This window comes from Microcebus murinus, chromosome 1 (genome assembly GCF_040939455.1).
Source record: "Microcebus murinus isolate Inina chromosome 1, M.murinus_Inina_mat1.0, whole genome shotgun sequence".
Lineage (NCBI taxonomy): Eukaryota > Metazoa > Chordata > Mammalia > Primates > Cheirogaleidae > Microcebus > Microcebus murinus.
Genome location: NC_134104.1, coordinates 32,140,938 through 32,213,026, shown reverse-complemented (window position 1 = coordinate 32,213,026; position 72,089 = coordinate 32,140,938).

Genomic DNA, 72,089 nt, shown 5'->3' with positions numbered 1-72,089 from the left:
AGACTTTCTGAGAATATATACTGTATGATTGGATTCTATGATCCATTATCTTAAACTATCATCTGAACTCTGACGGTTATTTTTGTTACACTGAGGGAAATTGTAATAATAACAGATTCTCCAGCACTGTTTTAATGATTAATTTCACAGAAAACTTCATAAGAACATTTAATTTACTTATGAAATTGTCTCTTATGACATCATGAATAATCTTATGACATCATGAATAAAGACATAACAATGAGGTGTGGAAAATGTGACAGTGACAACTTTGAAAAGGTGAAGTTCTCTTATGAACATTTCAAAAGTATAATAATACATATCTGTTTCTGAAGGCAAGTTAGCAAAGATTTTATATATATATATATATATATATATATATATATTCTTTTTTAAGCTGAAAGGGTGCAAATGTATTACATATAAATACACAGGTTAGTTGTGACTGAGGAAGTACTAAATTATACCATGGGTGATAATTTTGCTATAGCCCCAGAATCCTAAAACATTGTCAAATGTTGTAAAATGTTGGGGGAAAGATTGTTTTCATTGCCTTATTTTACTATTGTCTCCTTCACCCCATCATGAACTAACTTTTGAATAAACTATAGCTATCAAACACACATACACACTCACAATGACACACATTATCAATTTCATTGTAATGAAGATTTGTCATAATCTTAAGAGTCTCAAATATGGAGAAATTAAAGTACTTTAGCCAAAAGCTTTTAAAATTTTGCCATTCATATTTCATTTACAAAAATTTTAAGATTGCTATATTATACTAAGATTAATATTTGAATAAAAGATTTAAAAAATAAAAAATAAGTAAATAAACAATGAATGGACATGTTAACTTGAAGCAATTGAAAGCCCTTAAGAAACTATTTTGCAATACAAAAACTATTTTATTGAGATATTTTCAAAACCACCCTCATTAAAACTTCAACGTTATGCAGAAATATCTGGACTAAAAACACCAGGTTTAGACACTTGCAGATATATAGAATTATAAATTACAAATGATAGGTCTTGGAATATATATAACTAGCAATCTAGATAATTTCTATCCAAGTAAACAACATGTAAAATTAATATTGGATTTGTACTTGAAGAGCTACAGATCAGTGACATGAGAATTAACTTCTAAGTTGCTCTAAATTTTATAACAAATAATACGATAGATATACTTGATAAACACAAGTTAAAATTAAGAAAAGAATCACTAACAATTAAAAAAACCCTTAAAACAAGAAGATATTCCTTCTTATCTATCAGGTTCATTATCTTTGAAAATAGTAATATGCCAAACCTTATGTCTAATGATTTTACTCCCGAAATATTTTAAACAGAAACCAGTCTAAATGAACATCTCTTGGAAGTGATTACAAATAATTTTATTACAATACATACAAGAATAGAATATTATATATTCATTAAGATGATTATATGCATACTCATTAACTGATGTGGAAATGTAAAATTAAGAGCACATTACCAAAAGCAATATATATTATAATCTGACATTTTAAATATACAATTGAATGGAAATATTTTTGTTGGAAAAATGTCTAGGAGAAAAGAAACTCTAAGCTTCAATGATACTTTTCCCTGACAGAGCTTTATTCTTTTTATTTTGTTTAAATGCAAATAAGCAAGTTCTCTATGTTGTATGTGTATGTGTATATATATATATATATATATATACACATAAATATATATCTTGCATAAATGAGACAAAACATTGTAATTCTTGCAACTGTTCTAAGTGCCATACATACATTATTTAATTATATATTTATAATAATGGTATATATTTATTAATCTTATTAATCAGAGGTTCAGACAGATCAAGTGACTTGTCCAAATTTATACAGCTGGTGAGTATGTATTCTATATTATAAAATAAATGTTCATAGAAAGATGAATGGATAAGAAAAATGTGGTATATGCATACAAGTGGATATTATTCTACCTTTAAAAAGGTGGAAATCCTTCAATATGCGCCAACACGTATGAACCTGGAGGGCATTATGCTAAATGAAATAAATCAGTCACAGAAGAACAAGTATTGCATGATTCTGCTCATATGAGGTATCTAAAATAGTCAAACTCAGAGAAACTAAGAGCAGAGCAATGATTATCAGGGCAGAGGGTTGGGGAAATAGGGAGTTGCTAATCAGTGGGTATGATGTTTCAGTAATGCAAGATGAATCAGTTCTAGATATTCTGTACAGAATATTCTAGATATTCTGTACTATTATGCTTATAATAATATGCTTAAAATACTATATTGTATACTTAAAAATCTTTAAGAGGTTAAATCTCAGGTTTTCTAGCCACAATAAAATTTACAAAGAAGAAAAGAAATGAGCTATTAAGCCAGTATTAAGAAAAAGGAAGAACCTTAGATATGTGTTACTAAATGAAAGAAGTGAATCTGAAAAGGCTACATACTGTATCTTTCCAAGATATGACATTCTGAAAAAGGCAAAACTATACAGGCAGTAAGCAATTAGTGGTTTGCATGGCTTCAAAGTGGAGGAAAGTAGAGCAGTGAAGACAAGGATAAGTGAATCACCAGGGGATATTTAGGGCAGTGGAATTATAGCATAACAGTAGGATACAGTTTTGGTGGATGCATGACATTAAGGTATTGGTCAACATCTATGGAACTGTACAATACAAAGTGTGAACCCTAATATAAACTATCTATCAACTATAAACACTATATAAACTATAGTTGTTAGATAATAATAACGTACCAATATTGGGCCATCACTTGTAGGGAATGTACCACAGGAATGCAAGATGTTAATCATAGGAAGAATTGTGTGTGAATGGAGGAGAGAAAGTGTAGGAATTGGGAGATGGCATATGTGAGAAATCTGAACTTTATTATGCTCTATTTTTTTGGAAACCAAAAACTGTTCTAAAAATAAAGTCTGTTAATACAAAATAAAAGGCCATTTATAATATATTTAAAAGTAAGTATCAATTGTATTATATACATTTCTTAAGAAACTTTCAAAAACTCTGTGGCTAGAAACAAGGATGCTCAAGAATTTTTTTCAGTTTTTCTCATTTTGCATTAAGTGGGATTATTAAAATAGGAAGAGAACAGCATAGCCTAACCATCCTTCATCAAAAGCTATTATCCTTTGTGCTGTTTGTCATAATAATGCCAAGAGGAAATGAATAACATTCAAAATATCATCAGTAAGCATCATGAGCAAAAGAGGATTTTGTATATGAGATCTAAAATCAGTCCCCTAAATGCCTTGGTGACCTGTTTCGTAATGCAATATATATAATTATTTTGAATAGAGTTGAGCACAATTCTGCCTTTGTTAAAATTACAGATATCTTGCTGAAATAATTTTTATTTTCTGGAGTTTACTATCTTTAGCTCTGTAGCCAGTATTATCTCTGGGGTCCCGTTCACCTTTACATTTTATTGTTATACATTCATACAGTTTTACTTGTTAATGAGGAACTTGTAGTTTTGTGTGCTGAAACAATTCATGTAAATGAATTTTTAAGAATCAGAGGCCCTGTTTTCATGCAAATAAACCAAGTGATGAACAATAAAGAAGGGAAATGAAGACAATTAGGAGCAATATTAGTTTACCATCTGTATAACTCCTTCTCTGCATTCTTGAGTCTTTCTCTAAATCTGAAAATAAAGTTTGAAGAAATGAGCAAACCAAGTCATCATCCTAACTGACAAGTTATTTTCATTACCCAAATATGAAATTCAGTGTTTATGAGTATTTGAAAAGACTGAGATGATATGACAAATGGAAAATTTCAACAGACCAAGTCTTTTATATGAAGTAAGATTTTAGATATTTAATTTAGGTGATATTTATTATAATGCTTAATTACTAGCAATAGTTGAGTTTGTTCTTTGTTCAGAAGATTATTGGAGAAGTACATACCCTGAGGGATATTCAAAAATTATTGCCTTTTTATTTCATAGATGTTATTTATGAATTATGATTATGTAGGTTTTTTCAGGGAAAAACATACAAAAATCTGACTTTTAAAAATTCCTATTTTATTTTAAACTCGGTCTATCTCTAGCAATGATACATAAAATCATATAACTAATTATAGAGAACCAAGCCAAATACATCATTGTATTTAATAAAAATAATTAAACCTGTAACATCCTTTAAAATTTGTATCTATCTTACATTTCTTAATAATTATTTTTCAGTTTTATGTTTGTTATCAAAAAGTTAATACTAAAATCATTAATACAAAGTTCTCCTTTAAAATCAAATTTAAATTAAATCTGATTATTCTTGATGATACATGTATTTTAGTACTAGATTATTTAAAATATTTCATTTGAGATAAAACTATAATAGTTAAATCATAATTTTTGAGAATGAGGGAGAATATAGTTATTTTTGGTGCTCCATTTTAAGATTTTTTCCAATAACTTACTTAACAGTATTGTCAAAATGAGGTACAAATAAAGTGAACCAATTTCACAGGATACTGACTAATGAAACAAAATGGCTGCTATTAACCTTAAATGGACAATATTGCCCCATTAATTGGAGTTGATTAAGAAAGTATTCTGGGCCGGGCGCGGTGGCTCACGCCTGTAATCCTAGCTCTTGGGAGGCCGAGGCGGGCGGATTGCTCAAGGTCAGGAGTTCAAAACCAGCCTGAGCAAGAGCGAGACCCCGTCTCTACTATAAATACAAAGAAATTAATTGGCCAACTGATATATATATATAAAAAAAAAAATTAGCCGGGCATGGTGGCGCATGCCTGTAGTCCCAGCTACTGGGGAGGCTGAGGCAGAAGGATCGCTCGAGCCCAGGAGTTTGAGGTTGCTGTGAGCTAGGCTGACGCCACGGCACTCACTCTAGCCTGGGCAACAAAGCCAGACTCTGTCTCAAAAAAAAAAAAAAAAAAAAGAAAGTATTCTACTAGGGTTGATCAGGTCTGCTCAGGAAAACAAATGATAGATCATATCATTACCTGGAGAGCATTGAATTGGAGCAAAGGGAGTTTGATGTTAAGAAATATTTCTGTCATGCTGTAGTAAGAAGATGGAATACTCTTCTCTCTAGAGAATTTTTTATTTGAATACCTGGGACAAATCATACAGAATCAGGTTATTTCTCTTTTTAATGATGCTAGGAAAGCCTAGGCAAATTCTCACTAGATAGCTCTGTTTGCAATATTCCTTTAACATAATAAAAATTCTTTTAATAAAAGAAAAAGGTTTCCTGTTGCAAGTTACAATGATTAAATTACATCTAATTTTATTTGGTTCATGGAGTGTATCTTTTTGAAATTATTTTGGGATAGGTCTTAGGAAACATGATTATTTGGGGAAAATACGTTAGTTCTATAAGTTTTATTTAATATATCCTCATGTACATTTCCTAATAAATTTTCTATAGATGAGCAATTATAATTTTTTCTCACATTTACATTTATTTCTAATCTTATTCCTAAAGTCTGCAGCATTCCTCTATGTGGCTATGTTGCTATTGTTTTAATAAACTCAGATCTTACCCACTCCTGGTGATCCCTCTTGTCTTAGGCATGTACTTGTAATTAATATCACTCATTTGTCCTCAGTTCATGTCATTAGTTATGTTTTGAGGTATACTTTAATTGAATCACTGGGGGATTTTAAATTATCTAATAGCAGGGTTCATCCTGACAATGAATTCAGAAGGGGGAGAATGTCATGGATAAGAATAATAAAGAAAGATTTTACAGATTTAAGTCTATACTTAAACTGAATTGTGGGAGATTCATCTAGGCAGAAATGAGGAAAGAAGTTAACATGCATGTTGGAACTTATGTAATAAAGGCACAGAAATAGTGATAAGGTTTTAGGAATAACAGTTTTTTTTTAATAGTGTATAAGCAAATATGATTTTAAATTACAGTGATGGCATTGCAAAGAAAATAAAGAGCTTCAAAATAATAAGGTAAAATCTGTAACAGAAATTTATAAATGTAAAGGGACTTGAACCACTCCATATCCATGCATCCATGTTACAGTTTAACTCTAAGATTCTATATCCCAGGATTTAGCCAACTGCTTGAATTTCAGAAGTATTGTCAAAAAATACAATCTGAGTTCCCCTCAGTCCACTGTAATTCTACTCAGCCACAAAAACAATGGTGATCTAGCACCTCTTGTATTATCCTGGATAGAGCTGGAGCCCATTCTACTAAGTGAAATATCACAAGAATGGAAAAACAAGCAGTATATGTACTCACCATCAAATTGCTATTAACTGATCAACAGTTAAGTACACATATAGCAATAACATTCATTGGGTATCGGGCAGATGGGAGGGAGCAGGAGGGAATGGGTGTGGTGTGCAATGTCTGGGGGAGGGACACACTTGAAGTTCTGACTCAGGTGGGGCAAAGGCAATGTATGTAAGCTAAACATTTGTACCCTTGTAATATGGTGAAATAAAAAAATAAAATGCAGATTAAATGAGCCAAATTCAAATGAGATTGATTAATAAAATAGAATTCCTGCTTATTAGTCTAATGGTAGATCATTAGATTTACGCTATATACCTCTACACTGCTGGGTTTTAGTATGTTTACTGAGAAAAACAAGAGAGAGTTTGATAGTAACTTGAATATTCATTGTTTTTTACTATGTGCTTCTTAACCTTAAATTTGAATATAGAATTTAGTTTTTGGATTAGTTTTAATGTACAAACTTAATAGATCATTAGATATTTATATGCATTTAAAAAATCTTGTAACAGTCAGGGAAATTGGGAATAGGAGGATCAGATAATAGTTCTCATTAAGGTATATTTCACCAAGGAATATTATTTAATTCCTGCTTTTTTAACTTTCAACATGGCTGAACAGCAAATATTGTAAAAGTAAGGATATCATTTTTGAAAGATGACCCCATAATAAGGAACAGAGCCTTATGAAATAATAAGGAACCAAGAAATACTGGCAACCCTCTAATTTATGTGCTGCTAAAGAACACACCTAGTAATGAGTTATTTTGGTTGAAAGTAACCTGTACTCAGAAGCAGAAAATGTGGGACTACATTGCTGAGGATTTTAGTGGCTAAGAAAGGCTATATAGGTAGCAGGCACTTTAAACATGTTTTTTACCTAAATGTATCACTTCCGGTTCAATTTTTCATAAAAATTTGTGTCACTTTGTTATATTTTTCTACTTATTGAATTATTAAGAAAATTGTTTGAGAGGCTAGGTCATATAAAGTTTACCTATGAATAAACTTTTGGGCTAACTCTCTCTGGAAATGGGATAGAGGTATGTGTGTGTGAATATGTGTGTGTGTAAGTGTGTATACATGCATGCATTTATGTATGTAATTTTTGAATATTATTAAGTGATGTTTATCATTCCAATCTATGTTAGACTATTAAAGCATATCGCTTTTGCAATATAAAGTTAACTTTCTCCTAGGTATTAGTTAGGGCATATAATTTACAACTTAAGTTGTATCTCGTACTTACAAAAAGTTCAGTTATTAAAAAAAAAACTGCCTGATATTAGTGATACCAAGGCTCTTGTTTCATTAGATCTTGGACAAATATAAATTAAGTAAAAGATCTTTTGTCATCAGAGGTTCAGAAGATTTTATCCACCATTGCTTTCCAAAAACATTTCAGGCAACACACATCAAGATGCCTTAAAGTTGCCTGAAAAACATATATTTTTAACTAAGACATATGGTGTCAAAGACACTACTGCCAGCATCCAAAGCACTGTTTACCCATCTCCACTTTTAATCTCTTTCACAATACCATAGCCATCCTCATTACTATGATTAGAATAGAATAGCAGAATAGAAGTGGTATGTGTGCAAGCAAGTGCTGTGTAAATGTGTTGATGAAAATCATCTTATCAGGAAAGAACATCACCACTGGTTTCTGATTGTTTGGCCTTCTCTGCCTTTCTGAGGTAAAAATAAATGACCTATTCCTTTTGCAGACCTCATTTTAGCTACTAGAATTTTTGGTAAAATTTGGCAAGAAATATACAGGCAATCAGCAGGTATACTTTAAGACAAGTCATTAAATTGGTAGAAAACTGAATAGAAGTCAGTAGAAATTATCTATATTTTTGCTAGGCTTATTTTACCCAGATGATATTTTGATGGGAATAGTGCTGAATCTATAAATCATTTAGTGCAGTTTTAACAATGATGATTCTTCCAATCCATGAGCATGAAATCTTTTTCCATTTGTTTGCATCATCTATGATTTCACTCATCAGTGTTTTGTAGTTCATCTTGTAGAAGTTGTTCACTTCCCTGTTTAACTGCGTTTCTAGGTATTTTATTTTCTTTCCAGCTATTGTAAATAGTACTTTTTTTTTTTTTTTACTTATTTTACTCTCAACTTTACTGCTATTACTATATAGAAATGCTACTGATTTGTGTACATTGGTTTTGTAACTTGAGACTTTGCTGATTTTTTTTTTTTTTTTTTTTTTTTTTGAGACAGAGTCTCACTTTGTTGCCCAGGCTAGAGTGAGTGCCGTGGCGTCAGCCTGGCTCACAGCAACCTCAATCTCCGGGGCTCAGCGATCCTACTGCCTCAGCCTCCCGAGTAGCTGGGACTACAGGCATGCGCCACCATGCCCGGCTAATTTTTTGTATATATATTTTTAGTTGGTCAATTAATTTATTTCTATTTTTGGTAGAGACAGGGTCTCGCTCAGGCTGGTTTCGAACTCCTGACCTCGAGCAATCCGCCCGCCTCGGCCTCCCAAAGTGCTAGGATTACAGGCGTGAGCCACCGCGCCCGGCCTGATTTTTTTTTTAAATCAATTCTAGGAGTCTTTGAGTGAAGTCTTTAGGGTTTTCTAGATAAAATACCATATTGTCAGCAAATGGATAGTTTGATCTCAAATTTTCCAATTTGGATATGCTTTATTCCTTTCTTTCTCTTTCCTGATTGCTCTGACTAGAACTTCCAGAACTATGTTGAATAGAAGTGGTGATGGTGGGCACACTTGTCTTGTTCCAGTTGTTAAGGGGAATGCTTTCAACTTTTCCCTATTCAGTATGATGTTGGCTGTGGGTTTGTCATATGTGGTCTTCATTATTTTGAGGTATGTTCCTTCTATGCCTAGTATGTTGAGAGTTATCATCATGAAAAAGGTGCTGTGTTTTATCAAATTCTTTTTTCTGCATCTATTGAGATGATCATATGATCTTTGTTTTTACTTCTGTTTATATGGTGTGTCATATATATTGTTTTGGATATATTGAACCATCCTTATATCCCTAAGATTAAACTCACCTGATTATAGTGGATTATTTTTTTGATGTGCTGTTGAATTTGGTTTACTAGTATTTTCTTGAGGATTTTTGTACCTATGTTCATAAGGAATATTGGTCTGTAGTTTTTCTTTATTGTTTTATTTTTTCTTTGCTTTGGTATCAAGGTGATACTGGCTTCATGGAATGAATTAAGGAGGGTTTCCTCCTTCTCTATATTGTTTCAATAGAATGGGTAATAGTTCTTCTTTGTAGGCCTTATTGAAGTCAGCTGTGAATCCACCTGTTCCTGGGTTTTTGTTGTTAAAACCTAACACACAAACAGATACATTAGTCTAGGTTTCTTGGTTATAAGAAATGGAAAATGGTATTTAGAGAATAAATTTGAATTTTTGTTTTAGAGGTACTCATTAATGTTGGGTTGTCCAGTTTTTTCCCAAGCTTTTACAACAGTGGAAAACATTTGGTTTATTATTATTATCATCAATATCATCATCTTCTACCTCCACATCTTGTCCCAGTGGAAGGTCTTCAGGGGCAATAACACTCATGGAGTTGTTGTGTTCTAATGATAACAATGCCTTCTGGAATCCCTCCTGAAGGACCTGTTGTATATGTGGCCTATCATTTACCAAAACATCATTATATGGCTCATGACTGTATTTCAAAACATCACGTTCTACATGGTAAATATACACAATTTTTTGTTAATTCAAACAAATCAATTTATTAACAAAAGAATTGACAGTCTAACAATTTCAATGTTCCAACTAATGAATACTTTACATTTTTTATTTAGGTTTTTACTAATCTTTCTAAGCAATATGTTATAATTCTCAGTAAAAATATCTTACACAATCTTTGTGCAATTTATTGCTTGCTATTAAGTGTTTTTGATGCCATTCTAAGTGGTATTTTCAAATTTAATTTTCCATTTCTTACTAGCATATAATTTTTAAAAATTGTATATTATATTCAGAAAAGAACATGTCCACCTCTTTTTAAAATTTGTGCTTTTTCTTTATTTCTCTACTTTCCTGAATTTTCTAGAACCTAAATTATAATGAAGAAGAGAAGTTTTAAAAAGAAACATACTTTCTTGTTCCCTAAAATCGGAAGCAAGTGTCATGTTAGCAATACATTTTAGGTTTAAACCTTTATCCAATTAAAGTTTTTGTCTATTTCCAACTGGCTAAAAGTTAAAATAATGATATTTTAGCTCTATCAGTCATCCTGTATTTCTAGGTAGAGCACTTTCTGAAAAAAAAAAAAAATCTCCATTGTCAGTTTTATGGTGACCTTAAAGGAAATTTATACAAGAAATCAGAATAAGTGTCTGATTTTTCAAATTCTAGTTAAAATAATAACAATTTATTTTATCCTATAAAGATCTCTAATTAGTAATTTTATTTTTAATATATTTATTAGCTTTTAGATTTTAATATATTTAATATGACTAACCCATCGTGATTCTTCTTCTTCTTGACGCTTGAGTTTTTAAATCTTTAACAAGTAGAACTGCTGCTTCTTGTCTTATGAGTCTACTTGATAAAATATTACTCTTTTTTTATTAGCTTCATAGCTATCTGTTCAGACAATGTTTTGCAGACTGTTCATGTATGTTTCCTTTTCCATACCTAAAATTATCTATTTTTCTAAGGCTTTTGGTTATAAGAAATGGAAAATGGTATTTAGAGAATAAATTTGAATTTTTGTATTAAAGGTACTCATTAATGTTGGGTTATTCAGTTTTTTCCTAGGCTTTTACAACAGTGGAAAACATTTGGTTTATTATTATTATTGATAATTAGTTTGTGATAAGCTCTTAGTGACTTTTCTTCCTCATAATGAATACAAATCTATTCTCTTACTATTCTGGAGGTCAGAAGTTCTAAGGCAAATGTGTTGGCAGGGCTGTATTCTTCTTGGAGGCTGTGGGAGAGAATCTGGTTTCTTTCTCTCTCTACTTCTAGAGCCTGCTTGAATCTGTGGGGTTGTAGCTTTTCTTTATTTTCAAAGCCAGTTAGCATAGGCTTTTTAAAATTTTACACTCATTTATTACTTCCTTGTTGATATTTCTTTATTTATGTAGATCTGATTTGATGATCCATATTATTTTTTTCTGTCTAAAAAATGTCTTTTAACATTTCTTATAAGAAGAGTCTACTGATGTTAAATGCCATACATTTTTGTTTGAGAATGTCTTTATTTCTCCTTCACATCTGAAGGATAATTTTTTCAAGGTACATAATTATAGGTTGCTCTTTTTATCCCTCTCTTGGTATTTTAAACATTTTACTCCTCTATCTTCTTGCCTGCATGGTTTGTGAGAAGTCAGATGTATTACTCTGACTTTTGTGCTCCTCTATAAGTAAGGTGTCCTCCCTCCACGCCCGCTAAGAGATATTTCATGAAATGTATTGTTTATTATACTAAATTTGAATAGACTATGTTTTCTTATATAGAGATTGTTGGTGTTAAAAATATGTTTACTGAAACCCAACTACAACTAGTTTCTAGAGAACTATTCTTTATTTCCATTATATCTAAACATTTTTTAGGAAGCTGTATTGTGTATTTTTGTACACTAAAATATAAACAGAAAGAATTAAAATGAGAGGTGTGCTGAAGAGAGAGACAATGTTACAGAAAATAAAATGTTCAAGGTAAAAGACATTTAAAGGTTAGTAGTAACATATTAGGAAGATTAAAATATAACCTTAAAAATGTGATTCAAATCTAGAGAATTATAGAAAAGGAAGTGGAGGAAAGTCTGGAAGCTAGAATAACAAAGGAAAAACCTACAATACCTGACAGTCTAGTGTTACTGGAGGAGTGAGGACAGAAACCATCACCACTGTAAGAAGCCTCTGGGAAAGCAGTGTCCTCAGGGAAAGTCAATTTTAAATTGGAGCAAAAAGAGAAAAAGGACATTTAGCAAGAGTTTGAAGAAAGAAGGGATTTTTTTCTTATAACAATCCTGAGTTTCAGAGCTAAGTATAGAATTTAAGAAGCTTAGAAGAGGGTGAAAGATTAAGTTAGAATGGGAAGTGCCCACAGCAATATGGAGATTAGAGTGTGGAAGCTGAGGAGTGATTCTGGCCTGGGCTTCTTCCTAGGAACAAGAGAAATGGGGTTAAGAGGTTAGTCATAATAGCTTCAAGATAGATAGTGGTGGTAAAGTGTTTGAGGGGGAGGAGAAGGGTGTGTATATTGATAGGAGCAATAACAGTCTAGGACATTTTGAAAAGAGAAAATTGAAAAGAAAATCTTACAGAAAAACTTGCCCAGGGCCTTCTAGATAGTAAATGGTGAAGTGGGGCAAAATTCTAGTTCTTCCTTCCCTGGATGTTATTTCTATCACTCACACTGAACTTAATTGCAATGAGTTGCAGGTTTAGCAGGTTCCCTTTCAAGTTATGAAAAGATAAGCCTTTATAAAGCAAAAATATATTATGTGCTCTTCACATGACTGATTAGCTCAAAAGCATTTGCCCTACTTCCATGCTTAATAAACAGTTAACAGTTCATCATTCCACATTTAATGTATAAATTATAATCTAATTATAAAATTAAATCTCATCGAAATTTAATTGTTAACCAAACTGGTATTCTCTTCAATGTTAATTAAATATCTGTAAGTACTCATTCAATGATAAAATTAAATGCATATACAAATGCACTGAACTGTAAATTTTAGTGATTTGAGAATATTGTATGGAGAATGATGCAATTTATGACTAACTTGTCCTCTATATGAAATTTAACAACCTATGTAAGAATTAAACATCTTTAAAATTAGAATTTCTTATTTCCTACTTTAACATCCCATTGCCTATTTTTACAGCAATTTTATTAATTGTTTTTTAGATAACTAAAGCTACTTATATAAATCATTATAAATCACTGCTTATAACATGTATACATTGGATAAGTATCTAAGTTATGTCTGTAGACAAACTTCTAAGCTGGTCCCTATTACTTGTGCCTATTCCTTAAAAACACTATATAGTCTTCCCACCTCCACAAACGTGGGCCTACACCATGGATAATAAAGGATGACTATCCCTGAAATTAGATTATGTTACAGAGCATAGCTGATACAAAGTCAGAGAGAGAAAGAGATTATCATTGGTGGACATGGCCTAATTATGTGTACTCTTAAAAGATATTGGAAGTATGGGGGGGGGGGATTTGACATGAGGTAGATTCTCTGTTGCTGACTTTGAATATGAAAAGGGTCGTGTGGCAATAAAGGTAGTGTTATCTAGGGTTTAAGAATGGCTCTTAGTTGATAGCCAGCAAGGAAACAAGGACCTTGGCCCCAAAACCACAAGGAAATAAATTCTTTCACAACCATATGAGCTTAGAAGAAGATCTTGAGATCTGGTTAAGCACACTTTATCACCAACACCTTCATTTATCCCCCTCATGAGGCCCCAAGGAAAGAATCCAGCTATGCCATATCTAGATATCTGACCTACAAAATTTTGAGCTAATACATGGGTTTTGGTTTAAGTTGCCAAGTTTGTGGTAATTGGTTGCATAGCAATAAAAACCAATACACCTTTTTAAAAATAAAAGTTAAACATGGTATTTAACTTAATGGGAGAACATCTCTTTGAGTCACTTAACATTTAGAGATCTAAGCAATGTGTAAAAAAAGAGTTGACACTTTATAATACATGTTAGTTATTACATCAGTGCACACTATTTTCACAAACCTTGATATTATGTTTAAGATTTGCCTTACCAAATGATGGTTTTCATAAGTCATCACGCTTTTAAGAATCATATGGTAGGAAAGTAGAGGAGTAGGTAAATGATAATATGGTAAAACATAGTCTATTTTTAAATAACTGTTTTCCTAATTTTACAAATATTGTTTGAGCATTTAGGTATATGTCAGTGGTCATAATGTTAAGAGTATAGTAGCAAATATAATATGAAATGTCCTTACTTTCACAGAACTTATATTCTAGATGTGAGTAGACAGCCAGTAAACAAGGAAACAAATAAATGGAAGATAACTTCAGGAAGTGACAAGTTCAGTAAAGACAATAGGCTGAGTAAAGTGATAGTAATGGATGGGGCTATCAAGATTATGTGTTCAGAGAAAGCCTTTCTAAGGAGTTGTCATTTAATAGGAAATCTGAAATGGCACAAATATCAGTCATGCAAGAAACTCATGGAAAAATGTTGTCTTCAGAAAATAATAGCATGGACAAAGATCCTAAGGCAGAGATAAGCTTAAGTTGTTCTTGACAAGAAAATAGGCCACTGTGGCTCCAGTTCAGATATCAACATGGAGAAGTAAAAGCTGAGTTTGGGACACATAAAAACCAGATCATATGTTTTGAACCCTAAAGTAAATAACTAGAGATTAATTTGAAGCTGAATGGAAAAATATATCAGAATTTAGTCAAGGAAGTGGCAAGATACGGCTTACATTTTGGAGAAATCATTTATCAGATTGTTCATAAATCTGAGATTTTCTTCATAGCATTTCAATATATTGTTTCAAGTTTTGCTACAATTTTTGAAAATATTTTTTTCTATGCTTAGCTCTTTGTTTTGTCCCCAGCCCCTGGCACTCCTATTGTACCTGTGTTGGCTTTTCTTTACCTGCTGTCCCTCAAATATAAGGTTTGAGTATGTATAAATAGAAATTCAGATCTATTTGTAAAGCCTTAAAAATATATAAAATAGTATACATATACTGTAAGGTTTTATGTTATAATTGCATTAAATTATTTTGCTTTTGATTAGAACATAAATATCTGTGTTACACTGATTACCAGAAAATATCACTGAAACAAAATTAGATAATTAACTTTAAATTTTATAGTATATAATAAAATACTGATAGTTAATAAAAATTTTGTATACTATAGGTAATGCTTGGAAAATTTTTGATCCGATTAATAGAAATGATAAACAAGAAAGAAATGCATTTGCAAGAAAGTCAAAACATTGAATTCAATACTTTTTTAAATTTTAAAAATATTAATGTATATTTCTCTTTCAATGAGTTACTATTATTTTCTAAAAATTATGCAATGTCAAATATATTGCTGTAGTCCGAAAATGCAACACCATGACAATGCAAAAAATGTAAATGTACTAGTTTGTTGGGGGAGTAATTACTGAGTCAGAAAGAGGGTCAAAACTATAAGCTTATATGCAGTTAAATCCTATACTGGCTCTCTAATGTCTCTCAAGCCATTGGACTGTTTCCTGGAACTGACAATTTGAATGCCTTGAAATCATACATTCTTTGCTTAGGATTAAATAGTTTATTTTATTCTTAGTGTTTTTTCTTACTTTTGAATGTTTTTTAATAGAATGCTAGTCTGATATAGCTCCATCTAAATAGCAATAATTTAAAAATTATGAAGAGAACATTTAATAACCATCGTATACAACTCTGCTATTTCACTAAAGAGGCAGTATATACTATGTAGTAGTTAAAAGCCTACAGAGACCAAACAAGACTACTCAGATTTAGATTCCAGATTTTTGCCTCCACATGTCTTGACTAAAGCAAGTTACATAGCCTCATTATGACTCAGTTTTCACATTTATGAAATAGAGATAATAATAGTATCTGCTTTCTAGATTTAGAGATAATAATTATAGATGGATAGGTAGGTAAGTAGGTAGATGGATAGATAGATAAATATACAGTACTTGATATGCATTTTACAAAAGGTAAACATTTAATAAAAGTTTATGATTATTAATACTATTGTGACTTTATGGTTTAAATTTTACCAGTGGCAATTACTGAAATCATTTTTATCAGTACATTATGACTGCTGAAGTTAAAGTGCATAAAGAAAACATAAGCAAATCCTTTCTCTGTGTCAATTAACAAATTTAAATTTTATGAAAATAACCCACACACTTATAACCATTAATAAATAGCAATTAAACTGGAATTCTAAGAATTAGAGCAAGACATTTCAAGTAAACAAAACCTTAGATATTCTTTTCAGTCTATATTTGGCTTTATCCTTCCAAACTTGTGAGGATTCAACATTTTTTTTTTTAATCTTGATTTATGCCTTAGAGAACAAAGTATAAGCCAGGGATAATTCATTGACCTGACAAAAACTACAGCAAAAGGAGAAAAAAGTCAATGAGATTTGGTGATCGTTTATCACTCATGGTGACTGGGTTTATCTCTGGGCCAAAATCAATAATGTTGGGGAAAAAAAACCTTAGATGGAAGAATGCAGAGAATGTCTTACTAGTTAATATGTCTATCTCCTTTTCTTTTACCTATTTTTAAATTTAATGTATTATTCTTAATGAAGCCCCAATATATTAATATATGAAGCATGCACTTTATCTTTCAATGATGACAGAAATAAAATTAAAGTAATTTTCTATCATCAATTCACCCAATATATGTAGGCACATTTGTGTTGGTAAATTAAAGGTGACAAGATATTTAATTATTTCAACTATTGTTTCATCTCAGAATTACAGCTCTCTTAGTACATTGTTCATAAAATCATAGGTCAATTGAATTTTAATGAAAATTTTATTAATCTGTTTCTGATGATGATAATTCAAGTTAATAATAATAAAGATTTTACTACCCATTCAGTCATGGAAACTTTGACTAACAAGATCACCTTGATTTTTCTCTGAAGTTACATATTCTTTTAAAAATATTTAATGTATGCCTACAATATAAAAGAAAGGAAGCATCAACAGTAATTGACCAACCTTAATGTGCTGGGTAATTTATGCATGACATTAAATATTTTGTTGTTTTGATTATCCTACAGTTTTGGAGCTGGTCAGATCTGGGACTGAGTCTCAAAGAATTCTCTCAGGTAATTTACTATGTTTAGTTTTTATACTGGCAGGCAGTAAATGATAATTATATTGATTCTTTCATAAATATCACATGCTGGTCTCAATATTTTGCATATAGTATATTATTTAATGCATATAAAACCCTTATGAAGAGAATATTAATATTTTCCCCAATTTACAAGTGAGAAAATTGGTAAATCCTGTCTAGAGCCCCAACTTACTTCATATTTTTCAAATTGCTCAGATGTGTACATTACATGAATTAGGCAGTCAACAAAGGTGCTGCTTAACCTCTAAAATTAAAAAAAAAAGCAAGAATACAAAAAAAAAGAAACTGAGGGTGGATGCCCCAATAATAATGTTACACTCTTTGTTAAGAATTGTTAAGAGTGTTATATTTTTTTTATCTCACTAGCAAGCTACCAACTTAGCCTGCCATAGTTCTGTACAAAGTTGAAGACACAATATTTTGGGCCAAAGATGAGGGATAGTTTATTACTGACAGCAATAGTAGTAGCTAGATTATCAGTGTTTTGGGAAAGTTTCCCAATTTCAATTTGCCTAGGGTGAAAGCAAGAAGGGTAGGTGATACCCCTCCACACACACACAATGCATTATAGGAGAACAAATCTGTTTTTAGGATACCTAAACTTTTTGTGATGGTAGTATAAAATTTGCCACTTGATATGGAAGGATAAGCTCTTTCTATTTTTAAAAGCTCTTTGCCATAGAAAGACCCTTGAAAAGATAATTGAATTCAAATGGTTGTTAATGCTTTTCTTCATAAGATGTATAAAAATATGAGAAACCCATGGAAAATGGTCCCCCAACAATCCCTTCATAAGTTCCCAAATACGAGCTAACTTTCAGATTCAAAACCCATTGTCTGAAGTGCTGGCCATGTCCTCAGGAGAAGGTTCCCTGTTGTAGCACTCTCTGTTACAACCCTATGGGAAGTACATACCAAGATGGTTCCCAGAGTCCTTTTGCTAAACTATCTTCAATTATGCGTTGATACTACTGTCCACTGGGGAAAATGCCCTAGGAGCCAAACATTTCTAGGACTACTAAGTTTTCATTGATATCCACAGAATCTTGGCCCACCTGTTGAGGTAGAGGGCTGCAGAGACCAGATAAGAAATGTAGTTCCGGCTAAAGTCTGACTCACAGTGTGTCCACAGATTGTGTAGGCTTGTCCAGGGGTCATTCACTGTGTGTGAGTGCATAACTTGAACTGATATACTTGGCGTCAGGAGTAACCTAAATACCATACTGTATTGTCAGAATTACCATAGTGAAGAAGGACAAATGGAAACCTCTGAAAATATGACCCAAAGAGCCAGTTAATGAATCAAAAACAGTATTGTAGACACACTGGGAATGGGGTCTCCATAAACTTAAACAAGTAGTAGCCCTGATCTCAACCACTGTGCTAGATATGATCTCTTTGTTAGAGCAAAGTAATAAGGCCATTAATCAGTCATTGGTTCCACATTGATTTGGAAAATTTATTATTTTCCATTCCAGGTACAATAGAGGTTCAGAAACAGTTCCTGTATATGTAGAATGGACACAATATCTATTTAAAGTTTTACCTTAGGGCTATATTAAGTGTTCTATCTTATGTTATAAATATAATCCAGAGATATGGACCTCTGAATATCCCATAAAATATTGCACTAATTCATTATTTTAACAATGTTGTAATATCTTGATGATTGGATACAATGAACAAGAAATGGCTAGTATACTGGAAGCCTTCTTAAGACACATGTGTTTCTGAGGGTGAAGGTAAACTTTATGTAGGTTCAGAGACTGGATATTATAATGAATTTTTGGAATTCCAGTAGTTACAAGTTGCTGAGTCTTCCTCTCCAAAGTAAAATACAAATGGCTGCATCTTGTATATATTAACACACCTTTCCATGCATCCCCGCCCCGTCCACCCCACACACATACCCAACAGCTGATAGACCTTTTCAAGTTCTGGAATAAACTTATTTCCAAGCCCAGGAATATTGCTTTAGCCTATATATTAGGTGAAGTCTACCAGATTAGAACAGGATCCAGACATCACGCTAGTCAAGGTTGTGGGTCGGTCAGCCCTGCCACTTGAGGCATATGATCTAGCAGATCCTATGACATTTGATGAGCCTGTGATGGGAGAAGATTCAGTCTGGAGATCATGGCAAGTTCCATTGAAGGTTCACAGTGCATAATAGTCTGGATCAAGGGCCTGCCATCTACAGCAGAGACTTATACCATTTAAGAAATAGTTTTTACCCAAGAATGCAACATTAGTTAAACATCCAAAAATCAATTGATGTGATACACCCTATCCATAGAATAAATAGAAAAAACACATAATTGTCTTATTAGACATATAAAAAATTGACAAAATTTCATAATAAAACACTCAATAAAATAGAGGTAGACAAGAACTGCCTCCACATGATAAAGGATTTTAAAATGACCCACAGCTAATATAATATTTAATGGTGAAAGGATGAATGCTTTCCACCTCACCACATAACAGGGATCTCTTTTCTTACCATGTCTATTTAACATTTTATTAGAGGTTCTAGGCAGGGAAATTAGGTTAAAAAATAAAAAATAAAAAGCATCCAGAATGGAATGAAATAAGGAAGACATTTTTATTGCAGATGACATAATGTCATATATAAAAATGCAAATGAATCTATAAATAAATTATTAGATCATGTAAATTAGAATCTATAAATTATTAGATCATGTAAATAATTTTAGTAAGATTTTAGGATATAACATTAATATAAAATTATCAATTATATCCCTATGAATAGACCTACAATGAACGATCCAAAAATGAAATTATACTAGCATCAAAAATAAAATACTTAACACAAATTTAACAACATGAGTGAAATTATTATACATTGAAAGCTACAAAACATAACTGAAATAAAGTAACAAGTTAAAGAGGACCTGTATATATGGAAAGACATCCCATGTTTGTGGATTTAATATCATTAAGATGGGAATACTTCCTAAATTAATCTACAGATTCATCAAAATCTCTATTAAAATTCCAGTTGTCTTCTTCACAGAAATTAACATGCTGATCCCAAAATTAATATGGAAATTCAAGAGACTAAGATTAGCCAAAAAAATCTTTAGAAAAATGAAAATGTTGGAAAACTCACATTTCTCAATTTCAAAGCTACAGCAATCCAAATAGTGTTGTACTGGCATTAAGATACACCTGTGGATCAATGGAATAGAATTAAGAGCCCAGAAATAGTCATACATCTATAGTTAACTGATTTTCAACAAAGGTGTCAAAACATTTTAATCTGAAGGGGAGAAAAACATTTTCAACAAATGGTACTAAGGCTACTGTATAGCCACCTTCAAAATAATGAAATTGGATCACTACCTCATACTATATGCAATAATTCACTCAAAAATGGGACAAAAACCCAAACATAAGAGGTAAAACTACAGAAATATTAGAGGAAAACTTAAGGCTAAATCTGTATGACCTGGATTGGGAAATAATTTTTAGATAGGACATAAAAAGCACAAGGGATAAATGAAAGAATAAATTGGTCTTAATCAAAATGAAACAAACAAACTTATGTTTCAAAGGACACCATAAAGAAAGTGAAAATACAACCTGCATAATGTTTCCATATCATATATATGATAAGGAACTTGTATCTAGAACGTATAAATATCCTTACCACTTAATAATAAAAGGCCAAAACGCAATCTTAAAAATGGCCAACCTAAGCAGATATTTCTCCAACAAAGGTATACAAATACCAATAATGACATATAAGATTTTCAGAATTATTATTCGTTACAGAAATGTAGATCAAAACTATAATGAAACACCTCTTCTCACTTTCTAGGATGGCTGCAATAAAAAAAAAAAACAAACAAAAAAAACCAGAATTACATATTGAGGATGTGGAGAAATCAGAGCTATCATATGTTGCTGGTGAGAAAGTAAAATGATGCATCTATCAATTAAAACATCTATCAATTTTTCAAATTGTTAAACATAGAGGTACAATATAAACCCACATGATCCAGTGACTCTACTTTTATGTATCTGTCTAAAAGAAATAAAATTCATGTTTACACAAAAACATGTACACAAATGTTCACAAAAGAATTAATAACAGTCAAAACCAACCAAATGTCTGTAAACTGAAGAATTAATAAACAAAAAGTAGTATGTATATTTCATATAATGAAATATTTGGCATTTAAAAGAATGAAGTGCTTATACATGATACAACATGGATGAACCCTGACAACAGTATGCTAAGTGAAAGAAGCCAGACCAAAAAAACCACGTATTATATAGTTAAAATTAATATGAAATGTCTAGACACATAAATCTATAGAGATAGGAAGTACCTTAGTGGTTGAATAGAACTGTATATGTGGAGGATAGAATGTGACTGCTAAGGAGTTTGGGGTTTTTTGGGAGGGCGATGAAACTTGATTGTGTTGATGGTTTCATAACTCTCTGAATATGCTAAAAGCTATTAAATGAAATGCTTTAAATGGGTGAAATATATGGTTGGTGACTTATTTTTCAATAAAGCTTTTTTACCAAGAAAAAAATGAAAGAAAGAAAAGAGAATTAGAAACACTTCTTACTGTGTTACTGGAACCTTGTAGAGACAGGACACTTGAACATGGGATGCCAAGTATTGTGGGTTATGTTGTATTCTGCAAAAAATACATTCAAGTCCAAACCCTATATTTCTGTGAATGTGACCTTATTTGGAAATTTGGTCTTTGCATATGTACCTAAGGCAATATGGGGGAATTCTGTACAACCAGCTGAAACAGGTGAAGAAAGCCAAAACTTGGTTTATATTAATAAATGAGTTGTTTCAGGAAGTACCTGAGATCTTAAAATGGGTGTCAGTTAATATTATAGCCACATTCAAAGTTGGCCTGAAATTTAGTAGAAAACACAAATCTTCCCAGTGGGTATAACTGTGAGTAGTCTACCTGGTCTTCCTCTTGGTTTAAAAGGAGATGCACTCCAACAGTGAGAATATAGATAGATTGCTTACCAGCGGCTAATGGGCTAAACCTTTACTCAGAAATTTGCCAAGAAAAGGACTGGAGGTAATCATGTCAATATCATGTGGGAGTGGGAAGAAAGTATGATTTTTTTCCATATATTAGTGCCACCAGAAAGCATTCCTCATAGAAGAGTCAAGTAGATAGCTAAGTAGACAAAATGATTAGGCCAGTAGAGGTTAGGCAACCCTCATCACTGGCTTCCCCAGAGCTGGCATGGGGAACATGTGGATGTAATGGCCATCCAGAGAAGATGGCAGAGAAGGTGCCCAACAAAATGGACTTCTGCTTACCAAGTAGAAGATTGAGCTAGCTACTGCTGCCTCTGAATGCCCAACTCACCATCCACAGAGATGAACATTCACCCCCTGATCCAGCACTATCTTTCAAGAAAAGTAAGCCACTTGCAGGCAAGTTGATGACATTGGCTCTCTTTCATTCATAAGGATTTTATTCTCATATGGATGTTGGTTTGCCTTTTCTGCCTGAAGGGGTTCAATCATCATCACTTTCCAGGGGTTTACTGAATGCCTGATGCCTAGCTATGTACTCCCACACTGCAAAATACCCAGCCAGAGAACCCACATTATAAGAAAGAAAGTGGGAGTAAGAAAATGACCATAAGATCTATTGATCAGGTCACCTAATATACCATCCACAGGCAGCAAGTCTCATTGAAACTGTAATAGCTTTCTAGCCAGGCACAGTGGCTCATGCTTGTAATCCTAGCACTCTGGGAGGCAGAGGCGGGTGGATCATTTGAGCTCAGGAGTTTGAGACCAGCTTGAGCAAGAGTGAGACCCTGCCTCTACTAAAAATACAAAGAAATTAGCTGGACAACTAAAAATACATAGAAAAAATTAGCCGGGCATTGTGGCGCATGCCTTTAGTCCCATATTTAGGAGGCTGATGCAGAAGATTGCTTGAGCCCAGGAGTTTGAGGTTGCTGTGAGCTAGGCTGACACCATGCAGCACTCTAGCCCAGGCAACAGAGCGGGACTCTGTCTCAAAAATAAAAAAAAAAGAAAATAAAAGAAACTATAATAGCTTTCTTAATGTGTAGATGAAGTACCAGCTCAGAAGATACACTATTAAAGGATGGATTTACCTTTAAGTGTAATATATGTCTTGAATCAAAGAACTCTCTACTGTGCTATGTCACAGCAAGAATTATGAGTCTGGGAACCAAAGGATAGAGCAGAATTAGTTCCACTTATCAACACTCTCATTGACTCAATGAAGAATTTTGTATTTCCTGTCCACACAACAGTGCATTGCATAATGTGGTAGGTCCTGGTTCTCAAAGAGGGTATATTTTTACCAGGGAAGAAAAATAAGGGTATCATGGAATTTAAATTAGGAATATTGTCATGGTCCCACAGTATTTTTTATGCCCAGAGAGGCTGAAGAATACTATATTGGTAGAAATAATTGACCCTGATCAGCAGGAGGCAGGGAGAATGTACACGAAACCTATGTGATTTATCTAAGCATCTTCTACTGTTCCTTTCCCCATTGTAATTGTGAACAAACACGTGGACCAACTCCATATTTGTTCATATAATTAAAAAATGAAGGTATGGATCACAAAACAAGTAAGCCACCAAGACCTGCCCGAGTAAGCATGAGGGAAATGTAAAACGAATAGGGAAATTTAAAATGGAGAAGAGTGTTGCTTGCAGTCCCAAGATCCAATATAGCAACAGACAGTGCAGTTCATACTAATAACCTACCTCTTCTGAGTTTCACTTTGGAAGGAAAGATCCACAGGAACCATGGAAAAGTTGCTCAGAAAACCAGTAAGATAATTAATTTGTATAGTAAAAATGGTGAACTATGTCAGGCATGAGAATGCATCTCACAAATCTCCAATTGTAGGTAGCATAATTTACCAAGGGCTCCAATTCCTATAGTCTGAAATCATGTTCATATTTTCATTAAGAACATACTTCCCCTTTAGCTGCTCCTACCTGGTAGCTGAATGTAGTTTGTATCCTAAGGCAGATTCATTCTTGAGAGGCACAGTTTTCATCTGTTGAGTGACCTTTAGTTGACAATTCCCTTGTGTTCTTGTTAAATTTTCCTTAGACAGTATGACTATCTAACTTGCTTCCATCCACCCACTCCCTTCCTTCTAACCTTCACTTGAGGTCAGTCTGCATAGAGATATGCCTGTTCTTCAAGCCTCATCCTCCTTCCTCCCCATTTGTTTCACAGGTACCTTCCATAATAAAAACATCCATGTATATTTAATCAAGTCTTGGCATCTGCTACTCAGAGGATCTGGACTAACACAGTAATCATTATTAGTGGATGTTCAGTGCATGCTAGATTGTCCTTCTTTCTTCAACACACCGACTCAAGCCCAAGAAATAGAAAAATCTGAAAATTTTATTCCGCTGACTTCTAAACTGCTTTCCACTTTCTTATCAAATTCTTCATTGCATTGTTATGTGCAGATTTCTGACATTCCTATAATATCAGGCACAGAAGTTCATAGGGCTGCAATTTCTCTAACTATGCTTAGATATCTCAGTGAGTAAGTATATCCTCTTTTAACCACCTGTACCTCCTTCATATGTATATCTATGTTTATGTGAGATATAGGTTTGTAATAGTCCATTTTTCTGGTTTGTATTTCACAGTAATGTTGGCCTCATATAACTCAATTTTATGAAGTGTTTTGTGAAGAATTGTTATTTTTTCTTTAAAACTTTGATAGAAATCGTCAGTGTAGGTATCTGGATTTGGAGTTTTCTTTGTGGAGAAGTTTTTACCCTCAAATTTAATTTATTTAATAAATATAGGGATATTTGTGTGTCTATATTTCATCAGTTAAGCTTTAGAAATTTGTGTCTTTCAAAAATGTGCATTTCTTTTAAAGTTAAGTATATTAGCATAAAGTTGCTCATAATGTCTACAGAAGCAGTAATGATGTCTCCTCATTTGTTCTTGATATTGGTAATTTATATCTTCTCTAGTTTTTTGCTTGATTATAATCACTAAAGTTTTATCAATTTGATTGAGTTTTTTAAAATAAGCAGCTTGTAGTGTTACTGAATTTCTCTATTGTTTTTCTTTTCTTTTGCTTTCTTTGTAATTTCCTCTGTTTTGAAAATTATTAAATTAAAAAAAGACATGCAAATATCAGAAAGGATGAATTCATTAAAATTTCCCTATTTAAGAGGGAAAAAAGGTAGAAAGTAAAGACACATTTAAGATATTCTTATTTTTAAATATAGGCAAATGGTGCTACAAATTTCCTTCTAAAAACTGTCTTCATCATTTAAAAACACAAATGTTGATGTATTGTATTTTTATCTTCAAAATGATTTCTGATTTTCCTCTTGACCCATCAGTTATTTGGAAGTTTGCAGTTTAGCCTCAAGATATTAGAGTATTTTCCAGATTTCTTTATATTTTTGATTCCTACTTTAATTACATTGTTATCAAAGAACATACTTTGTGTAATATAAATCCTTTAACATTAATTGACACTTCTTTGTGTCCAGAATATGGACTACCTTGGTATATCCGTGCATTTAAAAAAAACGAACATTGCATTTTTTTTCTAGTGAAGTGTTTTAGAAATGTTATTTAGGTAAAGTTAATTGCTGAAGTATTCAACATATTTGCTGAGTTTCTGTCTAATATTTTATCGATTATTGAGAGTGGTGTGTTGAAATGTCCAATCTTGATTAAGAATTTCTCTAGTTCTGCTTTTTTAGCTAAATTTATTCCATTCATTTTGAAATACTTTTATTAGATGCTTGAATATTTATAATTATTTTTGTCCTTTCCTTAATTAGTTTGAGATGCTGATTGAGAGAAAGAGAGAGAAGAGAGAGACAGAAAGACAGAGAGAGAAAGCTTTCGTTTCTTTTTATAAGGCACTATTCCCATTTTCTGAGGACTCCTCCTTTATGATTTAATTATCTCCCAAAGGCCCCTCTTCCTAATATGACACTGGGGCTTAGGATTTGAGCATATGAATTTTAGGAAGACCACAAACATGCAGTCAATAATATTCCACCGCTAGATCCCCAAATGCATGCCCTCAAATGTAAAATACATTAATTTTAGCTCAATAGCCCCCAATGTCTTATCTTATTCCAAAGTTCTAAAGACCAAAGTCTCATCTAAATATGTAAACTATATATGGATGAGACTTGAGGTACAATTCATCTAGAAGCCGAATTCCTCTCCAGCTGTGAACCTATGTTATCAAACAAGTTACAAGCTTCCAAAATACAATTACAGGTATAAGATAGATATTCCCATTCCAAAGGAGATAAATAGGAAAGAAGGAAAGTTTGAAGGGCTCCAAGCAAGTCCAAAACCTAACAAGGCAAATTCTACGTGGTCTTACTTGAAAATAATCTTCTTTGGCTTGAACTCTGTCTTCTAGATCCACTGGGGCAGTGATCCTGCCCCCATGACTTTACAGGGAAGTTGCCCTTCTCCTGCAGCTCTGGAGGTGCCCATGCCCAAGACCTCATTCGGCACTCATCCCATTCTTTGGAACTGAGTTGGAGGAAACCTCATGTCCTAATTATCTCCCTATCTTTATACCAATAGTAAGTATTAAAATCAGGAAGCGTATGTCTAAAACATTGCCTTTCTAGTTTGACTATCCTTGGTCCTTTTTCTTTCCATATAAATCTTAAGATTATGTTGTTTATTTCTGTAAAAAAAAAAATAAAATAAAAGCTACAATTTTTAAAGACACTGCACAAGATCAATTTTGGGCAGAATTTTCATCTCAATAATAATGAATCTTCCAACACATTAAAATTCAATGTGGCTTCAAATATTTAGATTTTTTTTTGAAAAAGTATATTCATGGTATTTTGTAGTTTCTAGTGTACATGATTTGACTTATTTTGTTAAAGTTATTCTACATTGTCTTTGATGTTCAATTTTTAATAGAATTATATAATTTGTTTTTAAAAGTTTATTTTCACATCTTTAATCACTATTATATGTGAATACATTATATATATTGACCTAGTGTCTCCTGACATTGCTTAACTTGTTATTCTAGTAAATTGGCCATTCTGTATAATACCACTTATATGTTGCTGGATTTGGTTTGCTAATATTTTGTTGACACTTTTTGCATCTATATTCATTAGAGATATTGGTGTATATTTAAATTTCCTTGAGATTTTCTTCTGGATTTGGTATCAGGATAATGTCCTAAAAGAATGAGTGTCTGTTCATTTTTTATAGACTTTTTCTCTACATATTTTATTTTGAATAGCTTCTACTATGTCTCTAAATTTATTAATATTTTCTAGTTCAGTGTCTAATATGCTTTAAATCCAACCTAGGGTATTTTTTTTTAAAATCTCAGACATTGTAATTTGCATCACTAGAGGCTTGAATACAGTCTTTTTATATCTTCAATGTTTCTACTTAACATGCCAAGTATATGATTCTTGAACAGGTAGTATATAATTCCTTTAACATTCTTGCCTTCTAATACCATCATCTAGTTCCTTTCTATATCTGTTTTTGTTGACTAATTTTTCTACCCCTTATGAGTCATATTTTCCTACTGTTCACATGACTTATTTTACTTTTTTTCGGATGACAGATATTGTGAATTCTACCTTTTTGGTTGCTGAATATTTCTATATACTTACAAATACTTTTTAACCTTACTTGGGGCATAATAAGTTATTTGTAAATGGATGAATCCTTTGAAATTTGCATATTAATTTTGTTAGGCAGGATTAAGGCAGCCCTTAGTCAGTAGCTAAGTTTCCCCAAATACCAAGGCAATAACTTTCTGAATACTTACATACTTGATGCTCTATAAATTATGAGGATATTTCCCCTCTTGGAACTGGTGAGATCACAAGCTATCTCCAGCCCTTGTGCCAGTTGGGAATTGCACTATCTTTTTCCTCCATAAGATTATTTTCCTAAATTCACATGCATGCACAAATGGCTATTTAACTGAGGACTAAGCAGGACTCTTTGCAGATCTCTGTGCATCTCTCTCCTTTTTGTATTATCCTCTGCAAACTCTAGCCTGCTGGGACCTACAACACCATCTCCCCATCTCCTCAAAACAAGCTGATGGTCAGGCACTCTCAGGTTCCAGTTTCATGATGTGTCAACAGGAGACTCTCAGTAGACAGTAAACAGGGGCAATCACAACACTTGTTCATCTTGATTATTTCCTCTCTGTTAGGTCATTTTTTTCCTCTACTAACTAATGTTCAAAGTCTGCACATTGTTGCTTCTTATATTTTCTTTAGTTTTTTTAATTATTACAAGAGGTTGGCCATATCTGTTCTTGTCCACACATTTTAAAATTTAGCATACTCTTATACTCATTATGTTCCTACTAACATAAAGAAAAACACTGGGAAATAAAACAAAAATCTTTCTTAAAAAATTTAGGACGCTTACATTTATTCCAGTCTACCTATAAATAGAAATACATGAGAGATGGTAGGTGACTGCTCAAGTTACTCAATGTTGCTAGTGACAGAGACAGGATACTAAGTCATGACTCATTCTGTTAACTCATAATTCTTGGAACTATCAATGAAGCTTCCAAGAATCAAATGAAGTCAACAAACATTTTCTGATAGTATAGTTTTAAATGTGATTTAAATTAAATGCATTTATGAACAAAATTATTAAAGAATTTTATATTTTAATTTTTAAAATAAAATTCATCAACCCTCAGCAATTTACATTAACAAATGATACTAGAATTTTTGACACAATAAACAATATGTTTTGAGAAAAACAAGTTAGAAAATTAGTTACATATTTCTCTTTTTTGTATTGCTAATAGTAATATCAAAATGTAAAGGGAGAAGTGAAGGAAATAGGGGAGATAAATGAAGTATTTGTTTTACAATGTCCCAAATCAATTCTCTTAAGTATATAAATGTAAAAGGATATCAGAAATAATCATTATGAACATTGCTTTTAGTTAGCAACAGTCACATAATTTGTGTGATGATATATTTATTTCCCAACCAATTATGTGTATTATAAATCTCATTTATCTTACTCATAACAGTGGCTTAACTTTAGGGGCATAAAAATTTACCTCATTATTTATTTCAGTTATAGTAATAATTAGCTATTATCCTACAGTAAAGTAAATTATTAGGAGTAACAGACACACTGTTTACTGCTGTTAATAATCCTAAATGCTCTCATTATGATCAATCTCAATAGACCAAGTAACTAAGATGAATACTTTGAAGAGAAGTAGATGGCTTCTTTAAGATCTAGAAGTCATGCTTCTATAATAACTATTCTCATAACTTAGACATAAAGCCCCATGTGCCTGGAATTAGAGCCCTAAGGGCAAATCAAGCTAAACTCAGTCTCATAACTTGCAAATACTCAGCTATCCAGGACAACATGCATTACCAGACCTGCTTACTGTGCTATCCTCAGGTTAAGGGACCTCTTGGCTAGAGGTGCAGAGAGATTTACTTCTTAACAATGCTGAAGTGACTTGTTAACATTTTTTTGAGGCAATCAGTCAAATATTCAACACTGTAAGAGGCAAACTTCAGTCAGTCATTTTTAACAAGTTCAGTTTATTTTCTGCTCAAGAGTATATTAGTTTATAGTAGAACATTACTACTGGAAGAGAGATTTCTTCAAAATTGTCAAAACTCTGAACAATGGAGTATCTTTTCCTACTGTGTTAGGAGAGATATATAATATAAAGTTTACTGAAAAACTACATGAAAATATACAAGATATAGTCACTATTTCCTAAGAGTGAGGTGACCTGTCAGTCCTTTCTGTACTGAAAGTGACTGACAGTTACGGCATCCTATTCCATCTTTGCCTTTCTCTCTTTGGTTTCTGGGATTGGTGGCAGACAAAAACATTTCTCAATGTCCAATAAAAATATTACAAAGTAGTAGGCTTGAACAATATATCATGACATAACACAGGATATAAAAACTTTACAGATATATTATGCTTTCTAATATGTCATATCACCTATCTCTTGGGTACCACAAACCCAAGCTTTGTGGTACTATGTCCTTCAAGTGGCAATTTATATTTTCCTCTTGGCTGAATGTAAGATTGTCCCACGGAAAATAGCCAAGAGCCTCATATGCCAGAGGTTGTCTGTCCGAGTTCCCAAAGCAAAGAAAAACAAATCTATTCTTAGTAAACATTTATTTTACTGTTTAAAGTATATACATTACTTCATCATTGTCTTTTTAGTTATTACAATTGTTCTGAAGAATATATTAATAATACCCCTATTCAACAGTTGAGAAAACAACTACTTAAATGAACGTCCCAAGATCCTGCAACCAATAGGCAAATAACTTAAATTAACTCTTTAAGCCCTCTATCCTACTTACAATGAACTAGTTCTGCACCATTTTGACACAATTTGATGGTGTGTGAAGGTGTGTTGCAAGCTGACTAACACAGGTTTTAAAAATATGGAGTATTATATTTAACCACAATGAAAAAAATATCAAGTGTTCATTATATGGCATACAGTTAATTCCTATGAAAGTACAAACAAAAATAAAACTTTTAAATTAGGATAATTGAGATTATTGTCCTATTTATATATTTTTTTACAAAGAGAAATTGAGTAGCATATTCACAGAAAAGTTATTACCTGTTTTTTTTTTTTTTCCTACAAAGATCAAGTTTGGGACTAATTACCCCCAATCATCTAGCATTATTCCATGGCAACATGGCCTTTAAAAACAAAAATCAAACAACTCTATCAAAAAGTGGACAAAGGACATGAACAGAAACTTTTCAAAAGAAGATAGTCTAATGGTCAAAAAACATGAAAAAGTGCTCAACATCTTTAATCATCAGGGAAATGCAAATCAAAACCACACTGAGATATCACTTATCTCCAGTGAGAATGGCCTTTATCAAAAAGTCCCCAAACAAAAAATGTGGGTGTGGATGCAGAGAGATAGGAACACTCATGCACTGCTGGTGAGACTACAAACATTACAACTTCTGTGGAAAGTAATATGAAGATATGTCAAAGAGCTATAAGTAGAACTACCATTTGATCCAGCAATCTCATTACTGGGCATCTACCCAAAGGAAAAAAAGACATTCTATAAAAAGGACACCTGTATTCTAATGTTTATAGCAACATGATTCACAATTGCAAAGATGTGGAAATAACCCAAGTGCCCTTCAATACATTAGAGGATTAATAAAATGTGGTATATGTATACCAGGGGTCCTCAAACTTTTTAAACAGGGGACCAGTTCACTGTTTCTCAGATCATTGGAGGGCCAGACTATAATTTTAAAAAAACTATGAATGAATTCCTATGCATACTGCACATATCTTATTTTGAAGTAAAAAAACAAACAGGCAAAAACACCTGCATGTGGCCCATGGGCCAGAGTTTGAGGACGCCTGATGTATAGCAAGGAGTTCTACCCAGCCACAAAAAACCATGATGATCTAGCACCTCTTGTATTATCGTGGGTAGAGTTGTAATCCTCTACTAAGTGAAGTATCGTAAGAATGTTAAAACAAGCACCACATGTACTCACCACCAAATTGATATTAACTGATCAACACTTAAGTGCACATATAGTAATAACATTCATCAGGTGTTGGGCAGGTGGGAGGTGGGAGAAGGGGATGGGTATATACACACGTAAAGGGTGAGAGGTGCACCGTCTGGGAGATGGACATGCTTAAAGCTCTGACTCAGGTGGGGCAAAGGCAATATATGTAACCTAAACATTTGTACCCCTGTAAATATGATCAAATAAAACATAAATATAAATATAAAAACAAATGAATCATAATGATTTAATTCTAATTACTATTTTTTCTTTAAATATCTGTTTTGTTAGATATTTAAGGGAAGATATAAGTTTTTGTTAATATATAAAATTTTAAAAGTCATTTTTTGGTACTTTCTCTTTTTTCACAGTTCCTTGGAGAAACTATAAAAAGGGAATAAACACAAGACAAATAGGAATACATCATGGACAGTGGGATGAGACCAGAAAAAAAGGGAGAAATGTCAGATTGCATCAGTCTGAAGTCTATTTATTAAGTCTTCCTTAGAGATCTGACACTTGGTTTGCTGTGGAGATAGAGCAGTAGATAAAAGAGATGGTGAAAATTTTAGTTGAGCTTTTCATTGTAAATTTGGCATGTCTGCTGATTATTTAGGATATGTTTAGGTCCATTAGCTTACTACCATATTCACCTCTGCATTCTAAAACAAGACTTTGAAATACTTGCATCATATCTTGAAAATAGATTTATCTTCTTAAACCATTATTGAATAATAGTAAATAATGAATTGTACACCCCCAAAAAGGCTCTTGCTTTGATTATTTTCACTGTTTGCCATTTTACCACTAAATTTGTGAGAACAGAGATTTCTTTCTCAAACATTGTATTAGTTTAGAAAATATTACTATTGTTTCAGAATAGTATCTCCTCCAAATGTTAAGCAATTGACACACTCTAGAATTATTGGCACAGATGGCATGTTAGCATCCAGACCGAATAAAGTTATGGGCACATATATTTTAGAGGATATGATTATGTGACTATGAATCAGGCACTTGGACCTTACAATTCCTGATTATCTAACTTCCTGATTATTTAATTATTGAAATAATGCTAACAACTTATTATCCTCTTATTACACTCTAGGGCCTTTTCAAACATGCAGAAAATGTTTTATATTTGCATATGCATCAGGTTTCTGTCAGCTCGTGATGAGCTATCTGTTTTGTTAGATATTTAAGGGAAGATATTTCCAGAAAAATATCCTGGCATATGGTTTAACTACTGAATCCATCATGGTGCCACTTTTCATATTGTTTTATGGGCAGTGAAACAAGGCACATTATGATACAGGGAGCAATAACTCACTGGAGGTTCTGTTTTTAACTTAGCCTACACACTAAATTACGAAGGCAGATTGTTTCTTGGTATATACTGGAATTTATGACATGTACATATTTTTCTATAAATGTCCTTTCAACTGAAAGATGTTACACAAAACTCAGAGGGATTGTTTTTGAGTTATGGGTGGAGAAAGGGTGATAACTGATTTATATGGAATTCTGACTGATGTTTTAAGCAGTTATAGAAAATGTTTTAGCTTCAATTCAACCTATGTGCCAGTGAAAATAAATACAATTGGGCATAGGTAGTACGAAGACAGTTTGCATAACATAAATTTAGAGTCTCTAGGACATTCTTTCATCTGCCTAAATCCTTCCCACCCTGTGCACTCATGTCCAACATTTTTAATTGAGCACCAATTTTTTTCATTCCTCAGAAAGTTATAAGACATAAAATGCAAACACTGCCAGCAAAGACAAATTTACACTTAATTTCACACTACGCTGTAAATGTATGATAGCATATCACATCCTAACTGATTGCTGGTGAGGCTTTACCTGTAAAATCTAAACCCTGATAAGTCTATACCAAGAAGTGGCCAATGTTAGTAAAAGCTTCACTGATCATACCACTTTGCATTTAGATTATCAGGAGAAGCGAATTAGGCATCAAATTTTCAGATGAAGGGAGGCAGAAAGGAAAAAAAAATAGTTTAGAGGTTCAATTTTATTCCTTGATGATTTTTTCCAGTGCCTTCTCCAAACTAGTTTCCTCTTTACGCAAATGTATTCTCCAAAAATCAGTTTAACTTACACCTGTAATAGAATATGCATCTATAATACACAGAATCATTTTGGAGAAATTTCTGGTTTCTCCACTTTCTATCAAGAAAGTACAATAAGCTGATCTTTACTAAGTTATACCTCCTTGATTCCTTGCCTCACACTGAAAGAATCTAAGCTATAAAAAATTTCTGTGTAAATAGGATATAAATATACCTCTTGAACCTCCGAGGAAAATCTTCAGAGCAATAAGAAAAGCAAACCCTAAAACATAATAATTTTCAAATCAATAATTAAAACTTGAATTCACACTAAAACTTCTGCATTGGAAAACTTAAAGATATAGCTCAGTCTGTGATGTCGTTAATCGTGGAACAAAAGATGGAGGCTATTAAAGGAAAACAACCTAATAAGAATCATTTGTTTAAAAAAATGTGACTTAAAGTGACACATTTGTTATCTCACACTTCCTATGAGTCAGGAATCTGGGCATGTTTTAGATGGATACCATACTTTAAGATTTTTCACAGCCTGCATTCAAAGTATCAACTGAGCTGTAGTCATCTGAAGTTTAACATGGACAGTGATTTACTTCCATGTTCACATGATTGTTGGCAGGATTTGGTTTCTCATGGGTTGTTAGACTGAGGACTTCATTTCCTTGTTGGCTGTTGGCAGAAGTTTACTCACAGTTCCTAGTTTTATAGCTTTTCCAACATGGCAAGCTTGCTTTATCAAATCATGAAAGCTGAGATGGAAATAGGGAAAGTCTGCTAACTTGATGGAGGTTACAGAATTCATAGCCTAACCAAAGAAATGACAGTCATCACTTTGACTGTATACAGTTAGTCAAAATCAAATGATTAAGTTCTACCCTAATATAAGGAGAAGGAAGGACACAAGGGTGTGAATACCAGGAGGTGGGACCAATGGTGCTATCTTAGAACCTACCATCAAATCTGATGATAAGCAAGAATTTTATTAAAATGTGAAGTATCTGTGACATTGCTAATATTATTATAAAACAATGGAGAAATAAAAGCATTTCTAAATATGAAAGTATCTTTTATGGAAGTTAGTCACTTAATAATGGGTATTATCTAAATTTCATAATTATTTATTTATTTATTTATTTATTTTTGAGACAGAGTCTCACTCTGTTACCCAGGCTAGAGCGCCTTGGCATCAGCCTAACTCACAACAATCTCAAACTCCTGGGCTCAAGCAATCCTACTGCCTCAGCCTTCCAAGTAGAGTAGCTGGGGCTACAGGCATGCACCACACTGCCCAGCTAATTTTTTATATATATTTTTAGTTGTCCAGCTAATTTCTTTCTATTTTTTTTAGTAGAGACGGGGTTTTGCTCTTGCTCAGGCTGGCCTCAAACTCTTGAGCTCAATAAATTTCATAATTATTTAAATAAGCACTTGGGATATTGCGATGTAAATGTACACAACGTATTTTATTTTTTATGGGGGAAAGAGAAAAAAATGGAGAGGTGATTAGCTTTATTATTTCCACTGATAAATAACTTTTAAAATTAGCTTTAAGTATAAAATACTTTTGCTGTATTTTCTAAATATTTGGCAAAGTGTATATATTATTCTAAAATCAGAAATAGTCGGTGTATAGTATAAAAATTGGCATATCGTATAAGATAGCACGTTGTAGCACTTTCTGTTAACATTTACTTCATAGATATTATCTGAAATCAGAATAAATCAATGTTACTGATATCTGATATGAGGCTCATAGAATGAGATATTAAAGCCCTTTAATCTTCTATTAATTCGTATTAAACGTTACATCAAGACGGTAAACAAAGAGAAAACTTTAAAGGTAAATAGAATTAATGTTATTTTTCCTGAAGCTTAATAATTAGGTTTCCAAAGATATGTAGATGTTCAATATATGTTCTTTGGTTTCATAATTCTTTCCATGATGATTAAAGTTTACTGATCTGAAATGAATTTAAAGTAGAATTCTGATACTATGTCCCTTTGGCAGTCATCATTAAAACTTTAGACTTTATTATTTGCATTTGTATTTTTCACACTATTTAATGAGAGGCTTTATAAGCTGTAACATCTTGTAGTCGTGTAATACAAGCTTGGGTCAAGCTAATTCTAAGTTCCTGTGATAGAAATACATTACTATTTGATGGTGATACATTTGATTTGATGCTGATTGATTAACAAATGCACAGATTATGTCATTTTAATTCTTCAGAACAAAATCTCCATTAGAAACATTGAAACAATATGAACTTTTATATATTTTCAAATATTAAAAGTAATTCCTTTATTATAACCTTTATTGAACAAGATAGAATTGCATTCAAAATTTTTATCTAAAATAGAAGAGGAATTGCAAAAATACTAATAAGATTTATTTAAACTTCTTACATATTGTTATACTCTATTACACTGTTACAAGCTATAAAAATTTATAAAACCAAAGTATTATGTTTTAATCTGGATATGTGAACACATAAAAAATTTTGTTCTCCTAATGAGAAAGCTATAAATAATATAACCTCCATTTTCTCTAAGAATAGTGAAAGTATTTTTAAGAAGACACGAGTTTCTAAAAATTTGATACCTATCTTTAAGGAAATTACAGATTCTGTGTACCCATTGTCATTGTCTCTTCAGACTCAACTCAACTTCAGAAAAATATCTTTTTTAACTTCCCAACATATATCAATGCCTTATTAAAAAGAATGAGTAAATGGAACATATTATTTTAATGCTTATAGTCTTACAAGTTTTCCAATTTCTCTTTCTCTCATATGGCATAAAAATATTCCAGATACCAACTTAGTTCAAGTCATAGGGGAGTTGATATTTCTAATCAACTAGCATGTTTATGGTTCTCTAATCTATCTCAGTCTTCAATAGTTACTTAGAAAATAAATAATGAGTTTTTATTTGGCATAACGTGTCTTCAATTTTTCCAGGAATCCTTGAAAAGTATAGTATCCACTTTTACAATAATTGATATATTGCATTATCAGAATCAATATCAATTGGTCTCATATGTATTATATCAGCTCTGCATCTATTAGAATAGCTTTAAGGCCAATATTGATTTGGCCACATTTTATCCATTTTACCTCTTTTGAATCTCTTATGTTGTATGTACAACTCATGTCAGACTGCTGTTTGAATAAGCTACATTTCCTTCCTTTAGAATCATTTGTCTTACAGAATTTCCATTGTAGGAATATACTCTGACACTTTTCAACAGATAAGTTGAAATATCCTCATCCATATTTGAGGATATTTCCTCTATTAGAAACTTTACCCATATTCAATGTCATTTCTTCCACTGAGCTTTTCCTGATCCTCAGATAGAATTTTTCTTCTTCTCTCCCCCACCCAGTGCTCTCATTTTGCTTTGCATAGGTAATAAACATTTAACATATACTCTTTGTGCCATTGAAGCATACTATGTATGTCAGGTCCTCTCACTTGACTGTTAGCTTTTTGAGGGCATGAACCATTTTTGGGAGTGTGCTTCACAGCAATACTCACAGTGCACTACATATAGTGGATGTTATAAAAATAGTTGTTAAAATAAAATAAAAAGTTTTCCAACTTACTATTAATAATTAAGGTCTTTCAAGAGAGGTAATAGCCAGGCGCGGTGGCTCACGCCTGTAATCCTAGCTCTCTGGGAGGCCGAGGCGGGCGGATTGCTCAAGGTCAGGAGTTCAAAACCAGCCTGAGCAAGAGCGAGACCCCGTCTCTACTATAAATAGAAAGAAACTAATTGGCCAACTGATATATATATATAAAAAAAATTAGCCGGGCATGGTGGCGCATGCCTGTAGTCCCAGCTACTCGGGAGGCTGAGACAGAAGTCTCAGGAGTTTGAGCCCAGGAGTTTGAGGTTGCTGTGAGCTAGGCTGATGCCACGGCACTCACTCTAGCCTGGGCAACAAAGCGAGACTCTGTCTCAAAAAAAAAAAAAAAAAAGAGAGAGAGAGAGAGGTAATACACATCATTCTTATTCAACAGAAACTGGATAAGTATTAAATAATTTTTCTCACAAAATATGCCAATATATCACTGAGTCAGAATTTATGGGTTAAAGTTTCAATAACTAAAACTTAAAAATTGAATTCTTCTTTTAGCCAATAAAAAGCCTGTCGAAATATGTAGAAAGACGAAAAGTGCACCTTTCTAAAATGGCAGACCAAATCCTTATTTATTAATACTTTCTCACTAGGGAGGCAGAGAATAAGGTCAAATTCTTGAAGAAGCGAGATGGATGCTTTCTGAGTAGTTAGTCTCAACAGAAGGCTTTAAAGTAGAAAAGACCATTGATAGAAGAGAAAGACTTTGGTGTGGTTCCCTGGACCATGTTCCTGGCATGTAAATGAAGGCTGGCAAGAAAGGCAGGCATTAGATGTCTGTATAGACCACCCTTCTCCCACCTCATAGATGAGCTAATTTAACCCTGCTGCTGTGTCATTAAAAATCAGGTGCAACCATGTGCCATATATTATAGTTAGTAAGCTGTAATATCATCTTTAAAAACCTCCTAACTTGACCAGGCGTCTCTGGTGGCTCATGCCTGTAATCCTAGCACTCTAGGAGGCTGAGGTGGCAGGATCATTTGAAGTCAGAAGCTCAAGATGAGCCTGAGCAAGAGTGAGACCTTGTCTCTACAAAAATATAGAAAAATTAGGCAGGCATGGTGGTGGATGCCTGTAGTTCTAGCTACTTGGGAGACTGAGGCAGGAGGATTGCGTGAGCCCAGGAGTTTGAGGTTCCAGGGAGCTATAATGATGTCACTGTGCTCTATTCTAGTAGAAAGAGCAAGACTCTGTCTCTTAAAACAAACAAACGAATTCCACAAAATCTCATAACTCCCAGTACAATGCACTTAACAAGTGCCACAGTACCAGCTAAATACTTATTGGAGAGTGAATACAATCAGTAGAAATATCCAATATGAAATATGAGAAATTATGTTATAGCTATGATAAAATATCTGTATTCAAGTTTGAGTATGTAAAAATAATGTTATTTCAAGAAAACAATAAAAATATTGATGAACTGTTTTAAATTAACATTTACATTAACAATAAAAAGATAAGAATAATTGAAAAATCAGTATAATAAACCTTTTTCTTATAATTGAAAGAAGGATATTTTACCCTTAGATTGACTTGCTTATTTAACCAGCAAAGCTAGTGTCTTTACTTTTCATATGTCACAAGTTGTTGATGAATGACAATTTTTACCTCTATTTTCTATCCAAAGCAAAAAGATTCATTTACAATTTATATAATTATGCTCATGTGAATGTGAGTTACAGATATAGCTGCTTTCATTAAACAATAATCCTTCAAATCGGTTCGTATATTTGCTTCCAAAAAATTCAAACTGTATGACAATTACTATATCGTTATCCTCACTTTCCATTATCCTCATTTTATTCTTTCTCTTTTTCCTTTTTAACATTACCTTGCAAATATGGTCAGATAAAAAAAATGCTTCATAGAACATAAATTGACAGATGGAGATAAAAGAACAGACAGGTTATTTGTTCTAAGTTACATGAATAATGATGGGAAAAGCTTGATAAATACTCAGATTTTTTTCTTGTGGTTGGAAATCTTACTCTTAACTCATACAATAATGCTAAAGTTATATTTTGTCAATTGTTACCACACCATAGTTCTTTTCTCTCTCTTTTTGAACTCTTATCAATGGAATCATAAGATGTCATGACAAGATTTCCCACTGAAAATGGAAAAAACACTAAAATGTTTTTATAGTGGTAAGATAGGAAAATAGCATAGGTTCTATTACAATCTCTAAACCTTAGTTTGGCAGTGGGGTAGAAAATTATGATCCAGATATAAATGTTGAAATAATTAAAGATGATACAAGAAGAAACATGCTATTCAAATATACTTATACTTCAATCACCTAATTGCAGTTCTAAAGCTATTACCTTTATTTTAGTTGCAAAGTTAACATGCAGACACTCCTTGGTCCTAAACATTTTGTATTTTTCAAAAAAATAATAAAACCTCAAAGACAATTTAAAATATGGAAGCTAGGATCTTTAGAGTTAATGAAAATTTTTGTAAACCCAAATTTTCAAGATACATTTTAATTGGCATGAATATATCTTTAAATTAAAATTTAAAATTTATGTTCTGTCTTTAGAAAACAATTATATTTACTCAAGCTTTGAGACTTTTAGGCAGCAACCTTAATGTTCCAAATTTTCATTAAGTTTCATTTTCATCTTTGATTACAATAAGCCTGATTAAATAGTGAAAAAAAAAACACCTCAATTTATATTTGGCTCTGCATAATCCAGAATTGACTGTCAAGATTGATAACATTTATTTTATATTTATGGCACAGATAAATATAGTTTACATCTGAAGACCATATATTTTAATAGTACCTCCTTTAAAGATATTCTTTTGCATCATGTTTATTTTTGGTAATTTTTTATTAGCATGAGATTGACAATCATTGTCTCTGAAGCCCATAACAAATTAATTCTCATCAAAGGAAACATAAGAAAATAATTGAATAGCCTTAAAAAAAACCCCTAAATTGTCTACTTAAGATATTTTTTTCCAACTGTGTTCAAGTTTGGGGACCAGTCACTGCTATTCTTTATTCATTTAGTTCTAAGAAAGTTTATTATTTTGTGTAATATCTGCTGATTTTACTTACCTATTTTTGTCAGAGATTCTTTCCATATAACAAGACATCCAGTGTTATTTAGAGATAGTAGTATAACAACCTTGCCTAATATATCTCAGCATTCCATGTGGTTTAGTGTAGTGTCTAAGTAAAAAATATCAAATAATGTCTGCATGTGGACTGCTAAATTTATGATTCTAAGGACAACTCAAATGGAAAGGCCAGTGTACAATATTGTGCTATGTGAACCTGAAAATATTTTATTTTATGATTCTTATCTTATTCATCCTAAAAGCTAAAATGTAATACGCATTAAACTATGTTATCTTATAGTGCAAAGATGTGGAAAAGGTAGCATGGTGTGCTGAAAAAGTAAACACAGAAATTAGCTGTGTGCCTTTTTGCAAGCTACTTAATTTCTTTGAATCACCCGAATTCCATTTACAAAGTGAAGATAATTATTCCTCTATTCTATTTACCACATTGTATGTGTGTGAAGATTTAATGAAATAATGGATATGAACACCATTTTAAATTAAAAACTCACATGAGAATGTTAGCTATTATGAAGATAGTTCACTCTGGATTATCTAGGTTTATGGATCAAAATTGAAAACAAAAGAACTGGTATTTGTTATAAATTTAATCAGTCAAGCTAATATTTATGTTAGCTGTTGTTCATAAAATAGAGAATTTATACCTAAAAGAATCTTCAACCCTTGTTCACCATTTTGTTGTTGGTGGTTGTTGAGTTACTGGGAAGAATTCCACAACAGTTTAGAGATTTTTCACAATTTCACAGAGAAGGTTACATGTAGAACTGACTTAAGAACCTGGGTCCCTTGATTTGTAATTTCTCTATTTTTCAACTACATGTTTGCCACTACACATGTCATACTTTCATAACATACATTAAGTCACTGTAAATAACCATAGTTGATTAGTGGCAATAGTTTATATTATTACAGTTTTCTTGTACATAATGTAGACTCAGTAAATATCATGAATGTATCAATGAAGAAGCTGTTACTTCAAAATATTGTGCAGACCAATTATCAGGTGTTAGATTAGAGCATGTGAGATTCATTCTTCTAAATCACTGCAGTGTTTTGGTCATTAAATGCCACCTCTCAGCCCAGCATATTGTAAATAGGTCTTGGTATAACTTGAGAAACGATTATTTAACTAGCAAACATGTTAGAAAATATTAATTGGCAATTAGGTAAGGCAGTCAGAGGACTGGAGAAGAAATTGGTGAATAGGGAGTAATGAAAGAGCTCTAGGGTCAAGAGCAGGGCAGGGAAGCTTAATAAAATGTAATTTCTCACTTTGCTACAGCATATTTTTATTCTGACTAATAATAAAATAGCCAAAATGCATATAGGGATTTCTATGTGCCACACACGCTGTTCTAAGATTCCTCTCTCCCTTTCTCTCTCTCTCTTTCTGTATATATATATATATGTACATATATATATATATGTATATATGCACATACATATTCACATACACACATACACACACTTTAGGAAGGGCCCAGTCCCATTTAAGGGCTCACCTATACACACATACATACATACAACAACCTGTAAGGTAGTATGAGAGATATACGTGTGTACGTATACACACACACACACACACACACAGTCTGGCCAGAAAGTATCCAGCCTTGTAATATGAAAAATAGAGACATTTATTGAAGACTATACCAGATACAAGAAACACAGGACAATAACACCTCAGTCTCCTTCAAAGTAGGCACCTGGGACCTCACACAGTTCTCCCAGAGTCTCTTAACCTAACCCGTACATGTTCAGCATTCTCAGGTTGCAGGCCTTCCATGACATGAATCACTTTCAAGTGATTCTCAAACATCTTTGAAGCATTTGTGCCGCACTCATTGCATCATACCTGAAAGCCTTCTGTATCATCGGAATAGTTTCCACAGAGTAATGTTCAAGCTTAACTCAAAATCTGATGCATATTCGTTGCTCTAAAATTTGAATGCAATGGCCACACAATACACACGCTCATTGAATGGTGTCTAGTGCTCTACTGAGTAGTACAGTGAAGTCATCATTGTTCATGCATGTGCATTCCAGTCCACTCTTCTTGGCTGCCAGGTTACATCAATGTTGTTATCAATTCTCGTTATATTAACAATGGCTGGATACTTTCCAGACAGGGCTCATATACATTCTTACAGTAACCTGCAAGGTAATACATTTCATATATATATATATATATATATATATATATATATATATATATATCCAATGAGAAAGCAGAAGCACATTAAATTTAAATAGCTTACTCAAGATTGAATGGCAAATATGTGGTATAATTAGGTTTTGAACTCAGGAAGTAAAGCTCTAAAATTTGTGCTCTTAGCTGGTAGGATATATTTTCTCTGCACTATATAATGTGGTAGATGGAATCTTACAAAGGCCCTGGAGACTTCTGCCCTTTTTTTGTACATGCCTTGGAAACTTCTCTCTCCTTGTGAATGTGACAGAATATCACTCCTATTAATAAACTGAGTTTGAGTTAATCAACAAAGAAATTATCTGGGTGTGAGTAATTGAAAGATGAGCTCTTAAGTTAGATTGGGCCCTTCCTAAAGTCAGGCAGATTCCACAGCAGGAACATTCTCCACTGATGGTTTTGAGGATGGAGAGTCTATGTGTCAAAGATTTAAGAGTAGCCTCTAGGAACTGAGAAGAACCTTTGGTCATCAGCCAGTTTAAAACAAATAAACCAAAAAGAGGGGAAGAGAGAGAGAGACAGAGACAGAGACAGAGAGAGAGACAGAGACAGAGAGAGAGACAGAGAGGGAGAGAGAACTTTAATCCTACAACTGCAAGAAACTGAATTCTGCCAATAATCTGAATAGGTTTGGAAGAGGATCTCAAGTTCCAGATGAGAATACAGCCTGGGAAGTACCTGTATTTCAAAATTGGTAGACACTTAGTTGAAGACACAGTTAACAAGTGCTTCTGCCATACAGAAACTTTGATGTCATAATTAGATATTGCTTTAAGCCATTAGGTTTGAATTATTTTGTTAAAAATAGAAAACTAACACAATATGCAAGTATGATGTGTGGAACAAACAGAAATAGATTTATTTCACCCATTTACCTAGTCCTTTTAGGGAATTTGGTCTCAAGTATGAATGTCTGCAAGGTCCACTTATTCACATAGCTTTCTAATAGTGCCTGAATAACTCATTAGAAGGTTGAAAGAGAATATGGACTCTACTCTGGCCCAGGGAAGTTATCTATTACTCATTACACTTTTTTCAAATACTTTTTATTCTATTCATGTCTTTCTCCTTCATTTTTTCTATAATATGGAAGCCTACATTAGTTTACTAAGGCTACCATAACAAAAAACCACAGACTGGGTGACTTAAATAACAGAAATCTATTTTCTCACAATTTTGGAGTCTAGAAGTCGAGATCAAGATGCTGGCAGATTCGGTTTCTTCTGAGGCCAATCTTTTTGGCTTGCACAGGGCTGCCTTTTTGCTGTGCCCTCACATAGTGTCAGTATTAGCCAGGGTTCTCCAGAAAAAGAACACCAATAGGATGGATGGGATTGTGTGTGTGTACATATAGGGGGGTGTATTATAGAATTGGCTCATGCAATGATAGAGGTTAAGAAGTTCCATGATCTGCCATCTGCAAGCTGGAGACCAATGAAAACCAGTAGTGTGGTGTCAGTCAGAGTCTAAAGGCATTAGAACCAGGGGAATCATTGGTATCTGTGCAGAAGAATACCAATGCCCAACTCAAAAGCAGGCAGAGCATGTAAATTCTCTCTTACTCCACCTTTTGTTCCATTCATGACTCTGATGGATTGTATGAGGCACACTCGTATTGGGGGAAATAATCTGCTTTGCTCAGTCCACTTATTAAAATACTAATCTTACCATTCAGAAACACCCTAACAGACACATCCCAAAATAATGTTTAAACAAATACTGGACACTCAGTATTCTAGTCAAGTTGACACATAAAATTAAGCATCACAAGTTCACTACTTGTCCACTTGGCACTCAGACACACTCCTTAAAACATACTTAACCTTCAAATAAAAACTATAAGAAGTCATAATTCTGCCTAACACAATAAGACTATGCTGTGTACATGAAAATGCACTAACCTTTTCCCCAGAAGATGAGATAAAGTCCTTGACTGACATTTACTGTTCTCTTTTATATTTCTTAAGTATTGTGATGCAAAATTAACAATATTTAAATATTATAACATTAAGTCAATACATTTTATGTTACATGATAATGAAATAAGACAGAGAGAAAACAAAAATATTATTAATACTATCTATGTATGTGTGTACATATATATAAACATATACACACAATCATATCCATAACAAAATAAGGAAAATATACATGACAATTACAATCTTTTTTTCTATAACTGGTCACATGGTCATAGTTGGTTTTTATAACTTCCTTCTTCCACCACCCCAAATTCTATATTCTCCTTACCTTTAACAAGCACTCTGTTGTTTGTGGTTCTTTACCTGGTGGGATGACCCAAGCCTTCATTCCTGAAAGATCTGAGCCATTAGTAGGTCTGTCTGGAGTGGGTTGTAATGTTTCATTGATCTTAATCACAGGGCATGGAAATGGTGAGAGATGCCCCTAAAGTATCTTCTGTATGCCAGAAATATTCTTCTTTATCTACATTATGGAGTAGCACAGTTCTCCAAGAACTGTAGTCAAGATCCATCATCCCACCCAGCACCAATTCTTTTTCACTTGATTCAGAGTCATAAGGAGTCCAAAATTGTTGGGAAACAGTCTTCTAGTTCAATGGAGTCATTATTGTGTCTCTTTGTAGAAACATTCTTCCCTTTGGAACAAATACTTCTAAGCCAACAGAGATAGGTTGTGGGAACATAAAGCAAAATTTTGTTGGTGGGTCACTAGACGTAATAGTGAGTATTGCAGCTCCCATTTCTACCCAGTGATTCCTGAACCTGTGAATACTAGCTATAGGAGAAAGAGCACTATAAATTGGATGCTGATTCAGAGTATATTCAGCATCTTGGAGAACCTTGCTCCAGTCCTGAGAGGTATTGCACCTAACTGGTGCTGTAACTGAGTCTTCAAAAGGCCTATATTTGGTCAAACCAGCTGCTTCATGGTGGCGGGTAACATCTGGGAAGTGAATTGATTGATAAGAAGCAATGATATGTGGAGTATCATTGATAAGACATTTAGATGATATTAATGGTTTTGGCAAAAGCATTGCATATAGGGCAGACAAATCTGTATCCAGAGGAAGTGTGTATTCCAGTAAAAACAAAGCACTGCTCCTACCACAGTAGACATATTTCATTGTAATCAACCTGTTACTACGTGGCTGATCACCTCATCTCACCTCAGGGAATGTGGCCACATTGGGGAGTCACTGTTGTTTTCTGCTGCTTGCAGGTTGGACACTCAGCAGTATCTGTAGACAGGGCAGCTTTGGTGAGGGGAAGTCCATATTTGTCATATTTGCATAGTCCATATTTGGATAGGGAATGTCCTATGCATTCCCTCCATCCCTGCCACTATGGTCACTTTCTTCATGAGCCCAATAGTTGATGACAGGAGTGGCTAGGGAAAGAGGTTAACTGGTATCCAAAGAATGGGTCATCATATCCAGTTGATTATTAAAATCTTACTCAGTTGAGGTTATCCCTTGGTGAGCATTCACATAAGACACAAAAATCTTCATGCTTTTGTCCATTCAGAGAAGACTGTCAACACACTTCTTTCCCAATTTCCATGTCATTAATCTTCCAATCATATTCCTTCTATGTCCCAGACCATCCAGTCAAGCCATCAGCCATGATGTATGAATTGGTATAAAATTGCAAGTTGGTTTATTTTTCCTTCCAAGCAAAATGTACAACCAGGTGCCCTGGGAGGATTTACCTTTACTATTATCCTTCAGAAATGTCCCAGAGAGGGATTGTGTTGCTGTAGCTGTACACTTTTGGGTGGACCTATAACACAAAATCATCTGTAAACCAGGTCCAGGTTTTTTCTTCCTCTGTCAACTCATTGTAGGGAATTCCTCAGGAAGCCATAGGGGCAGAGTGGGAGAGAGAAGGAATGTAGCAGGAATGAGGACCATGGGCATTTGGACTGCTTTTTCATGTGACTTACTCATGCTTTCAGAGCCTGCTCAGGGCCAATCATATTTATATACTACTCCATTTAATGATGGAGTGCTACTATGCATGCCTACCTTTATGGATTGATATGTCAGATAACACTTGCTTTATAATGGGCATGGTAACATGGTGAGAAGGAATTTTGAGGAACAGATATATGGGTAAACCTTTCTGAATATAACTCCTCTGAAAACTGGGAGGCAAGACGAATGACAAAATTTAGTACAGGTATTCAGACAGGGAGTATTCATATCCTTGAAATTTATATGCTGTTACTATGACTTATTTATATATATGTGATATTTGACATAACCTAATTAAAAATAGAAATATATTGATCACACTAGGGCTTGGTAACCAACAGTTCCATGAATTTTGTCACATTTTATTGTGAGTAGGCAGTTGAAGCTGTGCAAGACAGCTGAAAAGGGTATAGATTTTTCAGGATTCAAGTTTTACATTTTCTAAAAATTAAATCATATCAATACATAACTTTCAGCAAAATTCATGCATTGGAGATTGTCTAGAGCATATGAATTATAGTAATAATAATTAAAAACCCTCATTTTAAAATTCTGATTTGCTACTAATCAGCTAAGTCATTTTGGGCAGGTGACTTTCTGAATTTCAATTTTATTATATATAAAATGGCATTTAATAATATGTATTTCTAACAAATATCAAAAGGAGATCATGAAAAGATCTACCATATGACGCCTATACATTATATGGGTTCGGATTATTTCTTCCTTATATAATCCTTAAATAATTTTGTGCATTTCCATATTTTCAGAGCATTATTGATGATTTTTTGACTTAATGGTTGGCATAAATATTAATAATAAAAAGTTGTGACAATAGATAAGCAGTGAAAATCGATGTTTGTTTTTGTGCTTCAGAAAATAAGTGAATTCCTATTAATAGGGAAGCAACAAAATATAAGACTAAGAAAGACTCACAAATTGGAGGAATCTACAAGGAGAAAAAGCTAAATTCAATGTAAAATTCTGATTGGATCCTTGAACAAAAACTGAATACAATGTAGGATCTTTAATTGGTTCCTTGAAAGAATGCTGAGTGGGAAATGAGTGAAATTCAAATAAGGATTCTAAGGTGAAAATGAGTGAAATTGGAATAAGATCTGTACTAAGTAGTTTTGACCCATGTTAATTTCCTCATTTTGAAAATATGCTATGATTAAATTAAATATAGGCATTAGTGGAAGAGGAGTGATGAGTATATGACAAATTTCTGTGCTTTGTCAACTTTTCTCTAAACCTAAAACTAGTTCAAAATAAACTATTATTATTTTTTAACTTTTTAAAAAATTTATTTATTTATTTTATTTCAGGATATTATGGGGGTACAAACGTTTAAGTTACATATATTGCCTTTGCACCACCCAAGTCAGAGATACAGAAATGTCCATCCCACACACAGTGTGAACCTCACCCATTAGGTGTGAATTTACCCATTCTCTCCTCACCCCTCCCACCTGCCTGATTCCCGATGAATGTTACTTCCATATGTGCACATAAATAAGTGTTGATTAATTAGTACCAATTTCATGGTGAGTATATGTGGTGTTTGTTTTTCCACTCTTGTGGTGCTTAGAAGAATGAGCTCTAGTTCTATCCAGGATAATACAAGAGGTGTTAGCTCACCATTTTTTTTTGAGGCCGAGTAGTACTCCATGGTATACATAAACCACATTTTATTAGTTCACTCATGTATTGATGGGTACTTGGGTTGTTTCCCCATCTTTGGAATTGTGAATTGTACTGCTATAAACATTCGAATGCAGATGTCTTTTTTAGAGAATATTTTTTTCCCCCTTTGGGTAGATGCCCAGTAATGGGATTGCTGGAAGAAATGGTAGTTCCACTTTCAGTTCTTTGATATATCTCCATATTACTCTCCATAAAGGTTGTACTAGTTTGCAGTCCCACCAGTGGTGTATGACTGTTCTTTTCTCTCTGTATCTACACAAAGAAAAAATAAGATATTACTAAAATATTAGCAAAAATATGTAGCTTTCCATGCCAGTTATTTTGGAATCTAAACTATATTTGTTTGTCTTAACAAGATGGCTCAGTATATTTCTAAATTGTGATCTGGCTCTAACATATATTTTATGTATCAATATTGTACAGACATTCTAGAAAAGATTCTGATTGAATAAAATGACTGGTTTGCTCCAGGTGATACATAATTAACTTTGAATAATATACCCACAAACACAAACAATTTATGGGAAAGTCAATGGCTATGATGAATCATTATGGTTATTATTTCAGCTAAAGTCTAAAATAAATAATGCAGGGTCTTGTAAGGTCTTTGTGAATTGTGAAAATTATTTAACCCTACAAAGCATTATGGAGAAGCTAAGGGTTTCTTTTTATACCGAAAGTCTTGCAATTTCTTTTTAACCAAATGTAATTTTATGTTTTACTAAATGCAAATGGACATCTAAACTAATCAATTATTTTAGATTTCTTCCTGAGTAGAACCTGTTGAGCATTTTAAAGATCATAATATCGTTTTTTACTCCACTTTTATAATTGTATTTATGAATATCTTTGTGTGTGTGTCTCTGTGCACAGTTGTTGTATTAACTAGCATGAGAAAAAGCTGCAACCACTTTTTGGGCTGTGTCTCCCCCCAGAGGCCCACAAAGAGGAATCTCTTCAAACATTTTCTCTGTTCATTTTTGCATAGACTGAGATGCACAGACAGAGTATTTATAGGATTTTATAAATTTATAATATGATTTTTCAGGTAATAGGGGTACATCCAAATTATTTGGATCTTCTTGGGAAAAAATGATGAAATGAGTCAACAAGAAATTAGCAGAGGTTTGATGCAACTTATGATTTTGAGGGTGCCTGAAATTTAATCTTAATTAATTTCAGAGTATATTCATCCATGATTCTTGATTTTGCATTTTTGACAGTTTATCTATTAACTTTAAGGCAAAGCTATCCTAAAATACAAAACATGATATATGGAACATGTTCATTTTATGGTTTGAGGTAAATTACATCTGAAAACAATTTCTTGAGTTATAGTATGTTCATACAAATGTTGTTTTAAGTCGGCTACTCTATACAATTTCAGTTTACTAATGTTGTAGCCATAAAAGCCATTTTCAACTAATCCTTCTCTCTAATCACTAATATCATTTAATGATGATTTTATAAACAAAAAGCTTTCCTTGGAAACACTTAGGTATGGTTATATTTTGCATTTAACAGCAATTGTATGAAAATTTTAGCCCAAGCATCTTTGTCATACATTAACTCTTGATTCACTTCTTAGCATAATATAACTGGGCACTTCTCTGTATTAGTTCCCATAACACTGCTCCCTAAAACCTTCAAATACTGAGGAAAGGGTTCAGCCCATCTGATTTGCTATTTTAGAAACTTTTAGGTATTTCAAAAGCAGCACTGGGAAAACAGCAAATCAGGTAGTACTTTCAATTTTGCACCGAACAAATTACTTTTTAGAGGGGGACCAGATAGCTCCTGGGATAGGTAATTGGATGCAGAGCCTCTAACCTCCAGGTAGCCCTTTGCACCTAGCCTGGGTTAGTGGTGACAGAAAGCCATTAGCCTCTGATTTTTGTTTGCTGACCTGTGTGAAATGAGCTGATGGCTCCCATTCAGTTTCTAGTGGACAAGTACATGGATCACATTTGGCATCCTTGTTGGTAGTTCCAGAAAAATAGAGATGGATTGAGTAGGCTTTGAGGTTAAAGTACTGACCTATCAGATTAGGATTGACTTTCTTTGGAGGGGAACTTTGCTCTTTCCTGGCCCACACTCCATAGTTACTTGTTAGGTAGACTAATGAAGCACTTACAGTGCTAGGGTGTTCAACCCACTGCTTTTATTATTCTCTAATTTTCCTTAAGCCTGTGAATTAAAAACTTGGTATTATTTTTGAGAGCTGTTTTCTTCTTACTGGATGAATGCTTTGGAATCAATATAAAATTAGTAACTATTAGTGAAGTCATTTAATAAACAACAAATATATGATAAATAATGAAATGAAAAAAAATGCTACTATTTAGTCTACAATTATTTGTTTTCCCCAGCCACTATAATTTGAACTGTCCTTTTCCCTCAGAAAGAGGATTTCCACTTCCAATATTGTTACTTTGTTTCAAGTTCTGGCCTCACCTGGAATACTCTCTCTTTTTCTGCTTCAAACTCCATACTGTTACATCAGTCCCTAAATAAAGTCATTATAAAGCCATCCCAGAATAATCCAATCCACCCAAATTTAATGCCCCACTTACCTTCTGAATCACAACATTGAGTAATTCATCACAGTTTTCTAATCTCATTATTTTATGCACTTTTAAAGCTATTCTTAACTTTCCTAACAGACTATGAGGACATTGAAAGGATTCCTAATAGAATATGAGGATATTGAAAGGAGGGATATATGTTTTATTTATTGTGCATTTTCTAAGTTACCTAGGTGAGTAGGACTCACAGAATGTAGGCATTTGCCTTACAGGATAAAATTTTATGCCATATGTATAGGGCATTATTTTTTACATATTCACAGAAGTCTATCAGCATCAAGACTTTAAATAATATTCCCTTTCCTTTAAACAGACGGATATAACCATAATTATTACTCTAAGGAATGCAAAAAGACCTGGAGAGAACATAAAGTCAGATATCTTACCCCTGTGTGTTTGTTACATAGAAACTTAATAAACTGAAGCAAAAATTGGTGAGCTTCTCAGGTGCCAGTTGCTTCATCTATAAAATGAAGACAAACTGTAAGTACTACTTGTCAAACCAAGTGGTTATGAAAAAAATAAGTGAGATGGTGTGTGAGAAAAAAACAACTTACAAATAGCTATATAGACTTCAAGACTTTTTGACATCATGTTTAATTCAATATTAAATAAGTATTTATTTATTTGATAATGCATCAGTGACAGGTTGAATTGTGTTCCTCCCACAAATTTGCGTGCTGAAGTCCTAACCCCAAGTGCCTCAGAAAGTGTCCTTACTTAAAATTAGGTTGTTGTAGATGTAACCGGTTAGGTTTATATATGGTTATATTGGAGTAATGTGGGCCCCTAATCCAATATGAAAAATGTTTTTATAAAAAGATGAAATTTGGACACAGACACACACAGTGGGAGAAGGCCATGTGCAGATGAAGGCAGAGATTGGGGTGAAGCTTCCACAGCTAGGAAAGGACAAATATTGTAAGAGAACTACCAGAAACTAGGTGAGAAACATGTGATAGATTCTTCCTCACAGCCTTTAAAAGAAACTTAAGCTGCCAACAACTTGATTTTGGAATTCTAGCCTCCATAACTTTGAAACAATTTATTTCTGTTGCTTAAGCTACTTAGTTTGTGACACTTTGTTATGGCAGCTCTAGAATCCTATTCAGCATCTTATATGTAAAGTATTACTCATCAACAGTAAAGAGGATAGCCAAAGAAGAGTACTGCTTTTTAAAACCGTTATGCTTCAAAGGACACTATCAGGAAAATGAAAAGACAAACGACAGAACAAAAGAACATATTTTCAAATCACATGTCTGGTAAGAAATTCATATCTAGAATATATAAAGAACTCTTACAACTCAACAAATAAAAGACAAGCAACCCAATTAAAAGAATGTGCAATGGATATGAACAGATATTTCTCCAAGGAGGATATGCAAATTACCTATAAATATGTTGAAAAAATACTCAATGTCATTAGCCATCAGAAAAATGCAAATGAAAGCCACAATGAGATACTACTTAACATCCACTAGAATTAAAAACAAAACAAGGAGAGGATGTGAAGAAATCAGGACATTCATACACTGCTGGTTGAAATGGAAAATAGTGCAAACAGTCTGGCAGTTCTCAAGTGATTAAACATAGAGTTATTACATGACCCAGTAATTCCATACCTAGGAATGTACCAAAGACAAAATAAAACATATGTCCAAACAAATATGTGTACATGGATGTTTATAAGAGCATTAGTCATAATAACCAAAAGGTGTATGCAACCAAAATCTCTATCAACAGATGAATGAATAAACAAAATGGGATATATTCATGCAATAAAATATTATTCAGCCATAAAAAGAATTTAAACACTGACATGTGTTATAACATGGCTGGAACTTGAAAACATTATGTTAAGTAAGAGAAGCCAGTCAACCCCCCCACACACATTTTATCCCACTTATTGCAATGTCCAGAGCACACAAATATATAGAACAAACAATGGATTGTTAGTTGCTTAGGTTTTGGGAGGTGGAGTATATGGTGGTGATAGCTAAAGGGTATGTAAGATATTTCTTTTTCAAGTGATGTAAAATTGATTGTCATGATGGTTGATACACATGGCAAAAACATATGGAAAAGGCCAAGAAAAATTAGCAAAACATAAAAAAATGAACTAGGAGTTTGCTTAACTATATATCAAACATTTTGTAAAGCTACATAAATCAGAACTATGGAGTTTTGGTGCAGGAATACAGAAGTAGATTAATAGAAAAATTAGATAAGCAATAAAAAATAAATGTATAAATGGCAAGTTATATGAAGATGACATTTCGAACTCATGCAGAAATGAGTTAATAAGATTACATTATGAAAATTGGAAAGACAAGTTAAAGTCCACAAAAAATTTTTGCTGTAAAAGTACACATAAATTTAAAATTTGAATAGATCAAAGGATATGAGTGTAAAAGTCAATGCTATAAAGAATTAAGCAAAATAAAAGGACAATATTTATTAATAGCATGGTTTATAAAAGAATAGATTATTAAAATGCATAGATTTAAAAACTGTACAAAAATAATGCATAAGCAGTTGATTAGGAGAAAACATTTGCAATATACTGGATGACTTATTCATAAATTTTTTTTTCTTTTCCAATTTTTTATGACTATTGTCATGTCTTTGAGCATGGTCATGTGACTTGCTCTGATTAGTGGTATTTAAAAAGATGTAATGTATTTTCTTTCCAATCAGAGGTTTTAAATGTATGATACTTATGTGGTTAGATTTGTTCTCTAGCACATTCGCCATCAGTAGGAAGAAATATGCCCAGGTAGCTGTCGGTTTCTAGACTGAGGCATGAGCAAGAGTTCTATACTTGATTTCCATACTGGAGTCAAACCCAGTTACAACCAGGCAAAATTTGCCAAAGCTCAGACAATCGGCAGACCTATAATCAAGAAAGGTAAATGACTGTTTTTGTAAGCCATAGAAATTCAGGGGTTGTTTTGTATAAAGCATTATAACAGCAGAAACCTAACTGTTACAATATGTATATACAAAGTATTTATAATCATATATACAAAGAAAGTTTCTACAGACCAGTAAGAAAAATTAACTGTATAAAAAATCAGCAAAATATTATAAATTATTGTTTATAAATATCTGAATATATTTTTGAGAATTACCCCATTTATATAATACCTTAGCAAATTTTATAAAAGCAATGTATGCAAATTGAGAGGAAATTGATACTTTCAAATGATGTTATGGAAATGTTAAATAGGTGGGCTGTCTGGAAAGTATCCAGCCACTGTTAATATAATAAGAACAGTATTACATGGCTGGATACTTTCTGGACAGCCCTAGCATATGAGTTTTTGAGACTGCAACTTAGAAGATGTTATTAAAGCATCAAATATGCATATTACTTGACCAAGCTATTTACTACTAGGGATCTAGAGTTCAGAAATATATGCACTACTCTCCAAACATATATTTAAAAGGATATCCTTTGCACTGCTGTTTTCACTAGGGAGGAAAGGGAGGGGGTAAAGATTTATTTATACATAGAATGAGGTACAAGGTAGACCTTTGAGAAATTGCATGGAAGATTTCTTAGATATATTATCAAGCGGGGGAAGAAAATCACACAACAATATTTCTACTATGACTTATCTACTATGATTTATGTTAAGAAATAACTATATGAATATAAAATGTTAGAGAAAAGTTGGAAAGATATATAACAAACATTTAACAGTGTTTACTTCAGAAAAGTAAAGATAGGTAGAGGACTTAGAAGATTGAAGTAGGAGTCATAAATTTGTGGTCTATATTTTTAGGGGGACTTTTTTCTTCCTACAAACATGAAGGAAATATCAAAAAATGTAAAGTATTAAAAATGTAAGTTAGAAAGACATAAAAATAGGAAAAAATGGTCTTCTTATTCCTAAATAGGAAGGTCATTAGTTCTTGGAGTTATTAAAGTGATATTTAACATATTGATTTCTTGAGAGCATTAGAATAAAAATATTGAAACTTATTAGAAGCTCTCAAATTCTAAGTCATACGAGATTTATTAAACATATTTAAAACTGAACAATTCCAAATATAGAAGTCATAAATCTCTGAATAGTAAGACTGTAGATCATTTGTTTAAAGAAATCAATCATGGTGTTACAAAGACAATCTAAGCAGCCTTCTTACTGTGGAAATTTCATTCCTGAGACTTCTATGGGTAACTCTGGATGCAGAATCATTATCAAAATTGGGGTTTGGGTTACCCTACCTGCTGGATTTGAAAGTAAAATTATTAACACAATGGTGGATATGTCTTCTTAAATGTCATCTGTTATTTGGTTTGTAAGAATCAGGCCAGCACATTGAAACCCAATAAAATTTTCTGCTTTGTTTTATACAATACTACATTGAAATTTCTAAAAATATAGAAGTTATATTAAAATGTTATAGATTTTTTTCTTGAATTACATGTTAAAATTTACTGTGGGTTCCTTTATAATTCAAAGGTTATCTTTTGTCATCCTTTATCATAATATGCTTCTGATCATAAAATCTTGGTACCCCAATTAGTGTCTCATGGAGTTGCAAGATTGTGCCTCTAATTTAAGCTTTCTGGAATAAAATATTGTGTATTTTATCCACAGTATTTAATGTCCATATTTCAAAATTATACTGATTCTTGAGAACCATATTTTATATAATGAATAATTCATATATGCTTAGTTTTCATTAAAATTATATTTTATATTTACTTTTTCAAACATTAAAATGTTTGTGATTCAAAATGCAAGGATTATTTTTGTGAGTTTATGCCTTGATTTTTAATTCATAGATTTTATGGCTATATTTGCTTTGAGTGTCTCGATAATAGCTCTGTCTCTATTATCATGTACTTAAAAAAAGATATAGTCACAAAAATAGAGTTAGTAAATTTTTAACCCATGCTTATCATTTTGGTAATGTATCTTTTCTGAAAATTCCTTGGAAGATTACAAAATTGCTTTTGCCTATTGAAGAAAACATTTTAATTAAGGAATACATAAAATTTTATCTTTTTCTTATGGCTTGTGATGTAATATGGGTTTGTCTTTGGGAAGATAGCATCTCTCAAGATCAACAATGAATTTTTCTGAAACAGAAGTGCAGAGACATTTACTAATAAAATGTTATCAATTGTTCACCCTTTCTTATTCCATTAGTATTCTTCTAATACAGAACATTTAGCACACTAATTCTCAGAGGCTATTTATTATTTGTAAATTATTAATTTAATCCTTTCGGCAAATTTGACATTTCCACGCTATAGTTAAATAACAATTACTGTTTTCTTATACTTCTTTTAAAAATATGACTTACAATTAGGCCTAGAGTATAATTCATATGAAGAGTTTTGAAATTATTGAGATTTATTTGGTTCTTGGTTTGTATGAATGGTGAGATTAATTTACATGAAGTAAAGTGATACTGCTCTCAAATCTGTGATCTTTGGGAAGTAAGTTTCCCTGTCTGGACCACAGCATTTTTTATCTACAAATGAGTGAAATGAGCTAAGCAACATACACAGTTGGACTAACTTTAGTTCTGTGAATAGTACTAGCGGCTGAAATATTTCTCAAGAAATTCATTTCCACTTAAATAACAATATGGATCAAATAATAAAATAGTTCCAGCTAACAATTTTCAAAATAATTTTTATTTTTTGACATTTTATAATGTCTAAATATCTGTATTAATTGTATAATGTAGAGCATTAGGTGGGGTCCCCCTAGGAAATAGAACCAATAGTAGATTATATATTAATATACACACACACATATACACACATATGTATATATATATATATATATAAAATAAGGCATTGGCTCATGTGATTTCAGAGGGTGAAAGATTCAAGATCTATGGTCACCCAGCTGGAAACTCAGGACAACTGATGGTACAGTTCCAGTTCAAAGCCTGCAGGCTCAACACCCAAGAAGACCCAAAGTTTTAATTAGAATCGAGAGGCAGAAAAAGAGAGATGTCCCAGCTCATTCACTCAGGCAAAAGAAGTGGCCTCTTATGCAGCCTTTTTGTTTGATTAAGGTTTAGTGTTGATTAGATAACCCCCACCCACATTATGAAGAGCAATCAGCTTTACTCAGTCTACTGAATCAAACATTAATCTCATGCAGAAGCACCCTCACATACACACCCAGAATAATGTTCGACCAAATGTCTGGGCACCACGGTCCAGTCAAGTTGACACATAAACTTTACCACCACTTGAGGAAATATATAGGAATATAGTAAATCACATATTTCATACTTTTGGTTAAAATAATTTCAACTCTTAAAGATACAATGTAGGATTTCTTATTTTGTCAAATTTAAAGAAAAATGTCTGACAAGTGCTCTAGATGCATAGTGAAGAGAAAAATAGTACTTGCAATGTTAATTTTTTATTAGTAGCATCAATTTAATTTGCAGAGCAGTTTACAGTGCAATCTATCTATTGAATGTTCAAGTACATTTCTCTAGTTATAATTTCCACATGCCTATACTAGGAAAAAAAATGCAAGTATCTGATTATCATTTGAAAGCTACCTGTTAAATATTCAAGTGTTGATACTAACCGGTGACAGGAAGAATCTGTGCTGGTTAGAAATATAAGCATGTCTAAGCATTTGTTTAGCAAATTAATTAAAAATTAAATGTATCTAAGATTGTATAATGGAAGAAATAAAGAATCTGAGAAGTGTAGGAAAATGCTAAAGAAATCCTAGATGCAAGGTTAAAAAGTCTACAGAGAAAATCATAACTCTGATAATAGGTTTACACATAAAAGGACAAAATGATTGAAAATGAGAGAAAATTTTAGAGAGTTAATTAATTTGAAATACCAAATGCAAATAATCAGCAGGCTGCAATTGAAATGTAAAGATGTAACAGAAAATAAAAATTTTAATTCTGAGCTTTATGTCCGTTTATCTGAAGCACACACAAAATATTTCACATTTAAAATAAGTCCTTTAAAAAGCATTTAATCTCTTTCTCTCTTTCTTTCTTTCTTTCTTTCTTTCTTTCTTTCTTTCTTTCTTTCTTTCTTTCTTTCTTTCTTTCTTTCTCTCTCTCTCTCTCTCTCTCCTTCCTCCCTCCCTCCCTCCCTCCCTCCCTCCCTTCTTTCTTTTCTTTCTTTCTTTCTTTCTTTCTTTCTTTCTTTCTTTCTTTCTTTCTTTCTTTCTTTCTTTCTCTCTTTCTCTCTTTCTCTCTTTCTCTCTTTCTCTCTTTCTCTCTTTCTCTCTTTCTCTCTTTCTTCCTTTCTCTTTCCAGAGTCTTGCTTTTTCACTCTGGGTAGAATGCAGTCACGTCATCATCATAGCTCATCGCAACCTCAAATTCCTGAGCTCAGGGATCCTCCTGCCTCAGCCTCCCTCCTGAGTAGCTGGGACTATAGGTGTGTACCACCAAGTCCCCCTACTTTTTTCTATTTTTATTAGAGATGGAGTCTCGCTCTTGCAAGCACTGGTCTTGAACTCCTGACTTCAAGTTATCCTCCCACCTTGGCCTCCCAGAGTGCTAGGATTATAGGCATGAGCCACTGTGCCAAGCCTAGAATGCATTTTTTCCATTGAAATCTTACACCTCCTTGCATTAAATTGTTTTTATTCCTGTCCTACCAGTTTACCAAACATTTTCATACATTTCTGAATCTAAATAATTAACATGTCCAATATGTTTACCAGGAACTATCTCATTCCCAATGTAAATAAATTTCTGCTGGGCCTATTTCATCAGATATTTAGAAATTTATAGAAAAATTTTTTTGACAACAGTTATGTTTAATTTACAATGTAATAAAGGTTACAGGTAAAAGCTACACATAAAGTGTGAAAAGGCCTATTACACAAATGTACGAATCTCTGTACAAAGCTCATATCAATGTTTTCTACCTTGAAAAGTGAACACAATTCCATTCAAACTAGAATTACCATCAGATATATGTTTCTATTACTACTGACACTGACTTTCTTTCCAGGCTCTAATTATCTTCAGTGGGTACCGTACCACCACCTCCATATCTGCCTTTCTTGTTACCTCTTTATTCTTTGCTATTTATCATCCATAGGATAAAACTCAATCTATCAATCACAATCTATCTTTAAATTATTTTTCAACTTCACTTCCCACTGTACCCTCAAACCAATTATCTGTTTCTTAAAAATTGAAAGTCCTGGTAGTGTCTAAACCCATCATGTCTCATGCTGCATGCATGCATGCCAAGTCTTTGTTCCATTCTGAATTTGAATCTCAGTGTTGTATGTGCTGTTCTCCTCCATGTCCTTCAGTCTCTATTTTGAAATATGACTTTCTCTGTAAAGATCCCTTAGTGCTCCCTGGCAGAACTAATCACTTATTCATTTGTGCTTCATTATATTTAACATATGTAACCTGATTTTTATTATTTGTTTGAAAGTCTGTGTCCATAAATAAAACCTGAGCTCCTTATTGTCATGAACTGTCTTTTTAATTATTGTAACCCCAGATTTTATCATGAGTGCTTCCTAAGCATATACCATAATTCTGTTTAATGAATGCTGAAGGTTGTTTAATTTTAATATCTGCTATAAAATATTTCACTACTATTCCTTGTCTCTAAGATCTGCTTAAATAAAAGTAACCAGTATTAAAAGATATTTTTCTAAAAACCAAGTCCTTTTGGATCCAGAATTTTTCTCCATATATCGTGTTTCTTTTGTACCCCCGGCCCTTCTCCAATAAGGCACTGAAGATTTTAAGTGCCATTTTTCTTTACCTACCATAGACAACTACTTTTTAGAAGAAATGGGATAAGTTCGTGCAGAGACTGATAAAAGTAAATGATAAAGTTTTTTGTTTCTTCTTCCATGAATATTTGGTTCTTAAATATAAGGTGTGCAAGTAACAGGAGAAAACTCTGCATACGGAATGGAGGATATGAATGAGTTAATTGATGGTTGTTTTTGTTAAGAAAAAGTGAGATTTTCCTGCAGTTTTTGAAATCGCATCTTGTAGACCAGTGTGTACTCATTAGCTTGTTCATGTTTTTTCATTCATAATGTTTAAACAACTTATTTTGTATTGCTTTACTAATTGTCATTTTAAATTTCAATACTGCCATAGAATTTTTTTCTATAATCCTATTTTGCTGAATATTAAAAATCACCTCAAAAGCAAAATATAAAAGAAAGATGTCAAGAAAAATGATTATTTATAGATAGTTCCTTTTTGGGGAAACCCCTACATGCTTTCATCAATATAGATTAACCAGAGTTGATTGTATAACTAAATATTCTGTTGGGTTGAGTTTAGTTTACTGCAGAGAGGTCTGATACTTAAAACATTTCATTTGAGAAATGAAAAATCAAGTATGTTAAAGAATATATACAGTTAGGAATAATGCCTAATATAGGGAAAGCAAATTGCATTTTAACAAGTTAGGTTTGTAAGTTTATCTTTCTGCTCAATGACAATGTAGATGCTTGCTTTCCCCCCTTCAATATCACATCTACGGCTATACGCAGCTAAAAGATACTGCTTTCCCAGCTAGGTTTCATTGTCACAAGCAATGAAATGAAAGGCTTTCCAGAACAGCCTTTTAGTGCCCTCTATTGATGTTTTCAATTTTTCAGTTCATTTCAAGAAAAGGAGCCAGCATGATTTTTTTAAAGATCTCTGAAAGAATTTCCTTCAGAGGAAATTGGAATAAAGTTTTACTATTTTCATGATGTACATTTTCATATCTTAAAAAGTCAGTATGTGCTCAGGTATTGCTATCACACCAGCTTTCCTTTCATCAGCTGTAGTTTTCTATGGCTGGATACACTTCATAAAAATAAAAAAAGACACAGAAATTTAACAAAATGCAAACTCGTTATGAAATTTCATAGATTAGTGTACAAACAGTACTTTGTCATAACAAATAACTGGGAAATTATAGTCAGTATTTGCATCTTACAGCACGATCAAACACTACATCTTTCATGGCGATACTTTAAAACTATTTTAGGATATTTAGGAAAAAGTTATGCATGTACTCTCATACTACATTGATCATTATTCACCTTCAGCTTTTATCTCCAGGGTTGCATGCTTTGAAAATTTGGGTTTGAAAATTTTTATTTCACTTATACAACAATATTTTATTAATTGTTTTAAATGGGTGTGTCTCTTTAATAAAAAATGACTTTAATAAATAGGTGACTCAATTTTCTAATGATAAAGTTTGCAGATATATGTGGCTTGATTTTTACATAATGAACTAATACACACTCTGAAAAATTATTTTATTTGTATTTTTTCTTTCCCGCTTCCAATATTTTTTTCTTTTTAAGTTTCTTTCCTGTTTTACCCCAGTTGGAAGCTCTTAAGTATTTTATTAAGAGTTGGGAAAGAATGCAATTTAGCTATATTAAAGACTTAGCCATTATTCAGGTGATAATCTTTTTCATAATGCTATGAGGCAAGTTGAGATGGTGAATAGGACTGAGAACAGAGAAGACACATTTCTCATGCCCACTGAATCATCTGTTCCTTTTGGTCCTTATTATATTTGAAGTGACCATACAGAGCACTCATTTTAAATGTGTCAAAACAAAAACCATGACCAAGAGCCAAAAACAAATTATTTGATGATTTTTCTTTACATTGATTTATGAGATTACAAAACTAGGTCTCTGACCATATTTACCAGTGCAATAATCTAAAATCTTAATCGTAGCTTTTCTAGATGACTCTATAGATAGTTATGAATTTAGTGATTAATAGGGTCAAATTTTCTGTAAGTTGCTCTCTATACTTTTACAAGAGGTTCCTTAATAATTTTTACTCTCTAGCTATTTTAACACTCAGTACTGGGTACTAATTTGACTCCAGGTTCTATGCATATAATTCTAGTACATTTTTACCAAAGTAATTTGTTCAATAGTCAACTTTAATATTTTATTTATAATATTTCTTATTTTTCTGTGTCTCTGAGAGATCTAATCCTGGGATAGGAAAAGAAGTATAAAGTGAGTGTGTATATATTGTAGCTTTTCCTTTTTATGGATCTTTATGGATTTTAAAAGCTCTTTCCCTTTAACTATGTCAAAAATTCAATAGCATCTGATGTAGTCATTTCTGGCCAAGAGAGATACAGTCGATTTTAAGTGAGGTTAGATAATGTGAATGGAAAGCAAAATTTGTCTCCTTCAGCACTCTGATGCCTTTGTTTTAGTGTAGTTTATAGACTAAAATATGGCCTCTGAAACTTATTTGAATCTGGCATCTTGAAAATTTACTCAGCCTGCCCTATAGATTATTCTAACCATGATTCCAAATAAATAAATCTATGAATGAGTAAGAACATTTGGATCATATTCAGTACAGTTTTAGACGGATGGTGAAGTATTTAGAATTTTTATCATAGTCAATTCAGGAAAACTACTATACACATACACACAGGGATCTTATTCTAATCCATTCATGTCTTTTCAGCTTTAGCCTTTCACTTGCCCTATGGTGAAGGGACAAAGGAAGATGAGAAAATTAGATGAAAATTAAATCTTTGTTGATTGTATTTCATGTTATATATTAACTCAAAACTATCCTAAATTATAATTGTACACATCAAAATATACTATAGGCACAGGAATAGATATACTGATCATATATAATCTTACATAGTGAGATTGCAAATAGAGTTGAGATTTCAAATGAACCAGGAAGGACTAGTTAAATATATTTTGATTAAAAACAAAAGTATTGGGCTGGGCGTGGTGGCTGGCGCCTATAATCCCAGCACTCTGGGAGCCCAAGGTGGGAGGACTGCTTGAGCCTAGGAGTTTGAGACCAGCCTGAGCAAAAGAAGACCCCTGTCTCTCCAAAAAAAAAAAAAAAAAAATGGACCTGATGTTTTTGGATAAAGACAAAATTACCCTCTGATTTTAACAAATGAGTCAAAATAAATTTCAGAACATTCAGGCTTCATTATAATGCATGAAATAGTAAAATTACTCAAAGATTTATGGATGATTATTTGTAAAATTATGATCATGCTTAAAATTATTTGTAAACATGATCCCAAATGTAAACACCATAAAAAAAAACTTGGTATATTTGACTACATGAATTCTAAAATTTTGGTACAGCAGAAAGAGAAGAAAAGAAAGATAAATACAAGCTGAAAATAGTTTTAAAAAATACATCTGATTGAAAAATTACTAATATATTTAATATAAAAGGGATTTTATGGGTATAATACATAAGATGAAGACTCTAAAATAAAGTTGGGCAAAATTGCCTGATAAATAATAGGTAAAAATATGTAATCTCAAATATGTAGTTTTTGAAACTTAAAATAAAACAATGCTTAATAATGTTGTCTTTGGAAAGCAAAAGTATAATATATTTAATTACCAAAAGTATGAATAATAGACATTCTCATATATTGTTTTTGGAATCAAAATCTCTACATATAGTCTGGGTCAAGATATGTTAGTAAAAAAGTATTGGTTATTTAATTCAGAAAATCCCCTTTATGATTTCTCTAAGGAAATAATATATAATTTGTGAGAGATTACTCCAAATATCGCTGTTTACACATTGATATAACACTGATTAATATGAAATACATTAAGCATTTGTTATAAAGAATTAATATGTAAATATATATTGATAAGAAGCTTGTCTACAAATATATATTAGAATAGTAGACATATGCAAAGATATTTAGTAAAGCTAGTCACAAAGCAGAATGTACACTGTAATTCCACAATTTTAACACATATGTGTGTATGCATAAATAATTACATATACATGAATTTTAGAAGTATAAATCAAAATGTTGGCAATATTTATCCCTTATTGGACTTTATTTGATCTTTAAAATGTTTCTATTACTTTGTTGATATTTTCTAAATTTTATAAAATATATTTTTTGAAAAATTATATTATTTTTTAAAAGTATTTTATATTCTTTCCTTTGCTCTTATTTCTAAGAGTAGGTCCACCTTTTAGTACTTTTATATAGCAATTTGTTTTACATCTCTGACAAGAATAATGATTCTGAACAGGAAAAATATGGTAAAAAATGGATATTTTATTTTCTTATTTCGTGTTTTTAAAGTAAGCACTAAAGCATGCTAAGTTAAAAAGCACCAATAACTTTACAATGTGATACTTTTGGCTATAATTTATCTAGAAAGTTTATGTGCTGCAATAGAACATTAAGAATAAAAGGCTTGTTTCTAAATCAATAACAGTTTATGTTCTTTTTTTTTCTTCCAACATTAATTGCTGTTATATTAGTACATAGCAATTTATAGCTAAACACACATACACAAACACACAAAGATTCCCTAAACAAAACAAAATTATTAAATTTTTTTTATATTTAACACACACTGACAGTAAATCTTTTTTGTCTGTCATTTAAGACTGTTATCCTTGCTAGTAGAATTTTTTTTAATCACTTTTTTTTGGTAATGTAGAATATGTACCAAGACCTTTATATGATTGTTCTGGAACCTCTTTTGTCTGTGCATTCTGATCAGAAAAAAATAGCAATACCTATAATATGTGTATATCTATCATTTTTACTTCATTTCATCATATTGAGTACCTAATATGTCTGATATATCTCAAACAGTATTCTTCCCTCAAAACATTTATCTTATAGTAGATGCATATGCTACTGTCAATTTACATATTAAATATGAAAAAGCTTAATTACTTTATTTAATGCATGTCACCAGTATTTCTTCAATTGATAAAATAAACCACTAATAGTTTTGTTAATTGTCATATTCTATAGTATTTCATTCATATGTGAAATCTCTATTATTATGCTATATACAATCACTTTTTAAAATATTGTACACATAGGGGAAATAAATGATGAAAATGCAGCCTTTCTGTGTATGGCTTCTTCTAAAGAAAACTATTTTATTATTTTCATAAACACCTAAATAAGAGTAAGTGAATTCAACTGGCCGTGACAAGCATACCTGAAAGCATAGATTATTTTTAGGTTTTGTTTTGGTTTTTGCCTTTAGGTTTGACCAAGTATTAAAATGAGTAAGATTTTTCTCCTACTTTGTAAGCCATCTTTGAAGCTACTTTGGAATATATCTAAAGTCAACCAAGAAAGAGTAGATTTTGTTTCTTGGAAACATTAACATTATGGGAAGCCAAAAGATGGTGACACAGGCTTTACATAACAGAGAAACAGCAGTTGATCTAGGTATGGACTCCTATCTCCTTGCTTGCTCTTCTTCATCACTTTTTTCTTTTGTTTAAGATTCTTTTTAGTGAATCTCTTTACCCAACTTTATCTTTTTTTGAGCCCAGTCATAAGTTACTAGCCAGCCTATAAATTAACCAATTTTGATTTATGCAATGAAGGCTTTTTCAGAGAGGTGAACATAATTTAGTGCTATGAAGGTTAAATTCTTATTTAAAAGGAGTTGTAAGCTACAAATTCTTCTAGAAAAACAAGTATGAGGAATAAGACTAGTTAAATATTTCTAATGTGGTTTGGGGTGGTATTTGTTTAACGGAAGTATTAATACATTTCCTTTATTTCAATTCAACCCACCACATTTAGAGTAGTAAATGAAGAAGAATTTCTTCCTACCAATTCATTCCAGATATTTCTAGTATGTTTAACCATATTAGACATCATTTTTCACCTACAAAAAGAGCAATTTCATATGGCTCAGCCTAATACTAAGAATCAATGCAATCCTTTAATAGAGAGATTGCTCTATAGGTATTTACTCTATGGGTATTTGCTCTATGGGTATTCTTATCAATCTAGAAAGGAGCTTTAAAAAAAGTGTTGGGCTATAGACAACTTTCTCATTTGTAAAACGTGGAGAGAATAAAATATGGATAATAGTGTCTCATTACACCGAATATCTCTGTTTCTCAGAAACATCATATATATGTTCATCTTCTATCTCTCTTCCGCCATGTAAAATTATTTCAATAACTATCAGCAATTGAAGGGGGGACTAGCATATCTGTTTTCTTCTTCTTGTCTTGGTATCAAAGGCTGCTAAGGCATGCACAGAAAATTTGAAAGTAAATAACATAACTGAAAATTCTAAAATTTAAAAATTTTACAACTAATTGTCCACACTATCACTTTCTCTCTGGATTCCTAATCAAAATGGAAGTTGGTATCTGTCAAATGAAGAATGGATAAATAAAATGTGTGTGTGTGTGTGTATGCGTTTATACACACATATATGTATACATGCACACACACACATATATATATATAAAGGAATTTTATTTGGTAACACAAATATAAAGTATTGATACATGTTGAAACATGCATAAATCATATCACAACAATGCTAAGTCAAAGAAGACAGTCATAATAGAACATGTAAGTCTATAGAGACAGAGAGCAGGTTAGTCATTTCTTCTGATTGGGCAGGATGTGGGATATGAGATGATAGAGCATTTCTCAAGGTACAGTATTTCTCTTTGAGATGACAAGAATGTTGAAAATTGGCTGTTGTGATGGTTGACATATCTGGATCCTGGCCCGAAGTGGGAACATGGCCCTCCTGTGGGAGAAGGTGTGCCTAATGAGCATGCCACAGCTCATAGGATCCACACTGCACTCTTCCCCCCTGATCTGCCCCTGAAGGCACCCACACCATGTGAGAGTAACTTACAAATATCCCCTCAGTGCTCCCAGGCAACACGATCAAGGCCTGAGCGTATGGGATCTGGCCTGCAGACCCATGCCCAGGGCCCTGGAGATCAATCTCTGACCATGCCAGGGAGAAGGATTCTGGTCTCAAGTCACCCTCGGGAGGTCCAAGTTGGTTCAATGTCTCTCCGCCTCAGGGTTTGCCCTACTCTGCAGGAGTCAGTGGAGAAGCAGCACCAGAAAGGGATGGTGGGCAGGGAGCTCACAGTCCAGCATCCCTCAGTCTGCTGTAGGACTCCAGACAAAAATCTGAGCCTCCTTTTCTGTGGAAGCCTCCATGTGGTGGTTCAATTGTCTGTCTCAGTAGCCATGAGTGGTGGAGGGGAAGGGGAGAAAAAGAGTTCAGGTAGAGGAAAGTCCATACTCTGATCATCTCTGACCCTCTCTCTGGGCAGCAGGCTGCCCAGAATGACTGGCCTCTGGAGTTACATAGATCACCAAGGACCCAGTGGACCTCTGTGGACACTGCAATCTAGGCCGTAGTTGGGAAATATCTGTGTGAGGATGAGGAAGATGGAATTTGAGGGGTTGAGACCCCCTGGGAAGGACAAAGGCACCCAGTAGATAGAGAGACAGTAGGCACCTGCCATCCAGCTCTGGTCTGTGGGGCCAGAGGTGCCCTGGGGGGCCTGGGAGCCTGGTGTCCTGTTCACAAGAAGCTCACCACTCACTGCTGGCAGCAGTCTCTTGGCTTGCATGGGAAAGAGGTCTCTCCAGTAGCTCTGGTGCTCACCAACAGTCTCAGATGAGAGGGAGGGGAAAGTTAACTGTTACACCTACTTTTCTCACTGGTCTCCAAGCTTCTTGGGGCTTAATCCCTGCCAATGCCTTCCTCTTTCCAGTTCTGCTCCATGACCTCTTCCCATGGAGTCTCCTGTAGGTTCAGGTACCCTTCCTTCAGACTCTCGTGACTATTATCTAAAACTCTCCTTCTTACAGAGACACTCTCTCTGGTGGTGTCTCTGGTCTGCCATCTTGCTCCTTGAGGCCATCTTATCATAAGTAAAAGAGTCAGAGCTTACAAGCATGAGAACATGGAAGAGCATATTTTCTCTAATGGATAACTTCTGTTGAATCACGTACTCTTTCTTTATATTTGGACAGAAATAACAAAATACTTATCAATTAGGAGTCCAACCTTCTAGTACATTTAATTTTCTGGAAAGTTATAGGGAAGTTAAATTATAATCTGAAATAAAAATAATAACATGTTTTTATTATAATAGCAAGATAATGTTGTTAAATATTGATAAATATCTTTTATTTTATTGAAAATCTTTTCAAAAATATTATCTTATTTTAAATGAGATTGAATGAATCTTATTTTGAAATATAAGTTTAAAAAACATTATTTATTCATTGAACTACATTTTATCTTTTTTTTTCAGTTTTTTTTGAACTACATTTTAAATAACATATTTAGATATCCACTAAGAAGAAAGGCTTAAATAGTATATGCTGTAATGAGAGATAATAGGTAATGTACTACTAAATATATATTTATATTATATATGTATATAATATAATATATATATAATATATATATATATATATATAAAATAAATCACAGAGAAGCTCCATGAAGTTCATAAATGAAAGCATTTAAAAAGATATGTTATGTTAACTTGGTATTAACATATGAGGAATTGCCAGATGGAAATTAATGAAAAATTGTGTCAAACAGAAGTGAATGAGCAGAAGCAGTAAATTCAGATATAGTGAAGTGAAAGCAGACATAGTTTGCTTCAGCTCTAGAGCAAACACAAAATGTTAAAAATGGAAAATTGTTTCCAAGATGAATTAGGTTCCAATAAGGAAATTTTTTCAAAGTCCTCCTAGGGAGTTTCAATTTTACTCCACAGTCCACAGAGAACAGGGAATATTGTTAAATAAGAAAGTAATGTGTTCACAGATATGCTTCAAAAAGACTGGTTTGTTAAGATATTCTAGAGGCAGGAGAGGCTAAAGAAAAGCAAATAGTTTTTCAGTATATTACAATAAACTGAATGTCGACTGAATTTCTAAATTTAGTTTGTGTTCCACTGTGAACAGGTATATGGAAACCTACTTCCCATGGCTGAAGGAGCTGAGAGTCCAAAGAAAGAGGCTGACAAATCCAGTTTATCAGAAAGAAATATTTAACATGGAACTTAGGAACAGAAGTGATGTCTCATGAGATGGTGGATCCCTGTAACTGCCCTCCAGAAAGTATCCTTTATATAGCAAGTTTTTAGGGTAAAGCCATGTGCCACTGGTCATGTCTCAGACTTTCTTGCCAAAAATTGTGACCACTGGAGAGGTTAGATAAGCATTTTTGTGCACAAGTTACAGGTATTGTGCATAGAACTTGCTACAAAACACCTTGGTATGCAGGAGTCATACATTGGTCATTGCCATGACTTTGCTTCAAAATGGTGTCACTCTTGCCATGCAACAGGCTGCCTATAGGTAGTAATCATAGGAATAGAGAGGATAGATATTGTGTGAGCTATTAGAAATTATAAATTTGTAGATGCCATGATCAATAGAAAGTCACAGTTGAGGTGACTGTATTTCAAGCCTAATAACAAAGGGGATATAGACAGACATAGATTTGGTGATGGTAGCTCTGTGTGTGTGTGTGTGAGAGAGAGAGAGAGAGAGAGAGAGAGAGAGAGAAACAGAGAGAGAAACATAGAGAGGGAGAGATAGAAAGGTAATGAGAGAGAGCTAGAAGAACTTTTCAGTATATTTATAACAAGTATTTCAATGGTAAATGCAGAAGTAACAAGGAAAAATGGAAGGCCAGACATATGGTAATGAAAGTAATTCACAGATATAGGAGAGTTGAAGTTAGAATATTAGTTTATATTTCCTGGCACAAGAAAAAAAGAAAACAGAATCCATTCTTTGGGAGTTGTATTGAATGAATATAAAGGAGGAAAAAGATGACATAGTAAATTACTCTGAGGGAACAGCCAGAAATGTAGAAGAAATTCTACAAGATTATAGTGTTGTAGACATCAAAAGAGGATAATTAATGCCAGCTCAAAAAGCAAAGGATCACGAACTTTGAGACCCAGCTATGTTTATATATATATATGAGATCTTTTAATGATTCATTGAATGAATTCTCACACGTTGTCTTTTCCACTCCTTCCTGTTTAGACTAGCTGATAAAAACATAATTAGGATTTCTAGTCCCTTGCTCAGTTGAGGAGGATTTTCCTTGCTAATGAAAATTATGATGATGACTGAAAGTGGTGCCAGACTTGTGGAAGGTATGGAATGACAAAGAATCCAGAGAGCTATAGCAGCACAGTACAACGGATGGAATACTTTCCACTTGTTCCAGCTCAGCTGAGAGGAGAGCTAGGTATGTTTCTATAAACAAGTCATTTAGCTTGTCCCTCCTACCTTTACCTCCTCTGTAAAAACATGCCATGTGAATTTGTTTTCTAAGACTCAGCTTAGGATTTACAATCTTTTCATTATAAGCATGAGAGTTTCCAAAATAAAAAGACCAACTACTAAACTTAGAAAACAGAAGTAACGGTGATGATGTCACCGCACTCAACCCAGGGCAGCAGAATGAGATTCTGTCTCAAGAAAAATAATAATAATAAATTAAAATGAAAACAAATAAGAAGTCCCAAATATTATCTTTTCTGACAATAGAAGGAAGTTTTAGGCAAAATTAATGTCATAAACATATAGGACATGGCATATCTAATTAATGTCAGAAATGACATATATATTTTAGATGCCTGCTATTTTAAAAAGTAATAACATAACCTATTACCACTCTCTCCCATCTCCTGACACAAAACGATTTCAATGGAAGCAACACCAAAATCTCAAATATATTTTCGGAGGGAGATATGGCAATATGTCAACTCAAAAGCAGAGGACTCCATCCTAGCATGAACCTAAAACATTTTTAAAGTCTCCTCGAGGCATATGCTGAGCCCCCTGCTCTGCTAGGAACTGGACCACACCACTTTTTGCCTCTTTGAAAAAGAGAGTCTAATTATTAACTCATATGTTTATTTTTTTTAAGGTTTAGAATTGTTAGAGGTGCTCTACCTAGGTGAACAATTCATGTGTCAAATTAAGCCATCAGCACTATCCAAGATATAGGACGGAGACTGTGCTGGGCATAGTCAGTGATCTGATTGGATGGCAGTACCTGTCAACTGGACAAAGTAAAGAACTATATAAACAAGACTTAGAGAAAAGAGGTCAAATGAAGAGTATACTTATGGGGCCCAGAAACCCTGCAGATTACAGCTTAGCTATAGTCTAAAATGTTGACTCCATCCAATCCCAGGGCTCTTATAGAAAGATCATGTTTTTATACCTTATCATAACAATATGTGACCTACAGTGTGGTAGTTTAGATTAGTGTTCAGAAAATAATCACTCCATTCCCCACTTTGTTCTCAATAGGGGCGGTGTAGTGCTCACCTCCATGAATAGCGAGATTTGTCACTTTGTTGGTTTGGCCAATGAAATATGGACATAAGAGACAATAGGTGCCTGTTATAAACCCAGGTATTAATTAATTAATTAATTAAGTCTTTGTTTCACTTACCTACTTGTTACTACCAACCTTTGCAATGAGCAGGTACCCCAACTAGCTTTTACCCCTTGAGCTTCGGCCCAGAGGAAGACACATAGAACAGACTCATAGTCTGAAACAAAGCATAATTGAACCACAGCCTAGAACAGTTGCTCCAGGCAACCCGTGTAATTGTTAATGTGTATGCCACTGAGATTTTATATGTGTGTGTTGTTGTTACACATATATGTGCTGTTGATACACAGCAATCATTAACCACTGCTCTCAGATACACTGACCTTATTGTATTTTTCTCAAGTTTGGTCAAAGCCTAAGAAGATGATGTGAGAAGTCCAAGAAATACCACTTAAAAGTAGAATACTTTCTATATGATACTATTGTTGACTGATATTTTCTGGTGCCAGGCTCTGGACTTCTTCCTTATTTGAGGCACACAGTCTATTGCCTATAACTAACTCGTTTTATGTTTCTGATATTATGATGATTGTCATCAGTACTTCCTCAGCCCTGGATCTAAATTCAGGAAATTGTCATGAATTTTTCAAAAGCATATTTGAATAGAAGAGATTCCAGAGAAAAGCTTGCCATTCTTTCTGAATATAAGTGGGATATTTTGACTGATAATTCTTTCAAGAAGGAGAGCCAGAAGTTTCCTTACCAGCCAAAGCAGAAGAGAAAAAATTTAGTTATTTCTATATAATAACCCAAGTTACCATTAACTCCAAGGCACTGATATACCTTTCAGGGGTCCTCAAACTACAGCCCATGGGCCACATGCC